Source organism: Arachis hypogaea, chromosome 20 (assembly GCF_003086295.3).
Source record: "Arachis hypogaea cultivar Tifrunner chromosome 20, arahy.Tifrunner.gnm2.J5K5, whole genome shotgun sequence".
Lineage (NCBI taxonomy): Eukaryota > Viridiplantae > Streptophyta > Magnoliopsida > Fabales > Fabaceae > Arachis > Arachis hypogaea.
In genome coordinates, this window is record NC_092055.1 from 19,186,850 (window position 1) to 19,258,938 (window position 72,089).

The 72,089-nt window shown below is 33.9% G+C and overlaps 5 protein-coding genes and 1 non-coding gene across 6 annotated transcripts in view; 5 read left to right on the forward strand and 1 right to left on the reverse strand.

Moving 5' to 3' along the window:
- Positions 1 to 10,868: 10,868 nt before the first annotated feature.
- LOC112788661 (small nucleolar RNA R71) lies at positions 10,869 to 10,976 on the forward strand. The gene has a single exon (XR_003196018.1). It is a non-coding gene; the product is annotated as a small nucleolar RNA R71 (small nucleolar RNA).
- Positions 10,977 to 16,003: 5,027 nt separating this feature from the next.
- LOC112785551 (uncharacterized) lies at positions 16,004 to 17,165 on the forward strand. Its single transcript, XM_025829013.1, has 2 exons — positions 16,004 to 16,231; positions 16,581 to 17,165. The coding sequence occupies exons 1-2, from the start codon at positions 16,004 to 16,006 to the stop codon at positions 17,163 to 17,165; spliced, it is 813 nt and encodes a 270-aa protein (XP_025684798.1).
- An 18,760-nt stretch (positions 17,166 to 35,925) lies between these two features.
- LOC140182991 (disease resistance protein RPP13-like) lies at positions 35,926 to 36,327 on the forward strand. The gene has a single exon (XM_072230977.1). It carries the CDS (start codon positions 35,926 to 35,928, stop codon positions 36,325 to 36,327), a length of 402 nt encoding a protein of 133 aa, XP_072087078.1.
- Positions 36,328 to 44,159: 7,832 nt separating this feature from the next.
- LOC112783639 (conserved oligomeric Golgi complex subunit 8-like) lies at positions 44,160 to 44,970 on the forward strand. Its single transcript, XM_025826673.3, has 2 exons — positions 44,160 to 44,348; positions 44,544 to 44,970. The coding sequence occupies exons 1-2, from the start codon at positions 44,178 to 44,180 to the stop codon at positions 44,766 to 44,768; spliced, it is 396 nt and encodes a 131-aa protein (XP_025682458.1). The 5' UTR covers positions 44,160 to 44,177; the 3' UTR covers positions 44,769 to 44,970.
- Positions 44,971 to 47,420: 2,450 nt separating this feature from the next.
- Positions 47,421 to 49,778, forward strand: LOC112785552 (protein FAR1-RELATED SEQUENCE 5-like). Its single transcript, XM_025829014.1, has one exon. It carries the CDS (start codon positions 47,421 to 47,423, stop codon positions 49,776 to 49,778), a length of 2,358 nt encoding a protein of 785 aa, XP_025684799.1.
- Positions 49,779 to 66,428: 16,650 nt separating this feature from the next.
- LOC112782296 (uncharacterized) overlaps positions 66,429 to 72,089 on the reverse strand; it is a 6,243-nt gene continuing 582 nt past the window's right edge. Inside the window, exons 3-13 of the mRNA XM_072230271.1 lie at positions 71,925 to 71,975; positions 71,789 to 71,807; positions 71,560 to 71,664; positions 70,722 to 70,829; positions 70,330 to 70,380; positions 69,886 to 69,948; positions 69,183 to 69,797; positions 68,889 to 68,943; positions 68,386 to 68,465; positions 68,108 to 68,156; positions 66,429 to 67,964 (exon numbers count right to left, since the gene is read on the reverse strand). Of these exons, the coding sequence (XP_072086372.1) occupies positions 69,678 to 69,797; positions 69,886 to 69,948; positions 70,330 to 70,380; positions 70,722 to 70,829; positions 71,560 to 71,664; positions 71,789 to 71,807; positions 71,925 to 71,975 (517 nt within the window). The 3' untranslated portion in view covers positions 66,429 to 67,964; positions 68,108 to 68,156; positions 68,386 to 68,465; positions 68,889 to 68,943; positions 69,183 to 69,677. The remainder of the gene's footprint in view (positions 67,965 to 68,107; positions 68,157 to 68,385; positions 68,466 to 68,888; positions 68,944 to 69,182; positions 69,798 to 69,885; positions 69,949 to 70,329; positions 70,381 to 70,721; positions 70,830 to 71,559; positions 71,665 to 71,788; positions 71,808 to 71,924; positions 71,976 to 72,089) is intronic.

Sequence of the window (72,089 nt, forward strand, 5' to 3'; positions counted from 1 at the left end):
TTTTTGATTTCAACCAATTTCCTTTTTGAATTCGTTGTTTTTAACTTCTTTTGTTCTTTTATAAATTTTAATTTACTTTTTATTTCATTATTCGTCTAATTGAAGACACTTTGATGCACTTATAGAAAACTGGTACCTGCAAAAAGGAGTAGGTTTCACTCCCAGACTATTAGATATCGAATCACCATCGATTTGATAAAAATCGATAAAACAAATTGGCACGCCCGGTGGGACAGTTTTAAATTGAAGGTGTCAAAAAGTTTTTATATCATTTGGTGTATGCGATTGAGAAGTGGAAAGATCATTCACATGGCTGATGAAGTATCAAATGTGAATGGTGGTTCATCCACCAATGATAGCATACCAGTAATTGTGCAACAAGCGGACGTGACTTCACGTTCGGAAGGTGTGATTGGAATTGAAAGCATAGCAGTTACCACTATGCAAACTGAAAATTTTGGACGTAACATTCGTCCACGCGGTAATTTACCGCCACCTCCAATAACTACCAGTTGGCCTCCTTATGGCCTTCCTCCCGGTTATAATCCACCGGTGGGTAGTTTTGTTCCTCCTGTTCGATTTGGGAGTGTAAATGGAGGGAATAATTCTCAAAACCCACAACAATATTCCGAGTATTCTCGTGATTATAATGTGGGCTCTACTTCAAATGCTGCTAATTCTATGGCAGTATATCGACAACATGTAGAGGAAAGTCATCATGACTTAGTCAATTTGTTGACTCAGCAAATGACCATAATTCTAAATCCTATGATGGCTGATCACAAATCAAAATTTGAACGTCTTGCTAGACAAGTCGGACGTATTGCTCGAATCGTAGATTATGAGGAAGGTGAAAGGCATAATGTCAGGGGAAACAATGAAGGATTCGAAAATATGTTTCAAAATAAAAATAATATTTTAAATAGAAAAAATCCTCATGTAGTTCCCCGTGGTCAAGATGCTGACGAATTTCTAGCCAGATTACGTGCTAATCATGGTGGTGAACGTTATCAAGTCACCAGAATTGTGGAAGAAGTGCTCAATCGAGTTGGTTTAAATGTTAGTTTTATGAATCGACCTCATTTTGTGTCTACTTTCCCTCAAGTTATTCAAATGGCTGAAGTGCCAAGAGGGGTGAAAAATCCAAAGATAATTATAAAATTTGCAGGGAAAGTGGGAGAATTGATCACTGAACATGTTACTCGATATTTGGTTGAGATTAGAAATTTAGCCAATGATGAAAATTTGAAAATGAATTTTTTTCCTTCTTCGTTAACGAAGAATGCATTTACTTGGTTTTCGAATCTTAGAACAAATTCAATAACGACATGGTATCAGTTGGAAACTACTTTTCACGCCCAATTTTATTGAGGGAAATTGAATGTGGTAGTTACTGATCTAGTTGCTTTGAAACGTGAAGATGGTGAAACCATTGATGATTATATGATACGTTTCAAAAATGCTAGAAGTAGATGCTATGTTTCGTTACCCAAAAGTGAAGTGGTGAAAATAGCAGTTATTGGGTTAGGATTTTATATGCGTCGAAAGTTGCTTAATGTGCATATTCCTGATTTAGCCCATTTGGCTGAAAAGGTTTATCAGGTCGAACTTATGAAAAAAGAAAAGGATAAACATAGGAATGAGCAGAAATTTAGGAGTAAACCTTTTACTTGAAAAGAGAAAGTCGCTTATGTGACTATGGAGTCTTCAGAAGAGGAACTCGATTTTGAGGCAGAGATCGATTTGATCGAACTTAAAAAGGGTCCTCCATATTTTTGTTCTTTACTTAAAAAGCTTTCTAGTAATGAAAAGTCAAATGATTCAAAACTGAAAAGTAGAAAGAAATATAGTTTTGATATTTCGAAATCTGATCAGATTTTCGATGTGTTGCTTAAAGATAAACAGTTAATTCTGCCTGAGGGTAGAACCTTACTTTCGGTAAAAGATTTGAAAGGAAAACCTTATTATAAATTTCACCAAGCAACCAGTCATTCGACTAACAGTTATGTTCGTTTAGGGACTTAATTCAGGAAGCTATAATGGAAGGACGTCTAAAGTTCGATGATGGTAAGAAGGAAATGAAGGTCGATGTTGATCCTTTCGATGCTGATGCTAGCTTCATTGAACCATATTTTGGAGTGAATATGGTTGGTATGTCTTACGAATTTGATGTGGCTCTTGATGATTTTGAGTCACAAGTTCGATCTGTGTATCCTCGAGCCGGGGATGGCCTGCTAGACTTTTTAGTGTAGCAAAAGATTAAGGACCGTGATGTGTCCTTATGTCCACGATGCAACGCTGTGTTCGATGCTGAAGCCGCAGCGATTTTTGAGAAAGAAAGAATGAAGAAAGAGTTAGCTCATAGAGAGGAGCAAGCGCGTCAAAGGCAGCAAATTTAACGTTTAGAGGGTCAAAGCTCTAAGACCCCTCAACAAAATGTGGTTGCACCTTTGAGCCGGTTTCAGGCTATAGGTGTACAATGGATTCGGAATTGTCAGGAATTCCAGAATCAAGATGCTCTCTATCGACAGAACCCACAGTGGGGACATCAAGGACCTCCTCGAAACCAGTATCCCTATCGCCGTGGTAGAGCCAGAGGATACCCAAGGGGTAGGGGTAGAAGAAATCTCAATCAGAATAAAAAGCCTCAAGCAGATGTAAGCAAGGGGGCAACGCCTTCTGTTCATTCCCAAATTGTCTTTCCTTCTGATGGAGAGATGTACACGAAGGGAATTTCATCTCCTGCAAAGATGGAGAAAGCTAAAGCAATAGCTCATTCCTCGGGGGTCGACAAAGGCAAGGAAGTTGATGTCGATGAAGAGTATTTCGAAGAAGGGGATGACGATATGGTTGGAACGATTTTGATTATTCCAACTGAGTATCTGGGGGAATATGAAGGTGACCCAGAGGAAGACTATGATATTGAAGCCGAAGAAGTTTTTTCCTTCATCCGATATGAGGATGAACTAAGTTATTTTCTAAGGCCTACTGAAAGGCAGAAATCCCATCTCCGCCCATTCCATATCACCACCACTTTGAGTGGGATCAAAGTGAATAAAGTTATGATTAATTGGGGAGCAGAAATAAGTCTCCTGCCTGAAAGGATGCTAATGAAAGTGGGGAAGCATCCTGATGATTTGGTCCTCACTAACATTGCTATGACAGACTTTAGTGGTTCTTCGACGCCAGCAAAAGGTCTTGTCACTTTGGGAGTGAAGGTTGGATCATCTGAACGAAATATTGTGTTCGTGGTGGTACCATCAAAAGCAAGTTATAATGCTTTATTGGGGTGAGATTGGATCCATGGTGTTGGAGTTGTACCTTCGACTGTGCATCAAAGCATCCTTCTTTGGACGGAGGATGGCAAGCTTGAAGTCATTAAGGCAGATTCGAATCTTTATGTCGAACATATGCATGTTGATTTCAGAATGTATAGTCCTAAGTTGAAACCTTTGAATGTTGACAGGACACTGAACTCTTATAATTGCGAAGGTTGTTATTTGTCTTCAGAAGGTCTATCGGTGAAGTTGCGCTACCCGCAGTTGAATGTGAGCCCGACTGGCTGGGATTGTCTATCTTAAGAGGTTGCTGAAGGATTGCTCTATAGACCAGGTCCAGGATGTTTCAGACTACCTGGTAACTTTACATAATTATTTAAGTAATTCTCTTTCTATAGAAAATAAAAGTGGTTCCTCTGATGAAGTGGAATCATGTAGGAATACAAGTTCTTCTATTAGTTGTAATAGCTCGATATCTTCAATCGAGTTTAGTCATGGTATAAGTATTTCTTCTTTATGTAATCCAAGTGATGTTTCGAACTGAACTGCTGTTATAATAGCAGAAATACATGGTGTTGAAAATCAAGTTGATGTTAATTTAGTAAACAATCAAGTTCATCCCATTTCAAATGAAGTTGTTGATTTCTCTTTTGATTGCATCTATGATTTAGAACCTTTAGGTTTCGAAAAATATTCTGTAAAAGATGAGGAACATTTCAAAGGGTTTGAATCTCAGGATCCTTTAGAAGAAATTAATTTGGGAACTTCTGATGACGTTCAAATCACCTATATCTGTAAAGATCTTGTTGATCCTTTTCGAATTGAACTTTTCCATCTTTAACATGAGTTTAAGGATTGTTTTTCTTGGGATTATCATGAGATGCCTGATCTCGATCATTCTCTTGTAGAGCATCGATTAGCATTAAAACCAAATGCTCGACCTGTGAAGCAAACTCCTCGTCGATTTGCTCCAGAAATCAATCAAAAGATTAAGGAAGAAATAGAACGGTTAATTAAAGCGAAGTTCATTTGAACTGCATGTTATGTTGAATGGGTTTCGAATATTATTCCTGTGATGAACAAAAATGGGAAGTTAAGAGTATGCATTGATTTTCGAGATTTGAATAATGCTACTCCGAAGGATGAATACTTTATGCCGATTGCAGATATGTTGATCGATTCTGCAACAAAAAATGAAATCTTCATTGCAGAAGATGACGTGTCCAAAACTGGCTTTCGTTGTCCAGGGGCATTAGGTACTTATGAATGGGTGATTATGCCATTTGGTTTGAAAAATGCTAGTGCAACTTACCAGCGAGCAATGAATACTATATTTCATGAATATATTGGGAGATTTATGGAGGTGTATATCGATGATGTTATGGTTAAATCGATTTCAGTGAATCAACATATCGATCACTTGAGGAAGGCATTTATCACCATGAGGGAAAAGGGATTAAAGATGAATCCTTTAAAATGTGCTTTTGGTGTATCGGCTGGAAACTTCCTAGGTTATGTTGTTCATAAAAAAGGGATTGCAATCGATAAAAGCAAGGCTGATGCGATTTTGGCATTATCTGCACTAAAATCAAAAAAGAAAGTGCAGTCTTTCCTAGGTAAAGTGAATTATCTCCGAAGGTTCATCTAGAATCTTTCTAATCGAACTAGAGTGTTTGCACCTTTAGTAAAACTAAAGAGTGATTCACAGTTTGAATGGACAAAAATGAGCATCAACAAGCATTTGATTTGATAAAGGATTATTTATCTAAGACTCCGATTATGGTGAATGTTCGTCTGCATGAGGCCTTAAAACTATACATTGCAGCATTTACAAACACAATTGGGTGTATGTTAGAACAAGATGATGAAAATGGGCATGAACGGGCTGTTTATTACCTTAGTCGAGTTCTAACTAATATTGAGACAAGGTACTTGGTGCACGAAATTGTGATCTCCAGGTTCGAACAAATCCTGGTAATGGCTCCAAAGCTTGGTGCTCTGATCTTAATTCATGATTGTCACAACTTCGATACAACTAACCAGCAAGTGCACTGGGTCGTCCAAGTAATACCTTACGTGAGTAAGGGTCGAATCCCACGGAGATTGTTGGTATGAAGCAAGCTATGGTCACCTTGCAAATCTCAGTCAGGCGGATTTAAACATGATACTTTATTAGATTAAAATAAACAAAAAAAGGGATAGAGATACTTATGTAGATTCATTGGCAGGAATTTCAGATAAGAGAATGGAGATGCTTTTCGTTCCTCTGAACCTCTGCTTTCCTGCTATCTTCATCCAATCAGTCTTACTCCTTTCCATGGCTGGCTTTATGTGATACATCACCACTGTCAATGGCTACTTTCGGTCATCTCTCGGGAAAATGATCCAATGCCCTGTCACGGCACGGCTAATCGTCTGGAGGCATCACCCTTGCCAATGGCTTCATCTTATCCTCTCAGTGAATAATATGCTCACGCACCCTGTCACGGCACGGCTATTCATCTGTCGGTTCTCGATCATGCTGGAATAGGATTTACTATCCTTTTGCGTCTGTCACTAACGCCCTGCAATCGCGAGTTAGGAGCTCGTCACATTCATTCAATCATTGAATCCTACTCGGAATACCACAGACAAGGTTTAGACTTTCTGGATTCTCTTGAATGCCGCCATCATTCTAGCTTATGCCACGAAGATTCTGGTTAGGAGATCTAAGAGATATTCATTCTAGCTTAATTCATGTAGAACAGAAGTGTTTGTCAGGCACGCGTTCATAAGGGAGAAGGATGATGAGCGTCACACATAATCATCACCTTCATCACGTTCTTGGGTGCGAATGGATATCTTAGAAGAGAAATAAGATGAATTGAATAGAAAATAGTAGTACTTTGCATTAATCTTTGAGGAACAGCAGAGCTCCACACCTTAATCTATGAAGTGTAGAAACTCTACCGTTAAAAATACATAAGTGAAGGTCCAGGCATGGCCGAGATGGCCAGCCCCCTAAAACGTGATCAAAGGATCATAAGGTAATCCAAAGATGATCCTAAGATCCTAAGATTATCAAAAGATGTCAAATACAATAGTAAGAGGTCCTATTTATAATAAACTAGCTACTAGGGTTTACATGAGTAAGTAATTGATGCATAAATCCACTTCCGGGGCCCACTTGGTGTGTGTTTGGGCTGAGCTTAAGTGTTCCACGTGCAGAGGCCATTTGTGGAGTTGAACGCCAGTTTCTGTGCCAGTTTGGGCGTTCAACTCTGGTTTTGGATCCTTTTCTGGCGCTGGACGCCAGATTTGGGCAGAAGGCTGGCATTGAACGCCAGTTTACGTCATCAATTCTTAGCCAAAGTATGGACTATTATATATTGCTGGAAAGCCCTGGATGTCTACTTTCCAACGCAATTGGAAGTGCGCCATTTTGAGTTCTGTAGCTCCAGAAAATCCACTTTGAGTGCAGGGAGGTCAGAATCCAACAGCATCAGCAGTCCTTTTTCAACCTCTGAATCTGATTTCTGCTCAAGTCCCTCAATTTCAGCCAGAAAATACCTGAAATCACAGAAAAACACACAAACTCATAGTAAAGTCCAGAAATGTGAATTTAACATAAAAACTAATGAAAACATCCCTAAAAGTAACTAGATCCTACTAAAAACATACTAAAAACAATGTCAAAAAGCGTATAAATTATCCGCTCATCACAACACCAAACTTAAATTGTTGCTTGTCCCCAAGCAACTAAAAATCAAATAGGATAAAAAGAAGAGAATATACTACAAATTCCAAACTATCAATGAAACAGAGCTTCAATCATATGAGCGGGACTTATAGCTTTTTGCCTCTTGAATAGTTTTGGCATCTCACTTTATCCATTGAGGTTCAGAATGATTGGCGTCTATAGGAACTTCAGATTTCGAATAGTGTTATTGACTCTCCTAGTTCAGTATGATGATTCTTGAACACAGCTTCTTTATGAGTCTTGGCCGTGGCCCTAAGCACTTTGTTTTCCAGTATTACCACCGGATACATAAATGCCACAGACACATAATTGGGTGAACCTTTTCAGATTGTGACTCAGCTTTGCTAAAGTCCCCAATTAGAGGTGTCCAGGGTTCTCACACTCTTTGTTTTTTTGCTTTGGACCTTGACTTTAACCGCTCAGTCTCAAGTTTTCACTTGACACCTACACGCCACAAGCACATGGTTAGGGACAGCTTGGTTTAGCCGCTTAGACCAGGATTTTATTCCTTTAGGCCCTCCTATCCACTGATGCTCAAAGCCTTGGGATCCTTTTTATCTGCCCTTGCCTTTTGGTTTTAAGGGTTATTGGCTTTTTCTGCTTGCTTTTTCTTTTTCTTTCTATTATTTTTTTTTTGCCTATTTATTTATTTTTTTTTTATTTTTTTTTTCTGCAAGCTTTGTTCTTTGCTGCTTTTTCTTGCTTCAAGAATCACTTTTATGATTTTTCAGATTATCAAATAACATGTCTCCTAGTCATCATTCTTTCAAGAGCCAACATATTTAACATTCTTAAACAACAACTTCAAAAGACATATGCACTGTTCAAGCATTCATTCAGAAAACAAGAAGCATTGTCACCACATCAATATAATTAAGCTAAGTTCAAGGATAAATTCGAAACTCATGTACTTCTTGTTCTTTTGAATTAAAACATTTTTCATTTAAGAGAGGTGATGGATTCATAGGACATTCATAACTTTAAGACAGAGTTACTAACTACTAATGATCATGTAATGAAGACACAAACACAGATAAGCACATAACATAGAAAACGAAAAACAGAAGAAGTAAGAACAAGGAATGAATCCACCTTAGTAATGGTGGCGTTTCCTTCTTGAGGAACCAATGATGTCCTTGAGTTCTTCTATGTCTCTTCCTTGTCTTTGTTGCTCCTCCTTCATTGCTTTTTAGATCTTCTCTGATTTCGTGAAGGATGATGGAGTGCTCTTGATGTTCCACCCTTAGTTGCTTCCAATAATTGTGTGGAAGAAAATGTATCCCCTGAGGTATCTCAGGGATCTCTTGATTTACAGTTAAATGTTCTACCACTGAGCTATAGACCCTTGATGGAAGCTTTTGTCTTCCCTTTCCTCTTTCTAGAGGTTTCTCTGGCCTTAGGTGCCATCAATGGTTATGGAAAAAACAAAAAAGCTATGCTTTTACCACACCAAACTTAGAATGTTGCTCGTCCTCGAGCAAAAGAAGAAAGAATAGAAGAATAAGTAGAAGATATGGAGGAGATGGATGGGAGTGTGTATTCGGCCATATGGGTGGGATTGGGTGGGAGAGAGATATTGAATTTTTGAAGGTAGTGGGTGTATGGATGTGAGTGGTAAATGGAAAGTAGAAGGGATGATCATGAATGGGAAGAGAGATGATGAGGTAGGTGGGGATCCTGTGGGGTCCACAGATCCTGAGATGATCATGTGGGGTCCACAGATCCTGAGGTGTCAAGGCATTTACATCCCTGCACCAATTTAGGCATGTAAAATGCCCTTGCACACAACTCTGGGCGTTCAGCGCCAGGTTGGTGCCCATTTTGGGCGTTCAACGCCCCTTTGCTGCCATTTCTGGCGTTGAACGCCAGAACCATGCTTGTTCTGGGCGTTCAGCGCCAGGATGCTCCCATTCTGGGCGTTCAGCGCCAGAACTATGCTCTGTTCTGGCGTTTGAACGCCAGACAGATGCTCCTCCAGGGTGTGATTTTTCTTCTGCTGTTTTTGATTCCGTTTTCAATTTTTATATTTATTTTGTGACTCCACATGATCATGAACCTAAGAAAACATGAAAAACAATAAAAATAAGAATTAGATAAAAATTGGGTTGCCTCCCAACAAGCGCTTCTTTAATGTCAATAGCTTGACAGTGGGCTCTCATGGAGCCTCACAGATGTGCAGAGCTTTGTTGAGACTCTCCAACACCAAACTTAGAGTTTGGATATGGGAGTTCAACACCAAACTTAGAGTTTGGTTGTGGCCTCCCAACACCAAACTTAGAGTTTGACTGTGGGGGCTCTGGTTGACTCTGCTTTGAGAGAAGCTTTTTCTGCTTCCTCTCCATGGTTGCAGAGGGAGATCCTTGAGTTTTGAATACAAGGGAGTTCTCATTCCATTGAAGGACTATTTCACCTCTGTCAACATCAATCACAACTCTTGCTGTGGCCAGGAAAGGTCTTCCTAGGATGATGGATTCATCCTCTTCCTTTCCAGTATCCAGGACTATGAAATCAGCAGGGATGTAAAGGCCCTCAACCTTTACTAAAACGTCCTCTACTTGTCCATCAGCCTGTTTTCTAGAGCTGTCTGCCATCTCTAATGAGATTTTAGCAGCTTGCACCCCATAGATTCCCAGTTTCTCTATTACAGAGAGGGGCATGAGGTTTATTCCTGAACCAAAGTCACACAGAGCCTTAAAGATCATGGTGCCTATGGTACAGGGTATTATGAACTTTCCAGGATCCTGTCTCTTCTGAGGCAATGTCAGTTGATCCAGATCACTTAGTTCATTGATGAACAAGGGAGGTTCAACTTCCCAAGTATCAATGCCAAATAATTTGGCATTCAGCTTCATGATTGCACCAAGAAACTTGGCAGTTTGCTTTTCAGTAACATCCTCGTTCTCTTCAGAAGAGGAATATTCATCAGAGCTCATGAAGGGCATAAGGAGGTTCAATGGGATCTCTATGGTCTCTAGATGAGCCTCAGAGTCCTTTGGTTCCTCAGAGGGAAGCTCCTTATTGATCACTGGACGTCCCAGGAGGTCTTCCTCCTTGGGATTCATGTCCTCTCCTTCCCTTACAGGTTCGGCCATGGCGCTTATGTCAATGGCCTTGCACTCTCCTTTTGGGTTCTCTTCTGTATTGCTTGGGAGAGTACTAGGAGGGATTTCAGTGATCCTTTTACTCAGCTGGCCCACTTGTGCTTCCAAATTTCTAATGGAAGATCTTGTTTCATTCATGAAACTCACAGTGGCCTTAGATAGATCAGAGACTAGATTTGCTAAATTAGAAGTATTTTGTTCAGAGTTCTCTGTCTGTTGCTGAGTTGATGATGGAAAAGGCTTGCTATTGCTAAACCTGTTTCTTCCACCATTATTAAAGCCTTGTTGGGGCTTTTGATCCTTCCATGAGAAATTTGGATGATTTCTCCATGTTGAGTTATAGGTGTTTCCATAAGGTTCACCTAAGTAATTTACCTCTACTATTGCAGAGTTCTCAGGATCATAGGCTTCTTCTTCAGAAGATGCCTCTTGAGTACTGTTGGATGCAGCTTGTATTCCATGCAGACTCTGAGAGATCATATTGACTTGCTGAGTCAATATTTTATTCTGAGTCAATATGGCATTCAGAGTATCAACTTCAAGAACTCCCTTCTTCATAGGCGTCCCATTACTCATAGGATTCCTTTCAGAAGTGTACATGAACTGGTTATTAGCAACCATGTCAATGAGTTCTTGAGCTTCTGCAGGCGTTTTCTTTAGGTGAATGGATCCACCTGCAGAAGTGTCCAGTGACATCTTTGATAGCTCAGATAAACCATCATAGAATATATCCAGGATGGTCCATTCTGAAAGCATATCAGAAGGACACTTTTTGGTCAACTGTTTGTATCTTTCCCAAGCTTCATAGAGGGATTCACCTTCTTTCTGTCTGAAGGTTTGAACATCAGCTCTAAGCTTGTTCAGCTTTTGAGGAGGAAAGTACTTGGCTAAGAAAGCCGTGACCAGCTTATCCCAAGAGTTCAGGCTGTCTTTGGGTTGAGAATCCAACCATAATCTAGCTCTGTCTCTTACAGCAAAAGGGAAAAGCATGAGCCTGTAGACTTCAGGATCTACTCCATTAGTCTTAACAGTATCACATATCTGCAAGAATTCAGTTAAGAACTGAAAAGGATCTTCAGATGGAAGTCCATGAAACTTGCAGTTCTGCTGCATCAGAGAAACTAACTGAGGTTTCAGCTCAAAGTTGTTTGCTCCAATGGCAGGAATGGAGATGCTTCTTCCATGTAAATTGGAATTAGGTGCAGTGAAGTCACCAAGCATTCTCCTTATATTATTATTATTTTCGGCTGCCATCTCCTTTTCCTGTTCGAAAATTTCTGAAAGGTTATCTCTGGGTTGTTGTATTTTAGCTTCTCTTAATTTTTTTCTTCAGAGTCCTTTCAGGTTCTGGATCTGCTTCAACAAGAATGTTCTTATCCTTGCTCCTGTTCATATGACAAAGAAGAAGGCACAGAAAAATAATAATAATAATGGAGATCCTTTATACCACAGTATAGGGATTCCTGTGTGAGTGGAAGAAGAGTGGGAGACAAAGAATGTAATATAATGGAAGAAACACATCTGTGAGGATGGAAGAGAGGTGAGATGAGATGTTAGGAGATGAATAAATAAATAGAATAAGATGAGAGAGAAGGAGGAAATTTTCGAAAATTATTTTTGAAAAGGAGTTAGTGATTTTTGAAAATAGTTTTTGAAAAATGTTAGTATTTTTTTCGAAAAATTTTTTTTAAAATTTAAAAATAAAAATAATTAGTTAATAAAAAAGATATTTTTGAAAAAGAGGGGAGATATTTTCGAAAATTAGAGAGAGAGAGTTAGTTAGGTGGTTTTGAAAAAGTTAAGAAACAAGCAAAAAGTTAGTTAGTTAGTTGAAACAAATTTTTGAAAAGATAAGAGGTTAGGAGGTTAGGAAAGATATTTTGAAAAGATATTTTTGAAAAAGATAAGATAAGAAGATATTTTTGAAAAGATATGATTGAAATTAGTTTTGAAAAAGATTTGATTTTTAAAATCACAATTAATGACTTGATTCATAAGAAATCACAAGATATGATTCTTAGAACTCAAAGTTTGAATCTTTCTTAACAAGCAAGTAACAAACTTCAAATTTTTGAATCAAAACATTAATTGATTATGTTATTTTCGAAAATTTGTTATAAAAATAAGAAAAAGATTTTTGAAAAATATTTTTGGAATTTTCGAAAATAATTAAGAATTTTGAAAAAGATTTGATTTTTGAAAAAGATTTTGAAAAAGATAAGATTTTCAAATTGAAAATTTGATTTGACTCATGAAAAATAATTTGATTTTAAAAATTTTTGAAAAAGTCAATCCAAATTTTCGAATTTGATGAGAGAAAAAAAAGGAAAGATATTTTTTTGATTTTTAAAATTTTTATGAAAAACATGAAAATTATGCAATGCATGAAATTTTTAGATCAAAACAATGAATGCATGCATGAATGATATGAATGTCAAGATGAACACCAAGAACACTATGAATGTCAAGATGAACATCAAGAACATAATTTTGAAAAATTTTTAATGCAAAGAAAACATGCAAGACACCAAACTTAGAATTCTTTAATGCTTACGCACGAAGAATTCAAGAATGCATATGATAAACATGAAAAGACACAAAACAAAAAATCATCAAGATCAAACAAGAAGACTTACCAAGAACAACTTGAAGATCATGAAGAACACTATGAATGCATGAATTTTCGAAAAATGCAAGATGCACATGCAATTGACACCAAACTTATTATATGACTCAAGACTCAAACAAGAAACAGAAAAATATTTTTGATTTTTTTTTATTTTCTAATTTTTTTTTTTGGATTTTTTCGAAAATTATATGAAAAAGGAAAATAAGGATTCCAAAATTTTTAATATGAATTCCAGGAATCTTGCCATGTTAGTCTAAAGCTTCAGTCCAGGAATTAGACATGGCTCACTAGCCAGCCAAGCTTTCAAAGAAAGCTCCAGTCCAAAACACTAGACATGGCCAATGGCCAGCCAAGCTTCAGCAGGTAGATCAGGAACAGTAGCAGGTGGATTAGCTCCAACTAGCTTGCTCTTGATAACAAATTGCAAGCCTCAGTCCAAAAGAATTTAGACATGGCTTTACAGCCAGCCAGGCTGCAACATATAATTACATGGGCTGGAGTGATTAGTTGAATACCAATCCCAAAGTAGTTTGGGTATGGCTTTACAGCCAGATATGATTCAGCATATTCCATGAAACACTAGAATTCATTCTTAAAAATTTTGAAGCCATAGAATAATTTATTTTTGAAAACATTTTTATTTTTATTTTTTGAAAATAGATGAGAAAATTTTAGAAATTTTTTTTGAAAAAATTTTGAAAATAAAACAAAAAGAAAATTACCTAATCTGAACAACAAGATGAGCCGTCAGTTGTCCAAACTCAAACAATCCCCGGCAACGGCGCCAAAAACTTGGTGTTGTTGCCGGATCAAACTTGGCACTGATGTTACCAGACCAAAAGCTTGCCGAAAACTCAAACAATCCCCGGCAACGGCGCCAAAAACTTGGTGCACGAAATTGTGATCTCCAGGTTCGAACAAATCCTGGTAATGGCTCCAAAGCTTGGTGCTCTGATCTTAATTCATGATTGTCACAACTTCGATACAACTAACCAGCAAGTGCACTGGGTCGTCCAAGTAATACCTTACGTGAGTAAGGGTCGAATCCCACGGAGATTGTTGGTATGAAGCAAGCTATGGTCACCTTGCAAATCTCAGTCAGGCGGATTTAAACATGATACTTTATTAGATCAAAATAAACAAAAAAAGGGATAGAGATACTTATGTAGATTCATTGGCAGGAATTTCAGATAAGAGAATGGAGATGCTTTTCGTTCCTCTGAACCTCTGCTTTCCTGCTATCTTCATCCAATCAGTCTTACTCCTTTCCATGGCTGGCTTTATGTGATACATCACCACTGTCAATGGCTACTTTCGGTCATCTCTCGGGAAAATGATCCAATGCCCTGTCACGGCACGGCTAATCGTCTGGAGGCATCACCCTTGCCAATGGCTTCATCTTATCCTCTCAGTGAATAATATGCTCACGCACCCTGTCACGGCACGGCTATTCATCTGTCGGTTCTCGATCATGCTGGAATAGGATTTACTATCCTTTTGCGTATGTCGGTTCTCGAATGGATATCTTAGAAGCAAAATAAGATGAATTGAATAGAAAACAGTAGTACTTTGCATTAATCTTTGAGGAACAGCAGAGCTCCACACCTTAATCTATGAAGTGTAGAAACTCTACCGTTAAAAATACATAAGTGAAGGTCCAGGCATGGCCGAGATGGCCAGCCCCCTAAAACATGATCAAAGGATCATAAGGTAATCCAAAGATGATCCTAAGATCCTAAGATGATCAAAAGATGTCAAATACAATAGTAAGAGGTCCTATTTATAATAAACTAGCTACTAGGGTTTACATGAGTAAGTAATTGATGCATAAATCCACTTCCGGGGCCCACTTGGTGTGTGTTTGGGCTGAGCTTAAGTGTTCCACGTGCAGAGGCCATTTGTGGAGTTGAACGCCAGTTTCTGTGCCAGTTTGGGCGTTCAACTCTGGTTTTGGATCCTTTTCTGGCGCTGGACGCCAGATTTGGGCAGAAGGCTGGCATTGAACGCCAGTTTACGTCGTCAATTCTTGGCCAAAGTATAGACTATTATATATTGCTGGAAAGCCCTGGATGTCTACTTTCCAACGCAATTGGAAGCGCGCCATTTTGAGTTCTGTAGCTCCAGAAAATCCACTTTGAGTGCAGGGAGGTCAGAATCCAACAGCATCAGCAGTCCTTTTTCAACCTCTGAATCTGATTTCTGCTCAAGTCCCTCAATTTCAGCCAGAAAATACCTGAAATCACAGAAAAACACACAAACTCATAGTAAAGTCCAGAAATGTGAATTTAACATAAAAACTAATGAAAACATCCCTAAAAGTAACTAGATCCTACTAAAAACATACTAAAAACAATGTCAAAAAGTGTATAAATTATCCGCTCATCAGTACTCCCCAATAGAAAAGTTGTGTTTGTCTTTATATTATGCTTGTATGAAATTAAAATGCTATATGGTGGCTAAATCGGTGAAGGTTATAGCACAAACTGATCTCATCAAGTATATGTTGAGTTTTTCGATGTTACGGGGGCGTTTAGGAAAATGGATGCTGGCTTTGACAGAATTTGATTTACAGTATGTCCCGGCCAAGGCTGTAAAAGGTCAGGTCATTACAGATTTTCTTGTTGACAATTCAAACCATCTGAATGACCAGTGGGCAAATATAATCGATATTGAAGTCGATTATTGGAAGTTATATTTTGATGGATCGAATCACAAAGATGGTGCTGGAGTAGGAATTCTTATTGTTTCACCAGAAGGAATTCCATCGGAATTTTTATTTGAGTTAAAATATCCTTGCTCGAATAATATGGCAGAGTATGAAGCTTTAATTTTGGGCCTCCAAATATTGATCGATAAAGGGGCTCTAGAAGTTCAAATCCTAGGGGATTCTCAGTTAGTCCTAAAGTAGTTATCGAAAGAATTTAAATGCAATAATGAGAAGTTACAGAAATATTTAGCAACGGCTTGGGAATTGTTAACTTCTTTTCGAAAAGTTTCTTTGGTTCACATCCCAAGGATTCACAATGAAATTGCTAATAAATTAGCCCAAATTACTTCGAGATATAGAATCGGTCCAGAAACTCTAAAAAAGTTGGCTAGTATCCATCAAATATTAGTGCCTGCGGATGAAAGGGAAGCTTTATGTATAGGCAAATGGGAAGATGATGATTGAAGAAAGCCTATTATTGAGTATTTAAAGAATCCCAGCATCCCAGTCGAAAGAAAAATAAAATTGCAGGAGATAAATTTTGTCATAATGGCTGATGAGTTGTATAAGAAGGGGATCGATGGAAGTTTGTCGAGATGTTTAAGCCAGGATGATAAAGATATTGCTTTAGGTGAAGTTCATAAAGGGATATGTGGTGCCCATCAAGCGGGAAAGAAGATGAAATGGATGTTATATCGCAACCACGTGTATTGCCCATCCATGATAAAAAAAATTGCATCGATTATGCAAAGGCATGTCAGGAATGTCAAAAACATGGTTTGATACAACAGATCCCAGTATCTGAGTTGCATTCGATAATAAAATCATGGCCTTTAGAGGTTGGGCTTTGGATCTGATTGGATTGATTCATCCTCCTTCATCGAAACAACATAAGTTTATTTTGGTTGTAATTGATTATTTTACAAAATGGGTGGAAGTGGTTCCTTTAATAGAAGTTGGTTAAAATGAAATAATAGACTTCATCGAGGAACATATAATCCATCGATTTGGAATTCCTCAAACATTGAGTACTAATCAAGGGACTATGTTTACTGGTCAGCGAATTAAATATTTTGCAACCTCGAGGAATATTAATATGGTTACTTCAACTCCTTATTATGCACAGGCTAATGGGCAAGTGGAGGAAGCAAATAAAATCCTGATAAGTCTGATAAAAAAGCATATCGGGAATAGACCTCGAACGTGGCATGAAACTTTAAGCCAAGTATTATGGGCATATCGAAATTCACCAAGGGGGTCAACAGGTACTTTGCCTTCTAAATTGGTTTATGGCCATGATGCGGTGCTACCACTAGAAATTAATTTGAATACTTTGAGAGTATCGAAACAGAATGACTTGCTAGTCGATGATTACTGGAATGCAATGTTTGATGAGTTGAATGAATTAGATTCAGAGCGAATCCTGGCACTTGATAATATAATTCGACAAAAAGAAAGTGTTGCTCGAAGTTATAATCGTCGAATAAGAGAAAAGTGTTTCAGTATAGGTGAGTCGGTTTTAAAAGTTATTTTGCCAATGGAAAACAAATCGAGATTTCTTGGCAAATGGTCCTATACTTGGGAGGGTCCTTTCCAAGTGATAGGATTATATTCAGGAAATGCATATCGGATCAAAGATATCGAATCGGGAAATGTAATTGACTCGATTAATGGAAAATACTTAAAGCAATATTATTGTTTGCTAAATTAAAGTCAAGGTGCATAAGTTCGAAAGAAAGTGAAATTATTACAAATACTGAAATTTAAGAAGAAGTATGAGGCGCCAGGAGTTTTGCCAAGTCTGAGCGTAGCTTTGCCCTTTCGCTGTCCAGAACTGAAAGTACCTCAGCATGCTTGAACTTTTCATATTGGACCTTGTCAAGTTTTTTCCCACATTCTTCTTGTTTGGTCTCAATAGAAACAATTTCTTGAATAAGTTGTTGTTGTTCTTGCTGGGCAGTGGTCAGAGGTATGGCTATATCGGCTCTTCTCTTGCGTATTTTGGCAAGTTTTTCATTAATCTGGGCCAATTCATCTTCGAGTTTTATCTCTTCATTGTCATAATAAGCTTGAACAGAAATAGCCTGAGAGATCCTTGAATCGAATTCTGCTCGAGAAGCTTTGATTGGTTGAAAGGGTTGCAGTGTAGCCTTCTACTTCAGTTTTGATCTTAGCTTCCTCGTTTTTGATTTCTTAAAGCTTGTTTTGGAAAGCTACACTGTTGTTAGCAAGTTGTTTGAATTGATGGACTATGGCAGAATGTGGGGTAGGAGCCGGAAGTTCAAAAGCAGAGTTCAAAAGATCAGACAAAAGCTGGTTAAGAATTGCATCATTGATCCATGCAGCAGGTGGATGGTCCAAGAGTTTAAGAAGCGATCGGAGTTGTTCTCGAGCATCGACATTCAGTTCGAATGAAGGACCAGATGCAGGAGGACCAAGAAGTATAGGGGCATGAATAGACACTTCGTCTTCTTGGATAGCTTGATTTAAGATGGAGACCAGGTTAGCCAAAGTGGCACTTGTAGGTTCAGAAGAAACACCCAAACCTCTAGATCCTTGACCAAGGGGAGTTTGAAATTCAGCATGTTGAAGAGGACTAGAGGTTCTTTGAGGAGAAGGGAAAGTCTCTAAAACTTTTGATGCAGAATCTGAGTCAGGACCAGTCGTCTCAGCAACTCGAGATGGGGATTCAGAATCAAGGGCCACTTGATATTCAGACGAAGGTGCAGCCTGGATGATTGGAGAGGTATGTCCAGTGCTTAGAGTTCGTGTTGGTGAGTGTTAGGTTTGCTCTGTTGTTAGATCAACCACTTGTGTCCCAGTAGGAAGTGGAAAAGCAACTTGTAGTGGCTGAACGGACTCTGTGGCTTGGATTAAATCATGAGATGTGCTATGTCTCTGGTCATGTTGTTGTTGTTGAAGCGGTTGATCAAGTGCCAGGGGTGAGGTGATTGATTGAGCAGCAGTAGTGGGCTGATATACAAAGTACACGGTTATAAGTTAAGATTTATTCTAACTTAATCGAAGTATATGTAGAATTGACATGACGTTACCAGAATAATTCTTGGCCTTCGAATTAATTAAAGACTCGAATTTGAATCAGTTGTATCTTCTGATTGTGAGGAAGCAGTAAGGATGTTACGAATAGACTGCTCACTTCCATCAGAGGTCTCACTCGATGGTTGCAACTGTAACTGATGAAAAGATCAAAATCAAGAGGTGTTGAGTAAATGTGATTTTTTTTTAAATATTTCAGTTCAAGGTGCATGAATATTACTAGAAAAGTTACCCTTCTGGAAGTCCCGGCGGGATTCCTTCGACTCTTTTGTTGCGGTTGGCGTGAGGAGGTTGTGGTGTCAGCTTTTTTTTTTGAGATTTTTTGGGAGAGCCTTCAGCAGCAGGAGTTGTTCGAATAGCAGAACGCTGGATTTCCTCTAAGGTACGACTGTACCTGGAATAGTAAGCAGTCCACCATTCGAAACAAGATTTGGTGATATATGAACTGCGATCATAAACGAGGAAATTGAAACGCTCTCTCTGTTGTTGATTTTTCAAGAGGCAAAAATCAAGTTCACTTTGAGAAGTCAGGGTGATGTGGCAGATGGTTTTTTGTTTCGAGGAAGTGGAGTTGGAATGGCTCGTGAGAAACCCAATAGTCTGGTTGTGAAATGAGGGGCGTATAGGGTCACTTTGAACTTTTCCTTTTTGTGTTGGGATAGCCCTGTAGGAATTACTTGAACAGCCAGTAAATTCGCCCAACTCCGATAGCCAGTTCACTTTCCTCAGTGTCATTTGGAAAGAGTAAACGCTCAAGCTATGCAGGACCACAATTTCGACGCATAAAAGGAGTAAAATTGAGGTTTTCATTGTAAAAATATTTACAGGAATGGAAGAGAGAAAAAACAGCCCAAATTGGTCTTTGTCCGATTGTATATCTGGAAAATTTGGCTTATAATCAGCCAATCGAAAGCCTTCGATGTGTTGTTTATCGGTAGCACCACCTCCAGGCTTTGTCATATATTTTTTGAAAATGGCATTAAGCCATAGTTGGAGAAGCTAGAGAGGGCCACCTGTACTGATCAAATAATTGTCTCGAAGACAATTTACAAATTGACCAAGCTCTTCAAAAACATGCCCTAGAAAAAGCTTGACCAGATTAAAATTATTTCCTTCGTGAAGCAGAGCAGCTAGAGGAAGAAAAAACTTCGACATTTGGACACTTTGGGAACAGAAGACGATTGCATTCAGCCAATAAAACAGAAAGGCTACATGCTCATCATCTGTAACTGCAGTGCCCTCTGCACCCATGTGATGAGCAATAAAATCACTATATGAAGTGTTGGAGGCAATGTTGTATTGGTGTTTGGGTTGCATGTCAGAAGTGAAGTCTGGAAGACTTATCGGGAGCCCTATAATAGCAGCTACATCCAAAAGAGACATACCAATCATTCCACAAGGAAGGTGGAAATTGTTGGTAGTCCTATTCCAGAAGAAGGTTACGGCCCTAATCATCCAGGGGAGAGTTGAAGGTGAGAAATGGGAGAGTCTTAAAAGATCCTGAATTCCCAAAGCTCGCCAAACAACGCTCTTTGTAGGAGCAAGGCACTGGTGCCAGGCTGTAAAGTCGGCCCCCCGAGGGTTAATCTTTGGATTGTTTCTGAAACGTTTTTGATTGATGAAGAAAGAGATGTCGAGGGCTTGATTGATCAACAAATCTTCCCCCTGAGCACTAGGGAAGAAAGGTAGTTTCTTGTTCGCCCTTTCCAGGGTTTCGATAAGCCCAATGAAACAATGAGCACCTCCTCCTACTGTGAATGGAATTAGAATTCTGGTATCATTGATTTGAATTTGTGGATCGTCAATGATGAAAATGACTTCATCATTGACTTGATTCAACACATGGAGGGCTGGTGGAGCTGGTCGTGCCACCATGGGACCTTTGCCTTTGTCTTGGGTAGCAGCATGAGATGAAAAAGCAGCCATTGCAGAGCAGATAGGAATGAAGATTGGAGAATAGAGGTTGTGTAAGAAAAATGGATGCAAGAGAAATTGAGAGGATAAGGGTTCGAGAAAGTCTGACAAACGTGTGAGTGTCAAATTTAAAGGAAGTTTTACTGTGGCCGTTATCGTAGAGGGAGTTCAAAGAGAAAAGATGTAACTTTGCGAAGAAGGCGAAGTGGTAGAGAGAGAAAGCGCAAGTCACGGGAGACGTGTCAAACGGGTCAATATTAATGGGAAATTAAATGGTAATTATTATTGATTTAAGAGATTGAAATTTGAATTTAGATTAAGTGTTTCATCTTCCAATAATGCTATCAAGGACAAACACATTAATCCAAGGGGGCAATTTGTTAGTCGAAAAATATTTTCGACTAAGGTAAGTTAATTTGAAGTAGTAACGAGGTCAATTGAGATGGAAGCAAATGTCGAAAAGATGCACGTACAGGCATTAGCGGGGAGTTACTCGACACAGACTCAATTTCGGACACCTTATTAAATCGAACGGGCCTAGTCGAACAGGTATTTGAATGAGAAATCGAATAGTGGATTGAGCGGTTACATAAGTGGAGAAGTTGAAGGTTTTCATCAAGTGAGAAATTTATGAGTAACGCTTATTGGCAAAAGAGCAGGAACGGTTACTTGGGAGTGCGCATACAAGTTAGTGCTATGTAATTAATAATCGGTTACAGAAATAGACTATATTACTAGAAAGTTTTAGGGAATAAGGGTTGGAACTTTGACTCAGAAATTACTCATGCACACTCACATCCCCAAAGACTTTCTGAGTCTACTTCGAGTTAATTATCTGTAGGATTCCTTCCATGCTTTTATCTTTTCAATTTATCTTTCTGTAAACTTTATTTTTCAAGTGAATTTATGTTTCAAGCAATGATTTAAATTTCGAATGCAATTTACGTTTCAATATCTTTAATTTTCATGTCAAAGTCTTTTGATCTAGTCGAAAGCACCTTTACTGCTTTCTTTAAATTTTAACGCAACATTTTTCGATTTCAACCAATTTCCTTTTCAAATTCGTTGTTTTTAACTTCTTTTGTTCTTTTACAAATTTTAATTTACTTTTTATTTCATTATTCGTCTAATCGAAGCCTTTTTGATGCACTTATAGAAAACTAGTACCTGTAAAGAGGAGTAGGTTTCGCTCCCAGACTATTAGATATCGAACAACCATCGATTTGCTAAAAATTGACAAAACAATAAGCATCATCATCATCATCATCATCATCATCATCATCATCATCATCATCATCATCATCATCATCATCATCATCATCATCATCATCATCATCATCATCATCATCATCATCATCATCATCATCATCATTGCATAATATGCATATATTATTATTTTGTTTTAAGTGGTGCATGATTGTTATTTAGAAAAAATTTTAGAATAAGTAATTTTTAGTATTTTTAGTTATTACTTAGTGAGTATAAATATTAAATTATCTTTAACAAATAAATTTTATTAATTTATGTATGTAAATTCTAAAAAATATAAATGTAAACTGTATTAATTTTGTGTGCAAAATTTTAGTAAATATGTAACACCCTCACTATCAGAATGTCACGCTTCCGGCTGCGCTACTCTGATAGTAAGAACTATTACAACGATTTCATATACTTAATAATAAAATAGGAGCCTTTGACCCGAAATCGTATCACTGTTTTTTTTTTTTTTTATAAACCGGAAAAAGAATACTTTTTAAATAAAACAAAACAAGCATATACATATACAAAACTTCTTATCCCTCTTACATAATATAATATTGATGGCGAGGGGTAAATAAATAAAAACTAAACAGCATTATTGACTAATTGAAACGCAATACAACCCCTCGTGAGCTTTTTCATCTGTCTCCTGAAAAGATAAAGCTGTAGGGGGTGAGAACCTAACCACACGGTCTCACCACAAAGTTTCAGAATTGTTATAATAAGATATTTAAAGAGAAATCTATTTTTAAGCTCAGTGATTATTGTTCGTCCTTTGAATCTTTTAAAAACCAACAACTAGTCATCCAAAAACCCTTTCATTAAAAAAAATTAATACTTAAAAGAATATCCAGAAATCCAAAATCTTTCTTTTCTTATAAGAAAATCTTAATCAGAAACCAACCACGCAATCAATCAACACAACCATCAAATCAACACCAAAGCTCATTCTCAAAAATAGCACACCAAGATAAACACAGGCAAAACAGACAAGGAAAGCATAGGTTTAGGTAGCAGTTACAGCAATTAGTTCAGGTAGCAGTTAATAGCAGTTTAACAATTAGGCAAACCAAAACAAATTCAAACCCAAACAAAGCATACAAATGCAAATGATGCATGCTTGTCCTATGGCTAATGAGCTCATCTATCGGTTATACAGCCAACCCAACAAGTCTGGTTTGCTAAACCTTTGGACTGTCCCCCGACGCGCATCCCCATGAGTCTATGCATAGATTTTTCTCATATATATATCAAATCGCTCAATGGGGGTACCATTCCCGTAAATTTATAAGTGTCAAGTCACCCTTACGTCGCAGGGTCAACAGAGTATCAAGTCTCAACCTGGAGCAAGTGGTGGCAAGCCACTGCGTCTATCCAGGAAAACTCGTGTCTCAGATAATTCAAATAAATAAGCCATATGAATATTTCAATCATAATTCATCAATATCCGTATCATCCTCAATATCATCATTGTTCATCAATTTATATCTCATTTCCAAATTCATTCAGCAATCATACTTTAACCAATCCTCATCATCCTTCACTCAAATTCAATCATCGACATCCATCCTCCCATTTCGTTCATCAACAACCCCAACTCAAAACATAATTCATTCTTTTCTAAATAAATCAAATTTAAAACTTATAATCTTTAAAACTAAATCTTTTTAAATAATTACTTCAAACGAAGCTTCCAATTTTTATAAAATTTCAGCAGCATCTCCTCTAAAACTCGGACTCTGCCACCCTTTTCGGATCCCATCTAAACATTTCTCAAACCTTTCTCAACCATTTTCAAGTCTCAATCATTTTCCAAAATTCATCCAGTTCTAATATCAAATTATTTTCAAATTGAATCAATTCCAATAATAAATCTTTTCTTCAAAATCAAACCAACTCTAATATTAAGTAATTTATAAAATCAAACTAATTTAAAACCAAACCGCTTCCAAAAATCCATTCATTTTCATAGTTCAAATCATTTCAAAAACTGACTAATTTACATTAACAAACGAACTCCAAGACTAGAAAAAAAACCACATTTAATAACATTAAATCAAATAACTTTATAAACCACTCTTTTATCAATAACCACACATCAATGAAGCAATCAATGATTTAATACAGCAAACAGCCACATCCATAAGACAAACATAATCACAGAAATATATTTTTCACATTGATATTTATTTATAACAACTCTGTAAGATAAAATTAAGTTTTAAGAAAAAATCCTACCTAAAAAATTTGAACCCATAAACTAAATGCGTCACAAGAACCATTTCTCTCCGCCCGAAATCAACTGCAGCTTCAACCACAGGTTTGCTCACTTTCGCAATAGCAGAAACGGCTTTAATCGCAACAGGCAATCCCAATAACTCAATCCTAAAATATAAATATCGCGAAAACCTTAATAACATATAACAAAAAACTAACGGCGAGGGTTCGTAATAAGATATACTTACGGTAACAGCAAAACGGAGCAACCGCAATCCCGAGCTGACCCAACGGCAGCTCCAATGTAAACCCCGTTAGATTAGTAAATGCGATGGCGACAGCTCGCGATGACAGGGACGTTCCTCCGTGACGGCATTGGCGCGAACTCCACGAACGGTGACCACCCTCCGCGGACCCCCTCTCTCTCTCCATCGCATCTCTCTTCAGCTGGCGGCGATGAAGATGAATGGCACGGGTGATGGGCTCGGCGGTGACCAGCTTGCAGCGGCTGCGACGCTCTCCTCTCCTCCCTTTCTCGATTGCAGATCTCTTCCTCTCTTCTCGCGGATCTCTTTCTCCATGTATGTGAATGTGTTTGTTTTGTGTGTGAAAGGTTAGAATGCAGAAAGAATGAGGAGAGGAGGGTTGGGGGCTACGCAGGATGAAGAGGAAAGGGAGGCGATGAATGTAGTAGAATTAGGGTTATGGACAGTTTAATCATTTTACTAAAATTAGGGGTAATATAGTAATTAAAAACCAATTTTAATTCAACGAAATTATCTTTAAAAAAATATTATTTAATCATAAATTTACAAATTAATTTTAATGAAATACTCTAATTAAAAGGATTGAAAATAATATAATTATTTTTTTTTGTAAAAATTAAAAATATTAAATTACGAAATCTCCATTATTTAAACCAAATCATATAAAATTCTTAATTGTCTTAACATAAAATTCTTTCCCCAAAAACATGCTGTTGTCATATATTGTAACGAAGATTTCTCTCTTCTTTTACTAGATTCTCCTTCACAATATGAATAGATTGAACAAATATCTAAAGCAAATAATTTCAAGAAAAAAAATTTTCTGGTCCGGACGTCGAAAATAAGTACGTGATGCTGACACTACATGTCAAGTTTAGACTATTATGCATTTAAGTTTTATTAATTGTGGAGCAATTCTGAATTTTTGTTTTTTGTTATTGACAAGTAAGATTAATGATATTTATTCGTGATTAAGTATTTATGTATGGAACATATTTGGACCAGTAAAAAGAACTTAATTAAATGGTGAACTAAAGTGGAAGGGATGCTTTTTCTAGAGTGTGGACAATTATCGAAAAATAAAATTTGTTTTGGTTGGAAACATGATTTTTTATGGTATAAGATATAATAGGCATAAAAATATAGATGATGAATAAAAGAGAAAAAAAATGAAAATCAGAATTTTAAGTTTGAAAAATAATTAAAAAGAGTAAATAATAAATTTAACTATCTTTTTTAACATATTATTTTTTCTTAATATCATGCACATAAAAGTTGATGCAGTTTATTTTAAGTAAAATGAGAATATTTTGTTTTTTTAACTTATTATGAATGTATTTAAAAAAATGTGTAAAACTTATATTTATCATATATAAACATGTTATAATGTTATATTATATTTATATTGTCTATTATATAGAACCGTTGAGGTGAGAATTGTTCATACCTCACGATCAACAAACAATATTCAATATAACCGTAAAAGAAAATATTAATATTAATATTTATATATTTTGTGTATAGATTTATGACACAAATAATTTTTATGGTGATATAATTTTATTTTATATTTATACCAAATAGATAAATTTAAATTCAAAAAAGTTGAAAATATTTTGAACCTAATTATATTAAAATGATTATTATTATTATTATTTTGTAATATTTTATAATGGTAGTTGGTTTAATCTATTATATATATTAAAATCAATTTTTTGTACTTAATAATAAAGCTAGCATATCATGTTTGTAAAAATATTTTTAAATTTAGTCTTTTCAATCATTAAATCAAAACAATTAAAATAAATAAATTATAAAATTAATTCATTTAATCAATTTATATGGTTGAATAAATTTTTAGATGGTATTTATTTTTATAACTTTACTTAGAATGATAAAAAAAATTGTTTTGGTTAGAGGTCAAAATTAAATTAGCAATATTGCATCATAATTATAGTTAATTTATTTAGTATATTCAGTTAAATTTTAATAAAATTAATTTTTTAATAGCTATAAATAATGAATAATAATAATAGGTACCCTAAAATACTTCGATATATTCCGTTATTTGAGGCATTCAAGATAAAGTGTGCATCTTTTGTTTTAGTAAAAAACATCTTGATCTTCCTCGACCTGTAAAGTGTTATTGGGACCACTTCACGAATGCTAGTATATGGTCATAACATTACTATATATATATATTCTGTATAAATTAGAGAAAATTCCGTAGCCTCTTATGCTTGTTATGTTGCTGGATTTGTATGACAATGACTCTTGGTTTGGAATACTTTTTTTTATGGATTTTTGCTGTGTTACACTTTGAACTACACTTTCATGTGCTTAATGTCTTACATTTGGATTCGGAATCCAGCGGCAACAGAACAGGTGTTGTCATCTTGATTGGCTAATTTTGAATGAAATAATTTTACAGCTTCTTGATGAAATCGTGGTGTCGATTTTATTTTAGTAAAAAAAACAAGATTAAGTTGGGAGAAGACTCAAACAAAGTAGATTTATCATATGAACAAATACAAAACTTAAAATTAAAAAAACAATAGAGTACTTCGGAGTATGTTAGTATTGTTATCCACTATTTATAATTATTAGAAAATTAACTTTACTAAAATTTAATTTAATATAGTAAATAAATTAATTATGGTTATAACACAATTAGTATTGCTAGCTTTAATTTCTAATCAAAACAAATTTTTTAGATTCAAAATATTCATTAATTAAGAAGCTAAATTTTTAACTTTTTGAATTTAAATTTATCTATCCGGTGTAAATATAGAATCAAATTATATAGCCATAAAAATTATTTATGCCATAAATTTATGCACAAAGTATATGAATATTAATATTAAAATTTTTTTTATGGTCATATTGAATATTGTTTATTGACTATAAGGTGTGAACAATTCTCACTTCAACACTTGTATATGATAGACAATATAAATATAATATTATAACATGTTTATATAAGAAAAAATACAAATTTTACATATTTTCTCAAATATATTCATAATAAGTTAAAAAAGCAAAATATTCTCTTTTTACTTAACATAAACGGCATCAATTTATATGTGCCTGATATTAAAAACAAATTACACGTTAAAAGAGATAGTTAAGTTTATTATTTACTTTTTTCAATTATTTTTCAAACTTAAAATTCTGATCTTTATTTTTTCTCTCTTTTATTCATCATTTATATTTTTGTGCATATTATATTTTTTTCAATAAAAAAATTATATTATTTAGCTGAAATAAATTTTATTTTTTGATTATCTCTCCTCTTTTTTATTATAAATAATGACTGCTACTAAAATTTACACTCTAAAAAAAGTATCCTTTCTACTAGACTTCTATTACCTAAATTTCTTTAACTGGCTCAAATATGCTCCATATATGAGCACTTAATCACGAATTAATATCATTAATTTTACTTGCCAAGAATGGAAAAGGAAAGCTCAAAGTTATTCCACAATCAATGAAACTTACATGCATTATAGTCTGAACTTGATACCACTATAAGAAAATAGAATATTTGTAACAAAAATTTTGTATCAAATTTAAAATTATTACAAAAAAATAATTTTTTGTAATAATAATTGCTGATTGTTATAGAAGAATAATGTTTTGTAATAACATTATAAGTTGTTACAAAACATGCTAATATTTTGTAACAACCTAACTTTTTTTTGTTACAAATTATGTTAGTTTTTGTAACGAACTGTTGTTTTGTTACAAAATATTATAAAATTTTGTAACAAAATATTTTTTTGTTTCAAAACTTCAATTATTTTGTAACAAAAAATTAATTTGTCACAAAATTCAACATTATTTGTAACAAATTATTTGTTTGTTATAAAATATAAGTATATTTTATAATAATTTTTTTTCAAAATGTTAAACACTTTGAGGGTAAAAAAAATTGTTTATATAATTTTTCAGAATAATTTTATTTTGTTTCAAAAATTAAAATTTTTTACATATTGTTTGTATTCAATAATTTTTAAAAATTGTAAATATGATTTTATATTTTTTTAAAAAATTAATATATAATTTTTATTCATAATCAAGTTTTTAATATTAACTAAAAATTAATTTGTGAAAGCATAAAAAAAAAGGAGAAGAGAGATCGAGAAAGGAGAGTGTGTGGGAGAACCATATAGCACAAAGGAGGAAGGGGGCCGCCTCCGTCACGGCCAAGCCGCCGCAGTTGAGGTCGCCCCGTCTCTGTTGAGTTCCACCGTAGCGAGGACAACGGTGCGCGAGAAAGAAAGACAGAGGAAGGAGACACGACCCACGGAGGAGAGGAAGGAGCCACCGTCGCGTCGCCGTCGTGCTTTGAGGTCACCGCTGCCGTCCGAGCCGCCGTCAGTTCTGTGTCACTGAGAGAAGCTCGAGATGGAGATGAGGGAGACGCGAGCCAAGGACTGCAATTAGGAGGAAAAGCCGACGTCATCTTCACTGGAGCCACGATCGCTGTCGTCGTTCTGTCTTTTCCTGAGCCGCTAATACCACCATATTCTTCCAATTTCATTCCTGTTCTGTGAGAGTTGGCTACTGCAGTTTCTGTTTTGGGGTTTTCCGCCATTGAAACTATCATTAACAGTGCACTCTCTATTTTGATTCCAATTCCGTAATTCGAAAACCTATAATGTTCTCTACCCTTAATTCTGCTGCATTTTGTTCATCTCTGCTTTCTTATTTTGATTCTGTTAGTAAGCACCTCTGTTTTAGTATCGCTGAGTTCTGCTTAAATTGTTGAATTTGTCACTGCTGCGGGAATAATCAGAGTTGGTGCCGCTGCCGCCGTTCTGAATTGCGTTAAAATTGATGCTGTTGCTGTTCCAGTTGATGCGTCTGCCACTGTCCTTAGTTTCAGTAGGATTGTCACTGCTGAAATTAGAAATGAAATGGGCGTTGTCTTGTTCAAATTATGCGATTGCGGCATCGAGGTAGGGGTTTAATTTAAATGGTTTTAATTTAAGAATGCCCACAAGGTTTATTGAATAACTGCAAATAGGTTTAATGGTTGTGAGTAATTGATTGATTATATGAATGTTGATTTGTGATTGAGATTGTGATTAGAATGATTGAGATTTTGATTGGAACTCTGATTGAATTCGTTGATTTTATGAAATTGATTATGCGTGGATTATGAATTGTTTGATGATTGTTGTGAATTCTGTATTTTGATAGATTAAATTAAAATTGTTGTTGTTGAACTAGTTATTTGATTATTGTAACAGACTTAGTTAGTGATTGATTGGAATTGGGTTTTAGAGAATATTTGGAAGGCTGAATCTTAGAATGTTGAACTGATTGTTGGAAATCTAAGTTTTGAAATTAAACGGCAACTTTGAAAGTGAATAAGTAACTCAATAGTGATTGAAATGATAAGAGATTAAAAGTTAAGTAAACTATAATAAGTATAATTGTTAAAATTCAATTTTGAAGATTCCGTATTAACTGAAGAATTAGTTATAATTTTTCAAAGTTAAACTATAAAAATCGGGTTTTCTGCATTATCTTTAAATTAAATTAGTAACTTTCAAAGGTTATAACTAATTCTGTGATGATCGAAATTGTGTGAGACCAAGTCTAGATTAAGCTTGAGAATATAAGGTGCTGGACTGGTGAATTTGAGACCTTTTCGTTAAGTTTATGATTTATGTTAAATTTATGAATTGTGGTTATCAAATCTAATTTTTCTGCAGAACACGTAACACAACAGCAACTTTTTTCCTCTATTGAAAATTCTTTAGTTTAAATTTTGAAATAAATCTAATTTTAAATAAAACTCTAGTCTTATTACTTTAATTTCATAAAAATTCAGATTTGTTAGAGTTGTGGTTTTAAAGATATGGATTTTTAAAAGTTGAGTATATTTAGCATATATGATTCAAATTTCAGGGATTTCTATGTTTTAATAAGTGAGTTATGAAACTTGGAAGATGTTATGTTCAATGGTTTTTAAAACAGAATTCTACAGAAAATTACCTAACTTTCAAACTACGTAACTCCTTCATAAAAAATGGTATTGACCTAGAACCAATTGGAAAAGAAATCTGGATCAAGTTGAACCGTATTAATTTTGAAGGCCATTGGGTTTAATTTGGATTTTATACGGAATTTTGAATATTGCACGCTACTGCTGTTTTTTGGATCTATTTATTACATTTTACTTAGCTTGTGTCATGGTTGAAAAATGACAAATGTCCTACTATTTGGTTTAATAAATTTGGTTGTGTATTGGCTGAGAAATAAGTAGTGAATTGGTTGTTTTTTATGAAACCATAGACGGTGGAAATATCTAAGTTTTAGGGGAGGTTCTGTTAAAATTTTTCTAAACATTTTGGATAAAAATTAATGGTAAAATTATAGTTGGTGTTATATCTTGTTTCTAATTTTTTGTTTCGGTTTTTCTTATTTACAGGAGTGCTAAAATGGTGACAACATGCTACCTTAAGGGCTCGAGAATATTTGATTCATAAAGATACTAATCTATGTTAGATTTTTAACTTTTGGTTGAACTTGTGCAAGAAATATAACTTGTAGGACTAATCAATGTCCTTACTAATGTTATTTTGTTTTAAAACAATTTTAGTTAAATAAAGCATGTTTGAATTATATATGTTTTTACATATTATATAAATGTTGACTTGCTCAGTAAAGAGGTAAATATATCACTTAATTAAAAAAATAATTTGGTAAATTATGCATGCAATTTATATTAAAAAAAAATTGTTACAAGATAAATATTTTGCTTTTATAACTAAAGAAAAAAAATGTTACAAAATCAAATTATATTTTGTAACAAAATTTTATGATAGGAAAAAATATATTGTCACCAAAAATATTTTGGAGATCAAAATTTGTTATCACTTTTGTAATGACTTTCGGTTTTTTTTATCAGAAAAATTTGTTACAAAATATTACTTTAAATTGTAACAGTTTCATTTTTTGTTACAAAAATTTTTTGTAACAGAATATACTTTAACAACCTTTTTTTTTGTTACAAATTCCTTTTGTTTTAAAATTTTGATTTTTTATAACAATTTTTTTTTACAAATATTACTTTTTTTTTGTAGGGCACATAGCGTCAGCATCACATACTTATTTTTAGTGTCCTCACCAGATAATCTCCCTTTCAAAGAATTTCCTCCTTCAAATTCCTAAATAAAAGCATATATAAGAATATAAAATCGAAGAGATAGCATAGATATATATTACAGGAGTAGGAAGCATTTAAACATTGTTTCCCCAAACTTGGGAACTACTAACTCAATGCACATGCATTGGGTAACATCCCATTCTTTGTGACATGAAAAGATAACAGAACTTGTTCTTTGTTTGAAGCTACGGCTTTCGCCCATTCTTTGAGCTTCGCTTTCATCCACTCAACATCCACAGTGACAGACACATTGCGCTCAGCTTGAAGGTGCAATGGAGGAGGAAGAGGAGAGTGTTCTCGGCTAGGGTCATCGTCCCATTCCTCTAAATTGGTGTCACATTCTTTGTAATCGATGCCTGCCATAGCCATAGCTTCTATAGACATGGTTATTTAAAATGAAGAGGATTGATGATGAGATAGTAATAATATAACATAAAAAGAGAGCTAATTGTTGTAAGTCTTGTAATTGGGGTAGAAACTAAAGGAGCATTTATAATTTTATATACTAACACAAGCAAAGGGTTTTATTGCTTTAATTTACTACGTTAAGTGCTTTAGGCAACTAAAATAAACCATAGTCACGGATATTGCATGGGCATATGTGAGGTTAAGGTTTCAATATATCTAATAACACATGTGATCACCGATCTCTTTCCCTTTACTCTTTTGATGTTTTTGTATTTTTTTTAAGTTGGAAAAGAGTTTTAATGAGGGTTCTTAAAATATATTTAATATGTTAAAAAAAATACTTATTTTTTCATTTATAGTATTCAAAAATATAGAATTAGTCGTGCGTATTTTTTATACACATTGATTAAAACTTAAAAGTATTTCTATCTTTTTTTACTTAGGTGTTTTAAAAAAAAAAAGCTGCCATCGATATATTTTAATGGGTAATGATACATATGACTAGTATAATTTATTAATTTTACCAATAATTTAGTTAATATTTAAAAGTATTGACTAAAAATATAATATTAAACTAAAAATATTAAATTATTAATTAAAAATGTTAGTCAATATAAATTAAAATTAACGACCTCTGAACTTTTTTCATTTTTTAATCATATTATCAGAGATCAGACTAGCTAATCTTATTCAAGATTCATGAATATCTTTGCTTATATCGTCTTTTATGGAGATGGTATTGCCGTATTGCCCCACCCAAAATTGCTATTGTCATTCCCTTCTTAAATTTTTGTATGCTCTTCCTAATATACTCTTTCTTTCTTAAATGAATAATCCAATGAAACAATGATATAATTTCTGATTATAAGATTTCACTGTTGTGAAAAGTGTAACAATGTCTACGTTAAGCCAATAAACTATAACTCAAATGACATAGTCTTTTTATATTCATTTAGAAGTTGCAGGTTTAAGTATCACTTCTAACTTTAAAAAAAAATATATCTATGTTAGGTGTGATAATAATCCCTTCCCGTCTTGTACTTTACCTTCTTTTGGACTCACTCTTGATACAATAACGAAGGGACTTATTTAGCGAGTCAGTATATTACTAGAGTTAGTAACTTAATGTTTGCTAGTTGCCGCTCGTTAATTAGTTATAGGTAGTCATATGAATGTCTTGTGTTTTTATTTGGTATGCTTTTTGTAAAGCAACTACGTCACATAACGATGATGCATGGACTAGTACATAATATATCACACATATCTCTCACGCTAAAGCTTCTTGATGAGTGTGCCGGCAAGTAACATAACAAGCCCGTGACCATAATTAATCAATGGTAGTTCAATACTTATTTGAGAGTGTATGAATATTTGGATTTTGGATCCTAATTTGAAATGTGACCAATTTGGAAATAGCAATGTGCGTTGATTAGTTTCGCCTGCATACCGTGGTCCAAAGGGAATGAATGAAAGGATGAAAATTGACGAATATTACGTTTTGGCCTAAGGTTGGACGTATGGCATAATAGTACAAGAATATAGGCTTTTTTATATAAATAAATAATAAAAATACATTATTTACCAAAATACGCACAGATAGAAATCGTTTCAGAAACACACAGGCCCAACTTAGGGAGGGCGACCGCGAAGTGGAGATCCACTCCAAACCGTGTCTGGTGGCCACAAAATGGGCCTAACACCTGCAGCTCCCATATCATTTTCGGCGTCCACGAAATGGGGGAGGGGGGCACCTAGTTGCCGCTGCCTGCGAAATGGCCGAAATGGCCATAGCAGGGGAGGGGATGAATTTCATATTACCACAAAGTTAATTCATTAAATATGATGAGTTTGGAAAACTCCAAATTAATTTGATGATGATCAAACATTATTAAAATAATTAGTCACAAAATTATTAACTTGAATTTTAACTCATATTTGTTAATTAATAATTTTGTTGCTTGCATATTTTGTCATTGGGCATAAAGAAAACTTGAACCCCATAATGGTTGGCAAAAATAATCAGCCTTGTGCAAAAATGTCTTAAAATATGTGACTGAATTATTATTATGAAAGTTGGGCCAGATTTTGTCGAACAAGCCCAAATTAATCTTTGCTACAAGACCATCAAGGCTTGGTCCGAAAAATTGAAAAAGGAAGAAAGCAATATTGCATGCTTTCCTCGATTACCCACTTTCATCGTTGAATGGATTTCAAATTCAATTAACTTGCATTAATTGCATTGGAAACAGAAAAGGGAAAGTGGAAATTGATTTGATGGTCTTTAATGTTTTACACGTTACTAGACATGGGTTTTGGAAACTTAATTCATTCTAATTCTCTTTCTTAGTTCCATTGAAAGCTTTTTCTGCATTCTCTCTCTTCTCTTTCTTTGCTTTCAGTCATGTCACAGGAAAGAAAAAGAAGTAAGTTATCAGAGATGAGGCACTGTAGCAGTGAAGTTAGAAGCAAGAAAAGGGATAAGGTGATGATGTCCTTAGCAGAAAGAAGATCCACAGTAGGGTGTGGCTGAGATCTTTGCCACTAATGGTAAGATGTGGTGAAGAAGTCTCAAGCTCTCAGAGAAGAAGATCCCTGGAGTATGACTCGTCTCTACTTTTGATCAACCATCACAGAAGATAGCTACTGTAGCTACGTGGAGGAAGAGGCAGAAGATAGAGCAAATGGAGCTGTCAAGCATCAAGGACTCATCAATGGTCAGGAATCCTTCTTGGAGTGCAAGTCAAGATGGAAGGCCTAGATTGATGAAGTTTGGTGAGAAGGGATGAGGAAGAGGTAATTGCATGTTGGATTTTACATTCAGTTCTCTCTCTTCTCTCTTTGTCTGAACCGGTTTGATGTTTGAAGAAGAAGAAGTTGGCTCAGTTCAACCGTTTCAACCTTGGAGGCTTCTCCTTCTATAATAAGGGTGGACAGCCAAGGCTTGAAGCAAGGAGAAAAGAGTGAAAGCATAGAGTTCTCATAGCTACCCAAGCTAACAGAAGTTCTTCTCCTTCAAAGTTTTTCATGTTGTATTTTTCTGTTTAGTTTTGTCTGTCTTGAGTCTTATGGAAAAAGGCAAACAGTAAGGTTTGTATGAAAAAGCCATAGAGCGAAAAAAGGCAGAGTATACAAAATTAAAAGAAAAAGTCATAGACGTCCTAGAGGTCCTTTGTACATCTGTGTTGTGTTTCATGATTCTGTGAGAATCCCCTTGCAAGTTGGGTTAGCACTTAGCAGTTGAAAGCTTGGTAGGTGACCAAGTCAAGTTTAGGATTGGGGATAGATTCTGGACTTGTCCCAGATAGGAATGGTAGTTCCTAAGGAGAATTGGTGTATGTAATCTGCTTGATTATAGTGAAATTCCATCATTGTTGTGATGGAGACTGGATATAGGCTGCACTGCACTTAGCAGCTGAACTAGGATACTTCTGGGTGTGATTCTCTCTTTCTATTCTACTCAATTTCTGATTCTGTTTGTAGGAGACAAAATTGAAAAATATCTCCTCACTGGTTACGAGACAAAAAGAAAAAGTCTCTTAACTAGCGACGAAACAAAAAGCAGAAATATCTCCTAAAACATTTTAAAAGGCAGCAAGAATCACTCAGCAAAAAAGGGACTAAGATTCAACCCCCTTCTCTTAACCACTGATAACCATCAAGATAATTATCTAAATAATAATTTGAACATTGAAGTATATGTTTTGCAATTAAATTAGAGTGGTGTCATGTGCTTCTATGTTGTTTACATGTGTAATATTTATTTTGAAGGTTTATTTGCGTTCATTGTAAAACTTCGGTTAGTCGAAAATTCTATGTAGTGTGTTTTGGTAGTGGAAAGATATGGTTTCAAGTTGGTGTTTATGAGCCACAAGCATTGCCTTCAGCACCAAACACGATCCTTCGTGGAGGAAAAAAAATCAATGGTAACTTGACTATTTCAACCTTGTTGAATATGAATAGTACATCCCTGACCCTGAGAATATTATAACTTTGACAATTAAAGTTGAAGACAAACTATATATAACCATACAGGAATTCATAGATATTATCATCAACTATTACTTCTGCTAGAGGAAGCTGATTTAGTAGGAATTGACAAACCCAAGAAGCAGCTGTGTGATTTGCTTTTTAGTAATGAACAAGGTCGTTTTGTAATTCCCATTCATGGGATGGGAGGCTTGGGGAAAACTACATTGGCAAAGCAAGTCTATGATGATCGCAAAGTGCATAAGCGTTTCAAGATTCATGCTTGGGTTAGTGTCTCTCATCCTTTCCAAATAGAAGAACTCCTCAAAGACCTTGTTCACCAGCTCCATAATGTCATTCGCAAACTAGCTCCTGAAGAAGTTGGACAAATGAGAAGTGACAAGTTGAAAGAGGTGATCAAGAATCTACTTCAGCAAAGTAGGTACCTCATTGTGCTGGATGATGTCTGGCATATAAATGTCTGGGATTCAGTCAAACTTGCTTTTCCTAATAACAACCGAGGAAGTAGAGAAATGCTTACCACGCACAACAAAAACGTAACATTGTATTCCTGCTATGGCCATTTCGCAGGAACCGACAACTAGGTGCCCCCCATTTCGTGGACGCCGAAAATGATATGGGAGCTGCAGGTGTCAGGCCTATTTTGTGACCGCCAGACACGGTTTGGAGTAAATTTCTATTTTGCGGTCGCCCTCTCTGAGTTGGGCTTACGTATTTTTGGAACAATTTCTGTCTATGCATATTTTTGATAAATAATATATTTTTATTATTTATTTATATAAAAAAGCCCAAGAATATATATATTTTAGAGCTATATATGTAGGTATCTCTTCAACAATTTTGCAATAAAGCAATGCATATATACTTATTGCAAGAAAATAAAAAATGTTAACTATGTATTCAAATCGACTATTAAAATTAATCATGTATTGGTATATATATATATATATATATATATATATATATATATATATATATACTAATAACTAATTTAATTTATTTTTAATATATATTTTATACTAATAACTAATTTTAATGTACACTTAATATAATTGTAAAAAAAAGACATATAATTTCGCTCTAATTAAATACAAGGAAGCTTTTCTAACACACTCACAAATCCAATACACTTGTTCAATTGTTCTTATATTATATATGCATTACTAGTTTATTGCTTTCTATATTTATAATTTATCTCTATATATACATTGACAATACTATAATCTTTCACATTTACATTTTACAACGGACTTTTTCGACGGATTTTCATGACCTAGCAATGGATATTGATGTTAGCAACAGATATTATTGCTAAAGATGACGACATCAACAGTTTCAAAGGAAATTTTCTATATATCGCTAATTTGTGATAGAATTTTGTAACAAATTTTTTAGAATATCAGTAGCTAATCCGAATTATAGAAATTCTTCTATTTAATTTAGACGCTAGCGACTAATTTTATCTATCGATAACTTTGGCCAAAAATTACTTTTGGACAACTAATGCGATCCCATGAGAAAAAAAAAAGTATGTTTGGAAAAGAAATATATGTTGCTAATAATGATAAAATTCAATTTTTCTCTAGTATTTTAAACTTAATTCTATATATGTTAAAATCAACGCATAAAATCTAATTATACAATAGACAATACATAATTTACAATGGAAAAGTATAGGGAGCCAAGTATTCACATGTTAAAAATTGAACAACTCAATTTTTAATGATTAATTTTAAATTATTTTTTTAAATTTAAAATTTGATTAATTGACATTAATGACATTTTTAAATTAAAACTTACTTTAATTTGTTTTTACTTCCACTCACCATTCACCACACAAAACCATAAATCCTAATTCCTCTTCCTAATGTCCCACGCTGCTGCGGTTTCATCCTCGCACTGTTAACGTCGCCGCTGCACCGTCCTCACGCGCCATCGCCAGTCGTCCTTGCATCCTTCTCTGCCACCTCATTTGCCGTTTACATACACAGGAAAGACAGCCACCATCGCGCTTTTACTTCACCCTCCTCCCATCTCATTGTGACTCCCCATCGCTGTCCTGATGCACCCTCGTCGCTCGCGACTTCCCATCGCTTGCCACTCGCACCCCGGAACTCTCCATCCGTCGCGACGTAGCCATCACCAAGTCCCAATTCGCGACACGTGATCAACTACTCCGATCCATGGCGACTCCTCCACTCATCGCAACCCGCCACCGTGAGTCCCTCACTGTCCACACAACGCCGTTCAAGACGTCGTCGTCGCCGCCGGCCATCCTGCGACTCTTCGATCTCCTCCTCTTATTTGGTTTTAAATGATTTTTTTAACTAATTTTTTATATTTCTTTTTTCTACATTTCAGATGATTCTTTTATTAGTTTTGGATGATTCTTTTTCCTATGTTTTGTATGTATTTTCTTAGAATTTGGATTATTCTTTTTATTAGTTTTGGATATTTTTTTCCTATGTTTTTTATGTTTTTTTCTTAGGATTTGGATGATTCTTTATCTTATATTTTGGTGTTAGCTATTTTTTGGAGTTTCAAAATTTTTTGTGGAAGGAGGAATTCGTGTTTGCGTAATAAATGGTAAAAGGTGAATTAGAGTAAAAAGAGGCTATTAATAATCATTAATTTATATCTTTTAATTAAAAAAAATTTTAAATAACCACTAATTAGTGACAATTAATGTTATTAATTAATATAGAATATAATTCAAAAATATTTGTTAGTTTATTGTTGGCCAAACCCCTCTCAATTCACTAGCGAGATTGATTTGGAAATTACAATTTAGCCATATCAATAATTTCAATAATATTAGACTTAATATATTTTTAAATCAAATTTTGTTAATTATCTTTATTGAACAATTAATTCCTTGAACTAATGAAATTAATCCCTAAGTAACTGATGATTAAATTTTCAAAAGTTTGAGGTCTTATACTTTTTATCTAGTGTTGCATTTTGTAAAAATTACTTCGATAAAAATTTATACAACGGTGCAACACTTAATTAAATTTATATTAATATTCTTTGATCCTATGACACATTACGAAAGGGTAATATGGGCAAGAAGAGAACTCAGCTGAGAGAAGAAGATTCTGAAAATTCAGGATCTAACAAACTCTGAAGCATGATCCAATAAAATGCAGTTTGGCGAGTATCAATAGTTGGAAGATAGTGAAAATTCTATCAGAATTATGATGAAGATTGATAAATACAAGTCACAATGTATAAAATGGTTGAATTAAGATACATGGTAGTGTAAGTTTATTTGTTTTTGTTCTGTTTTATTTTATTCGTTATGAGATAAAATAATTTTATCTCTTGCATAATCACTAACTCAAACATAACAGTAAATCATTAATAACAAAATTTCAATCTGTGTTGATGTTCAAATTTCTTAAAAGATAAAAAATGACGTTAGATTCAAACCCCTTCTTTAAGCCATTGTGAACCTTCACGCCGTTTGGATTAAATTGGTCGATTTAATCGTTGTTAACCAGTTCAAATATAGAAACGATCCTAATTTCTAATCAAGTTGACTAAACCTCCGATTAATTAGTTATTTGGTCGAATTTATCGATTCAACTAGAATTTGATAAATGTGATCACAGATGGAGGTAGTTTTAGGTGCTTTGGGATCCATATATGGCGGCTGTAGTTTGAGTCTTTGAGAGAGAGATGTTGAAACTAGGGAGTTAGTCTGACGAAGTGATAGAAGAAAAAATAAGGCTCGTAGGGATTATGGGAGAAAAAATGAAGATAATAAAAATGGTAGGATTGTCAAACAGTTCAGACTCGACTAAGTCTATATGGATTGGCCTGTTTATCTTTTGTTTGTTTATGTATTTTAATTTTCAAGTTCGAATTGTTTATGACGAGTCTTATGAGTTAAACGATTTGATCCATTATTTTTTAATATTTTATTTAAAAATTAAAAAAAAAATCGAAAAAAATTTGGACAAATTAAAAAATGGGTCGAATAAAAAAAATATTAAAAAAAAGTGATTTAAGCAATTTAATTTTCTACTTTTTTTTAAGTAAATCGATTTCAACCTGGTTAACCAAAAATTTAAATAGACCTATTTTATAAATAAAAATCTATTAGTTTAAACAGGTAAATAGATTGATTGAATAAATTTAGTCTATTTTGACAATCTTAAAAAATAGAAAGAAAATTAGTCAAAATGGATATGATAACGATGAATTAATAATTATTAATATATAGACACAACATATATATGAAGTTAACTATAATAAATAGAATGTAATTTTTAAGATAATTATGTAGTATATATATCTAAACATCGAGGAAACATGCACTACTATCACATTAACAACCTAAAAATGAAATGTTTAGATATTTATATGCATGATAGAAAGTGATTTCCTACAAATACATAAGAAATTCAAAGTTTTTTTAAATACTTCATTATGAACTAATTTGGTGGTTTACTACATGTACACATCGCACTTAACTTTTGTTTTCAACCAACGGACTTTGAATTTGAAAATTCAATTCAAAGAAATAATATGTAGTTCAATTCATATAAGTCAAAATAAGAGAGAGAATACGAGTTTTATTAAGAAACAATCACATTATTGTATCATTGTCTACGTAATCTACTTGCAGTCGTCATTCATTCTTGGCAAAACTAAAAGATACAAATGAATGTACACCTTTTCCAGTTTCATTATTCTTTCAACTATATCGACGTTCTCATTTCGACTTGATACTACAACATCCAATCAAATTCACCCATTTCGTTACAAATTTCACATGGCTATTAGTAAATTAAAAAAGATTCCATTATTACGTTTTCTTATACTATCGTCGTACACCAAAATTATTTTTAATATTTAAATTGGACTAATTATGTTTTTAAGATTGATAAAAATACATTATATAAATTTTTGATTGATTTATTGTTAACAGTCTACTAGTGATGCTCGATGATGTGTTATTTGTAATTTGGTTATACGTAACGGTATAATATGTTGGTCCATAAATAATATTTTCGCATATATAAATGATTATATAATGTGTTATAATAGTATCCGTCCACATGTTATTTGCTATTTTATCGTTGCAGGAAGAAAATGAAGAAAGAAAAAGAAAAGAAGTTGAATAAATTTTTATTTTTTTTAGATATAAAAAAATAAATTTATTCTTATATATTTTAAAATATATTAAAAAATAAAAGAATATATTAGAATATTAATAGTAGGTACATTTTCATCTTATTTTTCATTCAATATTAAAAGAAAAAAAATTAATGAATTTTATCTATTTTTATATTATTTATACTTTTTCATTCAACCAACAAACAAAAAAAATAACTATTTTTTTTAATTTTTTTTTCTTTCTCTCATTTTCTCCTCAAATAAACATACGCATTTAGACTCTAAAATTGAATGTATGCACTAAATGATTTTTTTCAATATATTTTTTATTTTTTTATAAATTTAAAATTTTTAATATATTTAAATGCACTAAGTTAATTTCTTTCATTATATTTTTCTATTTTTTTATATTGTTTGAATACAAATAATTTTGTAAATGTTTCTAAGATTTTAATTTTAATCATATAATTTTTTTTACAATGATTTAATATTGATAAATTTTGTAATATATAATTATATTATTTAAAATAAAATAATTATATGATTGATGATTAAAAAACATATTTTTTATTTATTTTAGACAAAAAAAATTTTATTTCATAATAACCCAAACAAAATGTATTTCTATTCTTAATTTCTTGTGAAAACCACGCGTGTTTTTTAACGAATTTCTATCATTAAGATCATTATATATACCATGTAATTTAGAATAATAAGAACTCTATTGATTTAGTTAAATTTGTAAATGGATGATTATCATGGTTACGTATATGGCTATATATGATAAACAAAGAAGTTTGTGGATGAGTAGAGAGAAAGCAGAGATATAAATAGTAGACCAGAATGAGAAACGTAATTTAGTAGTGTAATGATTATTTAGAATTATTCTATTTATATAATATCAGATTATATTTACCATCACATAACACCCTTCCTTATATATATAATAGCTTAAATTCATAGCATTCCGTTATAACTGATTCTAGAGAATTGGCAAAACACTTATAATTGCTGAACCCTTTTAACTGATAAACATAGATATATACTTGATATTTTTATGATTTTACGTGGCTACGTAAAGTATTATTTTGATTCAAAACAAGTTTTAATTTATTCTTTAACATTTTAAACGTTTTATTTTAATAGTAACAATTTTAAATATGTTATTTAAATTTTAAAAAGTCTGAAATCGGATTTAATATTATCCCATCAGTAAATTTTACACAAATAATTTGCGTACCCAAAAATTAATAACTAATGTTCGATTTTAGTTTGTGACTTAAAAATTCATTAACAATTACTAACGTAAAATTTTTTTCTTTAATTTTGGAGCGTTAATAATTGATTACTAGAATTTGAAATTTTGTATAAAAAGTTGATCAAAAAAAATATTACAAAAAGGTTTAATTTTGATTATATTTTTTTAATATACAAAAAACATATGACTTAATTAATAATATCATAACATCTACATTTTTTGTTCTATTAATTATTTGCATCATAACATTAAATCTACTTATAATTTTTGAAGATAAAAATAAAATATTTAAAACATTAAAAATTAAATTAAAATTTAGATGGACCAAAATAGTATTTTATTTTTTTACAACAGAAGAATAAATATACAAATAACAAAACTCTAAATATAAATAACATAAATTAATTAATGTTGCTGCCTAGTAGCTGCTAGAATTTGAATCTCTTCCTTCTTCTTACACCACAAGATCATGCATATTATAGCAAGTGCAATCTTCAATATTTCTGTTGAGATCGTCGTGCATTTTGGCCTCCTCATTTCCATTTTCCGCTCAAGCTTTTCTTGATTATTATTATTTCTGAATTTGACACCACAATCTTCATTATTCTCATCATTTTCTTTGGTGAACCTTTCTTCTCCGACGTCTTCGTCTTCGGCTAGCAAATGCGGCAGTGGATAACCCTCCAAGTCTCTTCGTTCCCATTCTTCGATATCCATGGCGCATTCTCCGCCATAACTTGCGCCTGCCATTGCCAACGCTTCTAAGGAAACCATCATTGTCACTTGGATTGTTCGTTGCTAAGTTTTCAGTATTTCAATCCAAAAAGGTGAAAAGGCTAACGCAAACTGTTGTTAACTATTCAGAATGGTTTGCCTCAAATTGATGATCGAAGATGCTTATATGTTTGTGTTGTAAGTTGTAATAATGATTGCTTCGTTTCCAAATTATTTATATATAGATATGAACGTACGAAAAAAAAATATATTGTGAATACATGTCACGTGATGAGTGTATACAATTCAAATGTGGAAGATATTATTAATTGACTGTAGGATTGTTTAAATTAGAGGAAATGCTGAATTGAAATACACTCGTGAGCATGCGCAGTTAGATAATCTATTGTCTCTCTTAAGGGAGCCACGCAGGAAACACGTTTAAAATGTTTTTTTTTAAGATATTTTTTAATAATTAAAATTTAATATATATAATTATTTAAATTATATTATTTTTGTTAAAATTAGGTTAAATAAATTAATTTGATCGAAAAAATTGTGAATCAAATTTTAAATTGATTTAAATTAATATTATTTTTATAAAAAATAAATATAATATTTTTTTTATAGAAAATAATTAAAATATTCTTATTATATATATTAATTTTAAAAATTTTAAATTTTAACTTTTTTTTTCTTTGCTGTTATAAAATTAAGATTTAGAGTTTTTAAAAAATATATATATATTATATATATATACGAGTATTTTAGTTATTTTTTATAATAAGGATATTGTAGTTATTTTTTATAAAATAATATAATTTAGATCGATTTAAAATTTAATTTATTGATTTTTCGGTTACACTGATTTGTTCGGTCTAATTTTAATAAAAATAATATCATTTAATTAATTATATATGTTAAATTTTAATTATTAAAAAATATTTAAAAAAAATTTTGACATCTTTATCTAGTTGGATTAATCAAAACCAATTTCTACCAGAAGTTATTGAACGGTGTAATTTCTATTTTACAATATGGTCAATTGTTGATTGATACCACGTACACTCTATCACTTTGTGTGTGTATGAATGTGTCTATAAACTTCTGGATCAGATAAAAAATATAAACGGCAATGCATAATAGAAATATTCATGGTTGATATGTGATGTTTGTAGCAAGTTTATTAATGTGTGCGGTTAATCTTATGATAGGATGATGTTATTATATGTGCTATTGTGCTTCATCACTTAGTGTTCCATCCCCTAGTCAGTCTCATTTATCCTTGGATTCATTTGCACTGCTATCTCTTTGGTGGCTGCAGGTGTATCTGCAGCAATGAATGAGCTGCGTCCATGTGCCCCAATAAGTCTAAAACATGTCGTTGCCCAAGAATTGATTAAGGGATTACGAGCTGTTTCTGACTCATTGTTGCTGTACAATACAACTCGAGTGCTCAGAGCGAACGAATCAGGACTTTTCCTCTCACTCTGCCGGGCATTTATTGAGGTGCTTTATGATTTACATCCATGAGACTGATACTATAAAAATAATAACAAATTAACTAACCTTTGTCCCATTAAGTGGAGTACGATACAAAATTATTGTTTATAATTTGAGCTGCTAATCTGCTCTCATGCTCTTTCAATAAATTATTGTAAATATATGTTCTTGATTCCTTGAAATTTTTATTTTGATGTATAGGTTGCTTATCCTCATTCTGCAACATGTTTTGGACGATGTTACCCCGGTGGAGCAACAATTATTATGGATGCTAAGAACTTGTATGACGGAATCAGCCGCCTATTAGAGACATCCTCTGCTGCAAGAGAGCTCCCAAAACCAGTGAACAATGGCAAAGCAAAGGGTGCAGATGAGAATGGCGATGTTCCGGCAGCAGCAGAGAACGGAGAAACCACTATTGTATGAATTTTTGTGTTAGATATATAATTATTTATGTATCTTTTTCTAACAATTTAATTTCAAACTTTTGAAATCTTAATAACTCTATGGCAGTGCTTATTTTCCCCTTAATGTTTGTTGGTTTTCTTTTGAACACATTTAACAAATAGAAATATTGCAAAAATGTTATATCAACGTTCTTTTATGAATGAGTTTCAGTTATTAATTCCTTCTGGAATATGTAATATTTATCATTTTTTATAGAATTTATTACAAATTCTAACTTATTTGTCAACTTTTTGTTGGCATACGGGATAAATTTAGGTTGCATGCAATATTAGTATTAAAAGTATATATATATATATATATATGGGAGCTTCTATGGTGGCCAAGAAGTTAAGGTGGCCAAAGTGACCATATGATGTGTACTGCAATTTTTGATGACACCTGCAGTTAGAGATTGTGATTGACTTTATTATGACCAAATGAATTTTTTAATTACAGTAAAAATAATAATAGTTGATAACATTAATGAAGGGTAAAATCATAAATTTGAAATTTATTTTTGAGAAAAAAATTTATTAGAAAAAATAAAAGAAATTTGAAAGCCAAAGTTAGGGTTCCAAATTCAAACAGGGAATGAATGGTGTAGTGAGTCTATCGTTGTTGAAGGTTGCTGGCCTCTCTTTGTAGCCGGCGGTTGTCTGCAGAGGTAAAATTCATTGTGAGTTGTTGTCGCGGCACCTGTTAGAAATTGGTTGGAGAAGGTGATTTGTGTGGATTATTCTATCAAGGTGTCGGAGGCGGGGATATATCATGGACAGCGTTGAAGGGCGCTAGTTGGAGGTGAAAGCGGGGAAAAAGCATGGTGGGTCATTTGCGTCGTATCTGGTAGGCGCGGATTGGAGAAGACTGTGTGGGTGGAATTAAACATCAAGGTGTCGGAAGCGGCTTGGCACAACGGGTATATCATCGGTGGCATTAGCAGTCGCTACATTCAGGTATGTTATCATCCTTTTTTCGTTTTTGTCTGCAGTCATTGTTGAGTATTTTGTTTTTGTTCTTAGTATGCTGAATGAGTATGGCTCCTGGAACCATATTAAATGGTCGTCTTTAGATTATTATTGAAACTTCAATAAAAGTACCTTACTTCTGTTGGTATCCAATATTAATGAATTCAATAAAGTACTAAAACATGCCATTTGATTGTACAAAAAATTTAACAATAATGTGTGTACATATTTTAGTATTCATGAATCAAATTTTTTTCTCATTTTCTTCTTATCTTTAGAAAGTATTATTGATTTAGTTGCTGAGAGATGTATGTGTCAGACCATTTATGTATATTTAGCTTATTCACATTGATGGTATAGAGAGAGTCATTAGTTATAAAAAGTGTTTGTGTTAGAAATTTTTGTGGGAAGGATTGAAAGAAATTTGAGTACTTCTCCATAAATCTCACTGCAAGTTATGATCTTACTTATCTATTTGAGTGATCTGTATTTTATTTTATTTTGATTTCGAATTATTTTTGCGCAAAATAAATCTTTTACTTTCGAGTTATGCTTTAGTTCCTATTTATTCTCTCGAATGTTCTGGTTTTAAATAAACTCTCATGTTTATCTTCTTTTTCTCATTCTTTCGTTGAAAGGGTTAAAGGAGAGTTGAATACTTCTCCATAAATGTCACTGGAAGTTATATTTGAATTTTCTTTATGTTATTGTATTTCAATTTCCAAAATTTTTTGCACAAAATAAACCTCTTATGTTTGAGTTATGCTTTAGTTCTACTAGTACTTTTTTTGTCCGATATCCTCTGTTAAAATAAACCACATGTTTATCTTCTTTCTTTCTTTTTTTTTTTATATTTGGAAGGATTGAAGGAGATTTGAGTACTTCTTCATAAATGCCACTACAAGTTATGATCGAATGTATCTATTTAAGATTTTCTTATTTTAGTTTATTTTGATTTTCAATTTTTTCGTACAAAATTAAATATTTTACTTTTGAGTTTTGCTTTAGTTCTACTAGTACTCTTTCTTGTCTGATATTCTTGATTCAAAATAAGAAATTGTTTATCTTCTTTGTCTCCTTTTGTTGGAAGGGTTGAAAGAGATTTTAATACTTTTCTTCAAATTCCAGTATAAACTATGATCTAATGTATGTATGTATTTGAGTTTTTCTTGTTTTATTTGATTTTGATTTTCAATTTCTGTTCTGCATAAAATTAAGGTGTTACTCTTGAGTTATGCTTTAGTTCTACTAGTACTATTTCCTCTCCAATATCTGAGTTTAAATAAATTTTCTTATGTATCTTCTTTCTCCCATTTTTTTTATAAGGGTTGGACTACCAAAATCATAAGGATTGATGATGTAAATAAAATAAACTTGTTTCTTTCTTTGATATGAAATTATTCTTTTATATATAAAGTTGTTGCTTTTGTATAATTAGGTAAAGGCTTTAAAATATCTTCAAAGCATTAGGAAAGCCAGGTAGCACTCTATTCTTCGTCTGATTTAATTTGAAGAGAATTGGAATTCTTAAGAGAATTGAAAATTATACTTTTCTTGAATTGTGATAAATGTTGTGAATCAAATGTTAGAATTTTATGTTATCTTCGGTGTTGCCAGTGTGTTTAAATTTGAATTGTATAATGCAAATACTTAATAACGCCTTGGAATGGATAGTGGCAGCGAAGGGAACTCGGACTTTTCGGGTCAATGGACCGATGGATGGAGTAGTGAGTCCGAAGAGGAAGAGGAAGAGGTGTCTAAGGGGTTAGAGTCACCGTCACGAGTGGGCAAGGATAATGAGCCGGTAGAGAGAGTTGATGTATTTGGTGAAGGGGACAATGGTGGCAGAATGCCTTCATCGGAGTCACCACGTGGTTCAGGCGATCAAATGAGTGATGATGTGGACACTTCGATGCTTTCAACCGCGGCTGCATTGGCCGATGCCGAATTTCATGGGGTTGAAGAGGCTTATGCAAGATATGTGGAGTATGCAAAGGCGACTGGATTTGCGATTCGAAAAGGGGATTCCATTAAAGATGATGAAGGCAATGTTGTGAGGAAATTTTTCTATTGCAATCGACAGGGCTTGCAGGAGAAGAAGCATTATGAGAGGGCGGATAGGAAAAGGGCGCATAAGGCAGAGACTAGGACCAACTGTAGTGCGAAGTTCATTGTATTTTTAGACAAACAGTGTGGCAAGTGGAGGACGAAGATATTTGTTCAAGATCACAATCATGATTTGACTTTGCCTGCTTTCACTAACGTGATGGCAGCTCACCGCAATATCAACGAAGGTGATAAAGCCCACATTCATAGTATGCACGAAGCAGGATTCCAAACCAATCAGATCATGGGGTTCTTTTCATATTTGTCCGGGGGTTATCGAAACTTGCACTTCATAAAGAAGGATGTTTACAACTATATCGACAATGTACGTCGCTCTCGGATTGTTCAGGGCGATGCGGCAGCAGCAATAAGTTATCTGAAGGGAAAAACCGAGATGGATCCATTAGCTGTTGTGATGTACACATATTGTCCCGAAAACCACCTTGGTCATCTGTTTTGGTCAGACGGAGCAATGCAGTATGACTATGAGTGCTTTGGTGACGTGTTGGCATTTGATTCGACATATAGGAAGAATCTATACAACCAGCCTTTAGTAATATTTTCTGGCACTAATCACCACCGACAGACAATAATTTTTAGTTTCGGGTTGTTGGAGGATGAGAAAATTCCATCTTATAAGTGGCTGCTAGGCACTTTCCTTGAGGTCATGCATCAAAAACAGCCCAAAGTTTTGGTTATAGATAGATACGAGTCAATGAAGGAGGCTATTAGGACAGAATTCCCTAATGCCACGCATCGACTTTGCACCTGGCACTTAGCGCGGAATGCTGTTTCAAACATCAAGGATAATGATTTTTGTTCTGCTTTTAAGACTGCTGTGTATGGTCATTTTGAGGTAGAGGAGTTTGATCAATATTGGGCAGACATGGTTGCTGCATTCGGGTTACAGGAGAACAAATGGATTTGGGCAACGTACGAGAAGAGGGTACATTGGAAAAATGCGTATTTGTGTGATACGTTTTGTGCTGGGTTGAGAACGACGTCAAGATGCGAGGGTATTAATGCATCGCTTAAAAGGTTTATCAAGTCCTCGAATTGTTTGTTGGAGTTGGTCGAGAATCTTGAACGTGTGGTTAAGGACTACAGGAATAATGAGTTTATCGCGGATTATAAATCTCTATATTCAGAACCGGTCATAACCACTGGGTTGGAATCAATTGAGAGGGCCATGTCACAAATCTACACTAGAGAGATATTTTTCGAGGTTAAGAAACAGATTGAAGGGGTGGCTGCGTTGATAGTTCTTCATAGGGAGAGTTATGGTAGCACAGAGAAATTCATGTTTAGAAAGTTTCGTAAGCCCCGTCGGGTTTACTCTGTACTGTATGAAAGCAACTCTGAAAGGTATGAGTGTTCTTGCAAGCTTTGGAACAGCATAGAAATTCCATGCAGCCATATCATCTGTGTTTTGAAAGAGCTGGAGAAGGATGCCTTGCCAATGCGGTTGGTGCTGAAAAGGTGGTGCAAAAATGCTAAGTCTGGATCATTCCACGACTCGGACGGAGGTTTGGATAGTAATAGAGCATTTCGAGGGCGATATGGTTCATTGTGGACTTCTTTCCTCCCTATGTGTTTGTTAGCGGCTCAACGGCCTGCCACGTACAAGTACGCTGCTGCCAAGATAGCGCAGCTATTAAAAGAGATTGAAGCGGAAGTTTCGAAGGGTAACAGTTCAACTTTCGTGCATGATACTGTAGATGGTGAAGATATTTTAGATCCAAAGATTATCAAGTCAAAAGGTGCACCGCGGTCAACCGGCAACGGCAAAATGGCTAGGCGATGCAAGCGCGGCCACGGTTTTGGACATGATCGGCGAAATTGCACAGCAAACAAGGAGGACATGTTAGATGAGGTTAGTGTTAAATTTAAAGTCGCCATTGGTAGTGTTACCGTATGATAATTTACTATTTCATTTTTTCAATACTAAGTATGGAAAAATACTGTAAATCAACTTATTGTCCAGTCATTAGGGTTCGATTTGAGACAAAGTCAGCATGGTGGAAAAAGATCTTGCCGTGCCAAGAATTGTGGGGTCAGCCAAGACACCATTTCTGCATGATCAAGGAGCTTCAACCATTAACACCTAAAGAAAGGGGGTATTTACTGGCTTCAAAAGTTCAGCATGGCTAGTCAAAGTGCCGAACACACTGGTGCTAAATTTAGATAACCATAAGATCATTTTGTCAAGGGGTAATGAGTGAATACATGTACCTGGTTTCATTAGTCTGATGTTAAAGAAACTGTTGGTCTTTATGATAGTTTTTATTTTGATGTTAAAAGAAATTGTTGGTCTTTTTGATAGTTATGTCGTATGTGTAAATTTCAGTTGATTCGAATTAAACTGTGCTAAACAAACTTTTATTTCAAACAAATGAAAACAAAAAATTAAAAATAATATTGGTGTTCAATTTTATGTACTCTTTATGTACTCCTACTATAATTAATTATCATCAACAAAGAAACTAATATAAAAATAATTTACGTAACGAATAATTTGAATATTTTTATATTTTTAATTTACATAACTATTAATATTATAATGGATTAATTTAAATTTAAAAAAAATTATTCATGTAGTACAATATAATACAAATAAAGTGAATTCGAAATCTATAAACACGGGTTTTGTGTGTAAATCAAATAGGATGAGTCCTATTACATTTGGCTAGTAGTTTATATGCGAAAACGTACTCCCTTGGGTGTTATATGCGATTTGCATCCATTTACCCTGTAGAATTCCAAATTCGATGGATTTATATAGTAACATAAATGGGTGATCGAAATTATATTTGCATGGTTTTGGTTAATTGTGTTACTTTAATTTAAATTGTGACTTACTATTTAAATGAAGTTAATTTACTAGCTTCATGACCGTAACAGTTTGTACAGCTGAGTCGATTTTGAACTTTAGATCCAATCATATGGTAACCTCATCCAATATCTTAGTGTATATATATATATATATATCTTAAAGTTGTATCTGATTTGTATGTACATGTATGCTTTGGTTTTCACGAAAAAGAGTTATCGAAAGGTTATGCGGTTTTAAGTTTTAAACAGGCTCATATTTTAATCTTAAATATTATAAGAGTCGTGGTAATACTCGAGCTATCAGAGTGGCGCAGCCGGAAGCGTGACATTTCGATAGTTAGGGTGTTACATTTGTGGTATCAGAGCATTCTTTCCTGTAGAGCCTGAGGAATGGATTGACTATGCTTCAATTGCATACTCTGAGCGTTTGTCATGTTTTAGGTCTTGTTGAATGACGAGAATTAGAGCTTTATGCACTTGACGGTCTATTGATTAATGCCATTAGTCTTGCGTTGCGTGATTCCTGATATTAAGTTTGGCCGGCTTAATACTAGTGAATTATGTATATGAAAGCACTGATGGGTTATCATAGATGATATCCGAGTTTTGAGTAAGGTAAATCGCGGGTTTTGGGAACGTTAGAAACTATTTCTCGAGGTTACACAGTTATGTTCTTTGGATTCTGTTGGATGTCTTGTGACTTATTGTTTATTGACCTATCTTGATGTTCTTGTTGCCATTTCTTTTGGGAAACATTTTGTTTTCAATCCTATTTTTCTGTTCATATGCATTCTTCTTTGATCCCAAATTGCATATGTCGGTTTGAATTTCTTGGTGTATCTGTCTTTCTCTGTTTGAACTCTTTCTTGACCCATGTAATTTTTTGACATGACTTTGAACTTGTCTTGATGCAGTCTGCCTTTTTATGTCCATACTCCTAGTCTTGTTTAAAGAAATGGTGATTCAGTTTTTCTTTTAATTGACTATATTTATAACTAATTTTCAAACTTTTATAAAATCGCTTTTGATTTGATATACACCTATCGGGTAAAGTACTAAATTGGTCCCCTAGGTTTGGGCGTAATTCTGTTTTGGTCCTTAAGGTTTAAAGTGTTCTATTTGAATCCAAAACGTTTTCATTTAGCATCAATTTAGTCCCACAGTGAGGTCAAAATTAAATAATTAACAAAATGTCCTACATAACAACAGTTCAAGAACAAAATCGATAATTTGGAGAACAAGTACAAGCTCCAGAGGCATAAAATCAACCATTGATACATCAATACATTTATTTATTATTTTTTATAATATAAATAAAATATTTTCTATAAAACTAAAGAAAATGATAAATAAATGTATTGATGCATCAATGGTTGATTTTGTGCCTCTAGAGCTTGTACTTGTTCTCCAGATTATCGATTTTGTTCTTGAACTGTTGTTATATAGGACATTTTGTTAATTATTTAATTTTGACCTCACTGTGGTACTAAATTGATGCTAAATGAAAACGTTTTGGATTCAAATAGAACACTTTAAACCTTAAGGACCAAAACAGAATTACGCCCAAACCTAGAGGACCAATTTAGTACTTTACCCTACACCTATCTATATAAAACTTTGAAAATTCCTTATGCAATTTAAAAACTATTTATTTTTAATATCTCGTATGTTCTTTTACCGGTTTACGAAACTACACTTACTTTAAGTACAATTTAACTTTTCAAAAATAATTTTATTATGGTTCTGATACGTAACTTTATTTGATTATGTACTTAGGTAATTTTAAATTCTTAAAGGAAAGGCTTTTCGCTTTTATTCCAGTTAGTTTTCGTTTGACAAATTGACTTTAATTTAGCATGATACACTATTTACGCATTTGTTGTTCTTTTGAAAATATTGGGTTCATACATTTCCTCTTAAGTATGGGATAATTCTTTGAACTTTTGTTTCTATGGTTGTGATACTTGATTTTGTTATTAACTAATCTTTTTCTTTTATGAACTCCACCAGTAATCTCAATTTTCCTTCTCTTTTGAATTTCCTACTCCTCTAAGTCAGCTTGAATTTGTTTCTATCTAGTGTGTTGTTTGTCCTCCTAATTGTCCTTCTTTAGTCAAAGGTTCTTTCTTGAAAATTCACTGTTAATTGAGTTGTTTTTCCTGACGAGTTTTGCATTCTTTTGGACCAATGAAAAGCTTGTTTAGTATCCCATGCTTTGTGTACCTTGTTTTAACTCCCTTGATTTAAGATCCTTTCTTGTTTGGTCTGATTTCTTTTTAATTTCATCTTAAATATTCTTGAATGTTCTTATGTGATGGCAATTTCAAGTGTATTCCTAGAGTTTTGATGTGAACTTTTGAAACAAGTTTTGGATTCTCTTAAGAAATCTAAATCAATTCTTCTCGCTTAAATTGCATCCATAGTTATTCTTTAAAGTGACAAAGTTGCTTTGAAGTTGGCATGCATCGTTTTAAATAAATTTTTGAAACCGACTGATAAGCAAATTTTTACCTCGAAGTTTCCTTTTCTAAATAGAGTTTAACTTGTTCCATATCTGCTATAACATTTTATACACGCTTGTTTGAACTTAAACTTTGAGAGTTCTTGAACAAACATTTGATTTTCTTACAACCTTGCCACAACTTCAGTGTATACCTTTATTTGATTGAGTACCTAAATGTTCTTCAGGATTTTCAAAATTGTTTGGCCTTAACTCAATTGACTTTCATTTTTCAAACCTCGCCTATTCCATCTTTTACTTGGAAGCTATTTAGACAAAATGCAATTTAATTTTCTTTTAACCACATTGCAGTTTTGATATGTGTTTCTGTTACCCTTTTTGTGAAATGCGAGTTATATACATTTCTTTTAGCACATGAGGTGATTTTCTTTCAGTTTTTCATTCCTTATATTCAAATGTATTATGTGTACTAAAACATAAATTTTTAAACCTTGAGAGTGTTATCACTAGCTTTAGTTAACTTTCTTCTATGATTTTATACTTGTTACCTCAGCTTGATTTAGTTCCAAACTACTGCCTTGCTTATCCTTTTTGTGTTCCTATCAGTTTTCTCTAATTCAAGAGTCTTCCTTGAGGTTGTTAAACTGAATTTCTTTCCAATACTCTTCGTCGATTGTACATCCTTGTTTACTTGTGGATTCAGCAGTTCTTTCAGAACTCTTGCGGAGATTATCCTTGTTGTTTGTTTTTCTTTTTCAAATTCTTTTATCTTTCTGAGTAAACTCGAGAATTGTTTTGATGTCACGTGTGATCTTTAGGTATAGTAATGCGATGCGTTAGTTCCTTAAGACCTGTTTGTGGATCCGGAAGGTGAAGCGGCAAGTGTACAACGTTATGAGACGTCGTGAGAGTTTCGTTCCTCGCAAACAAGTTTGAAGATGTTATGCTTGCGAATGGTTATGAAGTTGTGAAGTGGTTGACGGAGTTAGGAAGTTGAAACTTAGAGAGGGGTACGAGATACATGAGTGAAAGCTATATCTGTTGTTAGATACCAACTTGTCTTGTAGCCTTTTGGCACATTAACCATAGCTCTGCCGTGTGAACACCTATCTTGACTTGCACCCTATATTGTTTCTCCAAAGCTTTTGTAAGGTTTTGAAACCATATAAACTTTTTGCATTGAGCCTATCTTGTATCTTTCACCTTACACTATACCATACCCTTATATTTAAATCTTATGGTTATCTAGTATTTGAAATTTTATGTATAGATGTTATGATTTCTTTCTTTCTTGAAAAGTATTTAAAAAGTAGTGTTAAGTCTATGTAGTATCTTATGCATTACTTCAATTTTCGAGGACGAAAATTTTTATAAGGTAGGTGGAATGTAAGACCCAAGACTTTTGGAAAGGTCTTATTTTGAACTAATTTCAAACCATATATCTATTTACAGTTTTAATTTCATAAATTATCTCATTGAAGGTAATTAAAGGTAGTTTTGATTAATTGGATTTGAAATAAATTAAGATTTTCATCCAAACTCTATAATTATGGATTATTTTTCTATTTACAACTTAAAGTTCTAGAAATCCAAAAATAATGAGTTTGGGCTATTTAAATTAAGATTTTATCTAATTCTACAATTACTGAGTTATTTTATATATTTAAATTGTAAAGTCGATAGTTGTGAAATAATAAGGATTTTTATATGATTTGGACTAAATAATGAATATTTTAAAATATTAATACTAATATTTTGGAAAATGAAGAAATTAAGTATATTATTTCCAACTATTTGATTTGGACATTTTATTGAAAATAATTTGTAAAATTGATGAACAAATAGTATTTTCTATATACAATTAGTGTTGGATTTAAATTGGGTTTCAATTACTATATTATCCACAATTTTATTTGAAATTACTAAAATGTCCCTAGCCCTAATTTTCTCAAAAACCCTAACCCATTACCCGGTTTCCCAAAACCCAACAGCAGTGACACACTTTCCCTTCCCCCAACTCAATGCGCAGCAATAGCTGCTGCCAAAGAAAGAAAGAAACAAAGAAAGAAAGAGAGATCAGAGGGGGAGGACCGGAGGGGAAAGAGAAGAGGAAGGAAGGGAGGTGGCGCCGGTGGGCGTCACTGCCACCGTCGCCACCGTCGTGATGCCGCCAGGAGGTCGGAACCGAGGAGAGTGAGAAAGTAGTAGCACCGAGAGGGAGAGGTCACTGTTGCTGCCACCGAGCTCGCCGCCATCGCTGCCAATGAAGCCCTCGTCGTCGCAGGTCAGATCTGAAGCGCGAGAGGAGGCCGCGAAGGAGGAGCCGCGCCACCCTTGTTGCCCGAGATTGCCGCCGCTGTTCGCCGCTGCTGGGTTCTGTCGCCGCCATCTTGCCTCTGCCGGCGAGCACGAAGAGAGAGAGATTGGACAGAGAGAGAGAAGACTCACGAGGGAGTCACCGCAGGAAGGAGTTCGCCGCCGCGTTCCGTTGTCTGCGCCGCTGTCATTCATCCTCCCTGCTGCCCGACGCCGTCGCCGTTCACGAAGAAGAGAGGGAGCTCGCATTGCCATTAGATCCACCGTTCCTAACCGTTTCTGTCGCCGCCGTCAGTGCCTTGCTGTTGCCGCCGCCGCCGCGGGAAGCTACGCCTCTATGTTTCTGGCCATCGGAAAACCTCGTCGCCATCGCCGGAAAAACTCTGCCGGTAAGGGTTTATGTTGGTCTTCATTTCCTTTGGGTTTCCGGAAGCTTCATTGTCGCTGTATGTTAGTTTCATCTATCGTCGCCGGAGATCTGGTCGCTGCCGCCACTCGAGGTGGTTACCGGGGCTGCTGCTAAGCCGGTTCAATGAACGCTGCTGGTTTGTTTTCTTAGTTCGGTAAGTAGTTGTGTTTTAGAAAACCCTGCATTAGTATCCTATTATGTTTGGTTATAAACTCTGAGGTCTTGGTAACGTAGGTTCGAGTTCTGTATGTTGCGTGTCACTTTTAAGTTGCTGTGAGTATTGCGAAAGTGATCAGATACCGAGTTGTGGTTTGCTGTTGATTTTGAGTTGAGACGAAAAGGACTCAGTGAGGCGTTTGGGATATGGTTTTGCGTCTTGAAGTAGGGGCTTTCAATACAAACTGATTTATTTTAAATTAGAAATTGTTATAAATGGATATGTTGTACGAAATGTATTTCTGGTGGTTATGTGAGTCTTATGAATTGTCTGATTTTATCTTGAATGAATATGGTTGCCTGTTTGATTGAAACAATGTCTGGTTTTGATAAATTGGAGATTTCTGGATTGGTTGATTTGAATGATTTTGACAATCTGAAAGTTGAGTTTTTGTTTTATTGGAAACTGATTTGGTCTTGAACCTATTGGAAAGAGTTGATGGTTGGTTTTGTTGGGACCCGGAAAGGGTGGCAAAGTCCAAATTTTAGGGGAGATGCTGCCGAAATTTCTATAAAATCAGATACTCTAATTAAAACGAATTTTTAAAAAGAGAATGAATTATGCTTTGACTTGAATTACGGATATATGAAATATGTTTGAAGTCTTTTATTAAGAAAATCTTTATACTTTGAATGTAAACTATTTTTGAAAAGGATTAGGTTTTAAAGTCAATTTGAAGATGAAAATAATTATATTTTGGAAGTTGATTAAATAAGTAAATTTGAAGAAGTTTTAATGGATTTAAAAGGAACTTGGATTTTGATTAACTAATTTCACTTTACGACGTTTTAAGAAAAGTTTGAAGTATTTTAGGAAACTTTGACTTAGTAAAACTGAAACAATTTCCGAGCCTTTGGAAAAGGATTTAAGAATGAAACTGAAATTGGTTTTCGGTTTAAATGATTTGGTTTTGGTTTAAGTAAATTGGTTTTGAAATTGGTTCGGAATATTTAGACACATGACTTGGTTTTGGTTTAAATTCAATTTTATTTAGTTAAAACAAGAAGTTAAGGTTTCGGAAGTTTTCAATGAATTTAGGGAATGAGTTAGGTTAATCTCCCCTAAAGTCTTGAGACTCTGCTGAAGAATTTTATGACCAAATCCTGATTTAGAAATGAATGATTTTGAGTCTTTCAAAAGAGATTTTGAGTTTGGCCTGGTTTCATGATTGTTTGGAAGTGTTGGAAAGAGGTGGGAAGTGGCTCCATTTTGAAAAGTAATTCTTGGCAAGATGTGAATTGAATAAGTTTGTTATTTAAAAGAAAATGGGCCAAGAATGAATTTGAAATCAGTTATTGAGCCTGATTGATTGTGGATATCATCAAGATTGATGAGTTATTGGTTGGTAGGCGTAAGGCCCGGGTTCGTCCCGCTTATGCTGAGAGATTTGATAATTGACGAGATTGTTGATAAGTCGCGTGCGCCTGGCAAGGACGGTGGTTAATCCCACTTGTCGAGGTTGCGGCGCCCGCGTAAGGATGGTGGTTAATCCCGCTTACGTGTAGATGTGAGGTCGGAGGCAAAGTATCCCGCTCACATCCTTTCGGATCACAGGAGTGTGCAGGCACTGACATCCTGGACCGTGTGGCGGGCACGTTATCCCAGAGGGTTCCCATGGGAATGTGTCGGGTTGGCAATTGAACCGACAATGTGATATCACAGCCAGTAGGACAGGAATTCATCATTTGCATCTATGTGATATTGTTTGGGTGTGCATATTGTATTTGGTTTGTCTATGTGAATACTTATGTTAACTTCTAACTATTATACTTGTTGTAATTGCTCTTGATTGTGTTTGAACCACATTAATTGTGATTGTGTTTGAATTGATTGGTTTGTGATGAGTTGGTTGCTGATTGAGCTGTTTGGGCCGGGGGCCGTGTTGGATTGGATGGGCTTGAGGCCGTGATTGGTATATTGAGTCCTAGTTTTGTATAAAGTATCTGACCGATTCAGTATAGACTTAATGAACCTATGCTTGGAACGGGATGATCATTTATACCGCGTAGGTAACTGCTTTCATGGTTGCGGTCTAGGAAAATCTTTTCAGACATTTTCTTTAAGAAAGGAAAAAGGTTTTGTTTTAGAATATTTGAGAAATTTAGCAAGTCTTCAAAAAGGAATTTTCTGGATTTCGAATGTGAACCTATGGTTTTTTTGGAAAGACTCATAAGACGAGTAATGATCGCTGAACTCTAAGAGTGATTTTATCTTTACGTATCTTGTTATAGCAATTTCTGTAATCCTATAGTGAGAACAAGCGAGGACGACGTTCTCACTCCCCTACAGGTTATTCCTTTTCAGGATATGGAAGACGAAGCTTCAGGAGAGTTATGTTTATTTTCTGTTTATTCGGTCCTTTTGTATTACCGTAGCTATTGTTTTCCCTCGCCTTTATCTTCAGGAGAGTTATGTTTATTATGATATGTATATTTGTAAACTAGTGTGTGTGCGTGTGTATATATATATATATATATATATATATATATATATATATATATATATATATATATATATATATATATATATATATCTTAAGGTTGTATCTGATTTGTATGTACATGTATGTTTTGGTTTTCACGAAAAAGAGTTATCGAAAGGTTATGCGGTTTTAAGTTTTAAACAGGCTCATATTTTAATCTTAAATATTATAAGAGTCATGGTAATACTCGAGCTATCAGAGTGGCGCACCCGGAAGCGTGACATTTCGATAGTTAGGGTGTTACAGTTGGAAGGTAAGGCTCCAAACATGTCAAATGCCACACCTTCAGACAAGTCAATTGCAGAGTCATTTAAACTACCATTCGAACTATTTTGCTTTGCTTCGCTTCAGAACTACCAGAACGATTTCCCTCAGCTTCGTTACTAGAAGAAGAGCTCAAATCCTCTGTAAACCGGAATACAGCTTGGACCCAACGCCTGAAACCACCAAACACGATAGGAGAACTATAAAGGGTTATTACAGTCAAGAGAAGAGTGAAAGAAAAGCAAATCGCTTTTTCACTTTTAGGAAGTGGATAAAAAATGGGAAGAAATGAATATTATAACTAAAGTAAGATTATAACTCTTATATACAACACTAAGGTAACATTGCATGATTGTCCTGAGAGAGAAAACAGAAATCTTGGGGACAATAACATGTTTGGAGAAGGATACCGAGATAAAAAATTAAAATCGTCTCTGTCTCAGGACAATTTTAAGATAATTTACATAGTTCCAAAATAAAGGGACGAATGTGACATGCCTTTCTCCAAAAAGAAAGAATGCAGAACACGCATCTGTAAAACTATGCAAAAGAAAAGTTATCGGTTCATGATCAATTCTCTCGAACGGTTCTCAACTTGTTTGCAGTATACATGAAGCTTCACTACAAGGTTTTTGTTTATTTGTGGCAATTTTTTTCTTATTTGTGGAGGTTTATAACCCCCACCAAATGGTTTGTGGAGGTTTCTAAAACCCCAAAATTTGAGGTGCCACGAGATCTTTTGTGGGGGGTTTTATATGTGTTTAGTGAGGGTTTTATATTGAATTTTTGTGGCAGTTTTAAATCACTTTTGTGGCAGTTTAAAACCCCCACAAATTGACTTTTCAATTTAACACAAATTAATCATTTTGTGAGATTTTAAAACCTCCACAAACCTTATAGTTATTTATTTTTAATTTCAAATCATTCATTAATCTCATCTCATTTACATATTCTCAAATTAAAATTTTATTTTTTAATATCAAATTTAAAAACTAAATCTTTTATAACACAATTCCTCAATATAAGACATAATTCTAAATATAAAAAAATTCTCATCGTCAATAGTTTTAAACATATATGGTATTATTCTACATCATTAAATTTAAGCATAAAAATAACACTATTTAAGCAGCTTCCAAGAAGCAACATTAGCAATAACACTATGATGAGATTCTAAAGTTAAAAAATAAAAATAAAGCTGCTCTTGAAAATCTGCAAACCAGAGGTTAATGAAAATTGAATTAAAGGCACTACACCAAATTAGCCAAATAACTACACTTAATTTGTGACCCTTATTTTAAGGGTCTCTATTAATCAACATTGTGACACTTATACTCTTTATGTTTAAACTGTCATTGACTCTATGTCTCTCTCACTCTTTTTCTTTTTTCTTTTTTTCTAATTTTCTATTTTTTCTAAAACTGTATTCACATTTTCACTACTATTTTAGATGAGATGAGAAGAGATGAAAAACAGAGAAAGTCACGTAACAACCTTCACCACGCTATAGTTCGCCGTTCGTCGTTCGTCGTCATGATTCGCGTTGGACGTTCACCGTTCTCTATTTACCGTTCGTTGTACACTGTGGCGGTTCGCATTCGCCGTTCACCGTTCGCTGTCTCCCGCGTCGTCTTTTCTCTTCCCCTCGAGTGCGAACCCTAATTCCTTATCCAGTGACTTTTTCTTCTCTTCCAACCTCAATACTAAATACTGATTGTGAGTATTTAATTGTTCTTCTACTGTAATTTTTACCCCTGCAATTTCTTTGTTGTTGCATAATATTTTTTGTGCTGAAGTTGTTGCAATTGTTTGATCTTGGTGCTCTATTTTTTTGCAATTTATCGTAATGATTATATCCTCATGTTCATATTTGCTATGTTCTTTGAATTCTCTTATTTCTTTTTTCCGCACTCAACATGTTCGATGAAATGCTTCAACTAGATTTCTTTGAATTCTCTCTTTATTATTTCTTCTCTTGATTTCTTTGATATTTTTGTGCCTTGATAACATCATGAATTGGTTAGTACTCTTCTTGAATGATGCAAATTGCTACACTAGAAATGGAAAAGCTAATTAGCTAAAAATGCTAATTGGAATAAAATATAAGTAAACTATCTTAAGCTCTAAGAAATTATAAGCCATACTAGGCACTGAATTTAGAAAATTAAAGGTGTTGAATTCTTTTTCTATTCACAACATATTAAAAGCATTTGAACATATTAAAAGCATTTGAATGGTAGTTAAAATTCAAATTTGTCGGCCAAATGTTATAATTCCCAAAGCCATCAATTTTAGTTGTCACACCACCTTTAGGGTGATAATGTGAAAAAGGCAGCAAGGCAACTCAGGGCATGCCTTTCATGGAGAGACACCATTGTCACTGGTATGGTATATGCATTTTCAGTTACTTTTTGAATCATCCACTTCTCTTTTTGTTAGTTTTTCTTGCTTTACTGAATATGTTTTTTATTGTTCATTTCACCCTTTAACTAGCTAGTGTGACTTAGATTCATTTGACCATTATTTTACCAGAGTAAGAAAGATAGGTAATACTTTACTGTTATTGAGGAAACTGACGACCAGATCACTACCTCTTGAAATTTTCACTCACATTATCTCACTGTATTTATAGTTCTGTATTTATACTACACAACGTACAATTCCTTTAGTTCCCTTGCAGCACCTTATAGCTCCTTTATCAATTTACAATGAAGTGACGTGTATTTTGTTGTGCTCTCTCAAATATTGATCATTTGCATTAGATTGCAGATGGACGGTTTGGCCAAGACTGATAAGCTTGTTTTTATTTTGACGGCAACAAATCTTCCCTGGAATTAGATGCAGCCATAACCACTTCCAACCGCAACCAAAAGAAGTCCTCCAAGTTCGCATCAATGTAGCAGCACAAGTTGAAGTTTTAATCAAACAAGAAGATTTACTAGAATTCAAAAAATTGTAGGAGTTGCTGAAATTCAAAAATTGTTCCCTTCTTTCCACCTTGAAAAATAGGTATTGTTAAATACCCTGAGAAAATTAATATTGAAAAAGAAATAGAATATAAAACTGATCAAAGGATTTTGAAAAGAATACAACTTATGAAGCGCTGGGCTAGGTGGGAGGTATGAATTGAGCCTTAACTAATCAAAGGATTTTGATTCTAATATAATATGCATATGAATCACTTATATTTATTAATTTTATAATCCCTTGTGCAGATCAGTAATTTTGACTACCTAATGCAACTCAATACACTGGCTGGGCGTAGTTATAATGATATAACACAGGTGATCTTTTTCCCTTGTTTCTTAACCAGTAATTATTTCTTTTCTTAATTTATTAATTTTTATCTTATATGAAATTGTTATTTAAATGGAATTGACTTGTCAATATCATTTTGGTGAATCGGTAAAAGTAGAATTGACTTGTCAATATCATTTGAAAGTTGGTTGAGTTTTATTAAATCTATGTTAATCATGTCAACTGTATATGTACTTATATCCTGATATAATTTTTGAAATATGGTTCCTATGTTTACTTTACATAAGCCACAGAGACGACCTCTACAGCTAAGTGAGCAAGGCCAAGTCCTTGAGATTGCCATTGAAACCGCTGCAAATGTTATTCTAGATCTTAAGGACAGCCCTAATGATTGGGTCAGTAAAGTTGGTGATGGTGACTGTGGATCAACTGTGAGTCCTGTCCTCAAAATTGTCTATTATAGCTGTTGAAGTATCATGTGAATTACTTGATTTATATGGTTCAACTTCTGCAGATGTATAGAGGCGCAAAAGCCATTCTGGAGGACATCAAAAAGTAAGTCTACGTCCTATTTGGTTAGGTATATCTTTGTTTGTACTCTTAGGGACAAGTTACTGCAAAAGCAATTGCCAATTTGAATTGTAATCACACTCTGACCTGAACTGCTGTTTTTTGTTCACAGCTATCCTCTAAATGATGCTGCAGAAACTGTCAATGAAATTGGATCAACAATTCGAAGAGCCATGGGAGGAAGCAGGAACAAGTGGGATCATGTATTATGCTATACTTATGCCATTGTTGAAGTTTAACTAATTATGCTGCTTGAGTATTGCTTTCAAGAAACTTTCTCTTTTCAGATATACAATTTTCTACAAGGCAGCATATACACAGCTGAAACCAAGCTCTGGTTCTGTTGTCACGCCAAAACAATGTGGGAAATCCAATATGGCTACCATTAATTTCAGAGTTAACTTTTCCTTTTCCCATTTTTTACTGGCAATCCCTCATGAGTTGTTTGATTTTCAGGGGATGAGGCACTTGCATTGCTGCTGTTAGCAAATATGGGGGTGCTACTGCTGGTTAGAGAACCTCGCCTTTCAAAAGAGAATGTTTTTATCTTTTCTCTGATAATTATTGGTGCATTGAACCCAGACCGTCTGAAAAAATTTCAAGAGAGATATGCTAGCTTTAACGACCCAGTCATCCCCAAATTCCATTACGGATCACACTACTCCAGTGCAGGAACAGTGAGTTCCCCTCTATTTTCTGCTTCCTTTTTCAATAGAAAATTAAAAAATAACAAATTTAACTCAGATATATTAACTTATGGTCATGCTTTGTTGATATCTTGCTGTAGAATTAGTGTGTCTATTTTACTGCTGTGATAAATTTTAAAATTAGTTTATATTCATAGCACAACATAAACCACTATGAGTCTATGATAATGTTGACATTCAAACTACAATAGCAATAGAAGCAATTTCTTATTTTGTACACAATGTTCTCGAGTATGGTTGATTCGTTAATGGTTATTATCTTCTTTTCAGGTTCTGTATTATCTTGTTAGGGTTGAACCATTCACTACCCTTGCAATCAAACTTCAATGTGAAAAATTTGATCATGCAGATCGGATGTTCTCAGATGTTTCTACTACTTGGAATGGAGTCCTTGAGGACATGAGTGATGTGAAGGAATTGGTAAGTCTATTAACTTTAATGACAAACTGATTGATTTGTACCTTTTGCACTCTTCTCTCATCTTGTGCATTTTTTTGGGCCTATTTATGTCAACCTATTAGCTTCTCGAGCTATTTTACCTCCCTGAGGTCCTCACAAACAAAAATTCAATTGATTTTGGCACAACACAATTGGGAGAAAAGCTTGGTATACTCTATATTTTCAGCATTTGTTTCTTTAGAAGAATTTGTGGTACAGTCAAGTGCATATTTTAGTTATTATCCCTGTGATTCTTCTGCCATATCAGATACTGTAAGACTTCCTCCTTGGGCTGAGAATCTAGTTTATTTTGTGCATAAGCATTGGATGGTTCTGGAGAGTGAGTATGCATCTGCTCATTTACATGAGTGGATTGACCTCATATTTGGGTATGCACTTGCTTCAAGTTTTTTGCTTGTCCTTTAACAATACTCCTCTCTTTTCCTTCACTTTATATTCTGCTACTTTAACTGGCCTATTTGAATATTATCTTCTACATCCTCTTTGGTTTTATGAGCTTGGGGTTATGCCATGTATTTCAAACAAATTCAAATGTGCATTAGTCTTGGTGGTAATCTTTCTTCGGATATTTCTAATTTTCTATATTTCATGTTCCATTGCAAGTCTTTTTATTCGTGAATGCATTCTAATCATTGCATTCTCTCATTTACAGAGGACAAGAGTTGCTTGTGAAGCAATTGTTGAAGCTGGATACTGTTGAGATTGAAGGTGCAGCGAAGTTGCGAAAAAAAGTTGAGGATTAAGTTACAAGTATAATTGTTAGCTTTATATGTTTGGATTAAGTTGGAATTTTTTGAATTTACATTTTATGGATTATGACTATGTAAAACTTGTAGAATTTAACTTTTGAAATATATTGTTTCTATATTTGTAAAACTTGTGAGATTGAGTTTAAATTTATTGAAATATAATTTCATTTATTATTTTGTTGGTAGACACATAAATTATTTATAATAGAAATAATTTTTGCAATAATTAATAAAAGAAAGTATTGATGTGGGAGAGATTATGACAATTTAAAATAGTCACTAAAAAAGGAAAAAACTATCATAAGAACTAGTAACTTAATTAGTGACGGTTTAAATCGAAAAACCGTCATTAAAAATATTGTGACAGTTTAGATAGTCACTAAATATACCTAAAAACTGTCATAAGAACTAGTAACTTAGTGACGGTTTAAAATAGTCATGAAATATAAGGAAAAACTGTCATAGGATTTAGTAATTTAACGACAGTTTTAAAACGTCGCGAGATACAGCATAAAAAATACATTTACAAGTGTTACAAATTAGTGACGGTTTTATACTTCAAAAACTGTCACAAACAATTTAGCGACATTCCTTACCAACGGTGGTCCAAAACGTTACTATGTCAGCTGGTGACGCTCAAATCTGTGACGCTTTTTTAACCGTCGCAAAACCATTTAGTGACAGTTAAAATCGTCGCCAAGCATTAAAAAAAACCATCGCCAAAATGCTGTTTTGTTGTAGTGAGGGTATAATAGTAATTGACAAAAGTAAGGAGAAAAAATTGGATAGAGCTAAGGAAGCTTCATTTTTCTTATAAAAGACAGAAAATATATCACAATTTCTAATGGCTGATTTATTTATATAATAAAGACTTGAATTTTTTTCCTTTGTAACATTATTCATGACCTCTTTGGCCTGTGACATAAAAATTAACAAGCCAAATAACTACATATCTACTTACACTCAATCTAATACAAATAAGATATAATTTAAGAGCAAGAAGCTCTTTTTCTACTTTACAATTCAAATTGTGGTTGCTGAAGATTTGTTTAACTCACTAAAAAATGCAGTATCTTTGAGAGATTTGTTTAACTCACTAACAAGGTGATATAATTTCAATATACACTATTAATTTCAAAAATGACTTTGAAGCTTAACTCAAAAGAAGAAATTAATGCTATTCCAATTTTAAATTTAGCTGCGTATACACAGATAAAAATGTTGACAGATACGAGGTTGCCAAGCCTAAAATTAATTAATTAATTAATTGACTCGATCAAATACAAAACAGTAGTAGTAATGTTGGTAACATCAAATTGAATTGAACTAGAACTTTTAAGTTCTTCTCAATGTCCCTTAACCCTTTTGGTTTGGTTTTTAACTCTACTTAATTACAATCATATATAATTTAGATCTTAAGAAATGGACTTGATCCCACTTAACACCAATAAAGGAAATTCATCTTTATATTATTACTTACTTGGGTATGGGACTGATTTTGATTTTGTTGAGGATTCAAGCTCAAACTCAGAAGAGTAGATCTAGCTGATGATGCACAAATCATTCAAGAATTGTTGTTAATTATGCAATAACATCACATCACATGGATATATAGAAACTTACAGTATTATTATTACTAACAGAAGAGGAATCATGAGTGGAATTCAATGCAAATTCTTGAACTTGAATCAAATTCTTTAATGCAATTTTGCCTTCCATTATTGGGTTAGAGAGATTTATTGCGATCTAGCTAACTTTGAGATAGAACAATGCAGCACATACATACATCAGCAATCATATACTAACAATTATATACAAACTGAAGAAAAGCATCAGCAATCATATACTAACAACAACAAAATCTTGTCACATTAGATGGGTTATCAAACAATGTCATTAAAGGAAAGGATTCTCACCAACTAGCATGGCTTTTCACAAAAATTCCAAGTTACCATCTACAAGGTGCAATTTGAAACTGGTCAGTTGCAGTATCATATGTCTCAAGGGAAGAATCAAAGCATATTCTTTTACGGCATGAGGCTAATTACTACAAGACATGAAAGAAAAAAACACATCAAAAGGAAAAAAATATGAATAATGGAAACTGGAAAGCAACTAGTCATTTAGCTCTTGCACTTTAATTGGTATTTGCAAGTTCTTTTACAGGAAAAAAAAATCAAGAAGGATAAACTATCTCAAGCAATAGCAATATCTATTTATTTCACTAGGAACGAGGCCAATCATCACCATAGTTGTAATAAAGTGAAGAATTTTTATTCTTTTAAGTAGTTCCTGTATATAGCTAGGATAAGCAACTGTTGGGTGCTTTTATATATGAGTCTAAAAACAGTAATTAACAAAAACAAGTGGAAAACAAACTACTAAATATATATCCTACAACTAGTGATCATACAGTAGTAAGTTTTAATCTTCTATGTTCAAGCAAACATGCATTTTCTAGTGTATAATATTTTTCTGCTCAAAATAGATGGCTTCTTCCCCTTTTCTTTTCTCCTCTTTCACATTCAGAAATCATGATCTGTTCACTTACAAGCTCTAACAAGGCAATTTCATATTGCGTGCGTTACAACTTACACGCTCCACAAATGGATTAGTTGGCCATAAATAGACCATAAGCAACAAAACAAAACTGCAAATCAATTTACTCTCTCGAATTATACTCTGCCTCTGTTCCCTTTTATATTCATTTATCACTATATACGTGTGTTCCGAGAAGAAAGACTAATGGATAGCAGTGCAAAACCGACAGTTCAACAAAGTCTCAGGAAAAAAAAGGATAAAACTCGTATATATGAAATTGATAATGTGAAACACACTTGCTCATTCAATACAATCACAATATATTAATCACAGTTTTATTTTCATTCTTGCTTCTCTGTCAAAGTTCCTTCTCTGTATTCTTTAGTTTCTATCAATATAATATGTTAACAGAGATCATGTGTCTGCCCAAAAGTAGAGTAAAGTTCAATAAGATATATTAAATTGCACATTTTATTGATAAAGTTATACAAAACCTTGCCAAGAAAACCAAATTATCCCAATCAATAGTGAGGGCTTCCATGTCTCCTTTTCAAAGAAAACATGAATTCCAACCCCATCCAAAAATCATTCAATATATTCATACATGCCTTGAATACAAGGGAAAATAATAACGTGCAGAATAGAACATTGCACTGCTACGTGAAATGCTAGCAATGCAAAACTTTAGTGAAAGGAAATAACAACAACCAAAACATTACATAAAGTGAAGATTTGAAGGATTACTTGAAGAGTTTCTCTGTAATATGGTTCATTCGTGCAACATCGGCACCTATAAGTTCATCAACCTTTTTTCCATTTTGAAAGAAATGGAGTGTTGGCTGCACAACGGCACAAGGGATTATAAATATGAAGTGTGATTGATGGACACAGTGAGATATATGGTCCATACCTATGTAAGATTTTATGTATACAAAAGAATAACAGAATAAATGAATTTCTAACTAAAAGCTTAAACAATTACCACAGAAGTAATCTGTAACTTGCTTGCGTAATGTGCCTTGAATTTCTTCCTGAAACACATAGTAGAAAAGGGCAAAATTTCAGGTTTCAGCTGCCTTGGAGCATGGACTTATCTTATGCAAAACACCAGAACATAGTAGAAATACCAAAAAAAAAATTAAGCTATTTCAGCTTATGAGTAGTAAAGCTTAGTAACTAAAAAAAATGGTTTTCCAGTACATAAATTTTATCTCTATCCATGATTTAAACCTGCATTACATTGTAGAAAATAGGCCATACCTGATCAATATCAATCTTATATGTTGTTACATGAGGGTACTTCTTACTTAGTTCTCCGATTATAGGAGAAATAAACCTGCCTACAAAGAAACAAGAACTAGGGAAACAGTTGGGATTTGTGTCTACAGTAAATAGAAAGCAAGAAAAATATATGAACAATCAGAAGCGCGGAAACTACCTCTTAGCAAACTGTCAATAAACATAGCATGTGATATCCATATAATTAATCATCACACATGCATAATCAAAATATCAAACAGAATATAGTTCACTATATTCCAACCCCATCCAAAAATCATTCAATATATTCATACATGCTTTGAATACAAGGGAAAATAATAGAACCGCGGGGAAGGGGGTTGAAGTTCAACTGCAAAATATCATGTCATTTTCCTTTGAACAAAGCAACACCAAAACAGATATGTCTTCAAAATTTACAAAAAAGGAGAGAGATAAGAACTCATTAGATCAACAAAGAAAGAAAACAACAAACAAGAACCAACCTCATGCTTGGTATCCCAGAGAACTTTTGGTTTACAATATACTCTTAAATATACTCTGAAAAATGGGAAATTAATTTGTATCTTCAGGAACAGATCAAAATGTCAATTAATTAATCAAGTAATTATAATTCACAATTAGAAAGAGAGATAGAGAATCATGATCATAGCAAATAATCAAATCCAAAATAACAAAGACGCAGAGAAACATAAAGAGACAAATGAAATTTTTCAAAATAAAATGACATTTATTAATAGAGAAGAGATATCAATAAATTAATGACGAAGAAGAAGTACCAGCGGCAGTTCGAAGGAGAAATATGGAGGGAGAGAAAGTTGCGTCGAAGAAGAAGCTTGGGAGCGAACAGATCTGAAAACACGTTGACAAAAGAGGTGGCTCGATCCAGAAGCGTTCTACCATGGCACGACGACAGAAACGGCGGCAGCAACAACAATGGCAGTGGTGACGGAAACAGCGGCAGCAACAACGGCGGTGGAAACTCCACTGTGACAGCAACAATAGTATAGAACGGACACGGCAGAAGCTCTCTATCGCAACAGACACGGCTGTGACGCCGGTGCCGGCGGCGAAAATGGCAGCGGAAATGACGGCGAAAATGGCGGTAGAACCCTAAAAATTACACGGCAGGGTCTCTAACTCGGTCTCAGGTTCTCAACTAACCCAGTCTCTCCATTTTGAAAAATTGGAAAAATTAAGCTAAGATTTAATTTTAATTAATGATTAGTGGAGGTTTTTTAAATTGCCAAAAATAAAATGTATTTTGGAGGTTTTTAAAAACCTTCACTAAAATACTCCCTCAAATAGATATTAATCTTGTAGTGCTTGTCAACAGCAAAACCATTTTCTCTGAATAAATTCGTCAAGAACTCGTTCGAAAAGTAGTAAGCACGCTGGATAGAAAATAAAGCATTACATTAGGAAATAAGAAATTTGGATGATCAAAGTTGTAAGATAACAATGCCAGAACTGAAACCTTACAGTGCCATCACCTCTGACATAAAAGTTGTCACTAATCTTTTGATCCTTCCCTAAAAATCTTTCCTATAGAACAGAAAATATGTATCACATGAATCATCATAGCTCAAACAAAAAGAAATAGTCAATCAAAATTTGGAATTAAAAAATTCCCCGAACAACACACTATAGTTCGTAACTTTTCCTTTTCTCTTATACTATACTGTAAACCATCCGAACCGTATCAAGCAAACCTCTATCCATCCTACTCTAGCCACCTTGGCATAGTTATCAAACCTAAAAGTAGCAATGTTTTATTTTTATTCACTTTGATATAAACAAGAAAAAGAAGTAAATTTCGATTCATACAATTATTAAAGAGAAATCAATATCAGAAGGAAAATTATCTGGACAAAAAATTGAGCTCTAGTCTATTCTTTAGGATATTATATGGTAACAAAAATCAACCTGGGAAAGATCTCCCGTGGCATAATCTCGGAACAGCACATATCCATTTGGCTGCAAATGGAGAAAGACATGAATTTCAACACATTTGAAATGAACTGTGAACAAGTTATCTAGCAAGTTTTATGAAAATGTATATCCAATTATTGAATACTAAAGTTTCTTCCCTTGATAATTTTTCTAACATTTTTCAATACTAGAGGCATCTTTTCTGGGGACACTGCTGATAACATAAATATCTGTTTACCAAGTCAGATACTTAAACAAGTGATCTACATATAGTTTTCAATAACAAGAGCACAAAACTTGTGAAATGAAGCCAAAAAATTGACAGATAGTATCTAAGAAATGCAAATGTGATCCCATAATCATTCTACAATACACAATGTAAGTACCATGGTAACAATATCAACCGAAGATGGAAGAATTTCTTTGCACAGATCATCAACTATCAAATCAGAGACAAAAGCTCTAACACGGGACTCCTTGAAGTCTTCATGCGTCTACAATTACAAACAAAAATATAATTACATAAATAAATGTAACAACTTTGCTTCCGTTGGATTTGGAATACTGTAAAATAAGCAATATTTCTCCTTTTATTTTATTTTATTTTTTTATAAATGAGAGAAGCTTAGGTGATACAAATTTATTCTTGATCAACATATATCAAATGCAGTTAATGCACTCTTTTTCCATAATAGAAATATGAATTCCTAAGTCTTACAGGTAATTGGATTGAGTTAGCGGATCACTGAGCAATAGACACTGAGGTTACAAAAGGGAAACTACATACTGCTAACCTGGAGGTGTTCGTGTCAAACACGGTTTAAACCAATGCTCCAATACTAGGTATGGATGTGGATTTACATTTTCCAGCACAATGAATGATATCAGAAGAGGTGGCAATTAGGTCCACCGTCCATTACTCTATCATCCATCAAAACCATCTATATCTGAATTTAGTTTAATACTATTCACCCAGTGAATTCAGTTTAATACTATTTAATATTGTTGGATGTTTTAACAATTTTGTAACAAATCAAAATGATATAATGGCTTTTTTTATTGATCTTCTATGGTCAAATCCAACATTCATGATCCATCTATTTGCCACTCTAAATTACCGATTACCATACATTTTTTTTATACCAACAAATCAGGAACGAATCAAGAAGCAGACAGCAAAATTGTTACAATGGAGAGGAAGTTTACAAAACGAAGATGTCTGACCTTAACTAACTCAATAGCCCGTGGCGAGAAATCACATGCATAAACAAAAGCATCTGGATAAGATGCTATCACTGGAAATATAGTATTTTCGGCTCCACAACCAACCTGTTTAGTAAATAGCTTTGACTATTAAGCAACTTATTAATACAAAGAACTACTAAACAGGATTTTGACAAAAAATGAATTTCATTCATAAACACCAAGAAAGAAGAAAATGAAAGTAATATACCTCCAAAATCACTTTTTTTCTTCTCCCCAAAAATGATTTTCATGCAAAAAATTGCTTATATTGTCAGTACTGCAAGCATCAAAGTTAAAAAGAAAACAAACCAAATCAAAATTGAAGATATTATTTCCTCACTCACCGAAAAGTAATCTCCCTATTCCTTATCCAAGTAGTGCCTATCCTTAAAAAACTGTAAAAAAAATTGAATCATCACTACAGCAAAATTACTTATAGCAAATGCCTTGAACATGAAACACAGATAATGGGTGAAAAACTTGGAAGAGTGATCATCCGGTTACAGAAA

Coding starts and splice junctions, on each gene's coding strand:
- LOC112785551 (XM_025829013.1), top strand. CDS start 16,004: ATGGCTGATGAGTTGTATAAGAAGGGGATCGATGGAAGTTTGTCGAGA. Junction 16,232..16,580: donor TCAGGAATGTCAAAAACATG/GTTTGATACAAC, acceptor TATTATGCACAG/GCTAATGGGCAAGTGGAGGA.
- LOC140182991 (XM_072230977.1), top strand. CDS start 35,926: ATGGGAGGCTTGGGGAAAACTACATTGGCAAAGCAAGTCTATGATGAT.
- LOC112783639 (XM_025826673.3), top strand. CDS start 44,178: ATGAATGAGCTGCGTCCATGTGCCCCAATAAGTCTAAAACATGTCGTT. Junction 44,349..44,543: donor TCTGCCGGGCATTTATTGAG/GTGCTTTATGAT, acceptor TTTGATGTATAG/GTTGCTTATCCTCATTCTGC.
- LOC112785552 (XM_025829014.1), top strand. CDS start 47,421: ATGGATAGTGGCAGCGAAGGGAACTCGGACTTTTCGGGTCAATGGACC.